Source organism: Acomys russatus, chromosome 21, assembly GCF_903995435.1.
Source record: "Acomys russatus chromosome 21, mAcoRus1.1, whole genome shotgun sequence".
Classification (NCBI taxonomy): Eukaryota; Metazoa; Chordata; class Mammalia; order Rodentia; family Muridae; genus Acomys; species Acomys russatus.
Window position 1 is genome coordinate 58,337,980 of NC_067157.1, and position 71,499 is coordinate 58,409,478.

The following is a 71,499-nucleotide window of genomic DNA, read 5'->3' on the forward strand; positions in this document are numbered from 1 at the left end:
CCTCGCATCCCCACACTATTCCCCTGCTTGAATTGCTTCCAGAAGAAAAGCCATTAAACTGGAAATGCCCGTCTGAGTGGACCATGACCAAATGCGCGCCAACTCCAGAGCAGAGCACGCCAGCGTGCAGACACCCACTTATGACCTCTGCCTTGGTTTCATTTTTATTTTATTTTATTTTTTTTGAAGAAGAAGAAAATAAAAGCACAGATATTAAGTTCTCATACTGTAATTCCTGGAAATCATTTTGGAGTCAAAGAATTTTGACTGTTAAGAGCAAAAACAAACACTGAGAGATTTCCTGCCGCTCCGGGACCGGTGCCAGTGCATGGGGTTTCAACCTCCTCCTGCCAGAAGCGCTACGTGGCAAGCAGAGGCCAGACCCTGAGAGCAGAGACCGCGGCATCTGGGAGCCCGGCTCCGAGGTCAGCTATCTGAGTGTTCCCGAGTACAGGGAGCAGGCATCCACCCAGAGGGCTTGGGCAGGACAGTGTGAGGGTTCTTGTGGTGGAGAGAAGCAGAAATGAGAAAAAGAGACCGAGCATATGGGGGCACTACAAACCAACCTGAAGGGTGGGGCCCCAGTGTGAGCTTCCGGCCAACACTGTGTGACCCCTCAGTGGTCCTGCAGCTAATCCTTTGCCAAAGGACATCGTGGGACTTAACGTGTAGCTAGTCCCGTGATGGGGACCTCTCAGCAATATTGCATCTCAAGGGAGTATTTTGGGCTTTTATTCATAAGTCGTGGGTAGTACCAAGACTTGTGTGTTTACCGTGGGACCTAGGGGGTTCAGGCTGAGGCTGAACAGAGCTTCTGAGACCAGCAGGGTGAGTGTCCCCACTACACCCATCACAACTATCCCTGATACATAATTATTACACATTTGAAGTCCTTAGAGACAGATCTCTGACCTATCTGTCATGGATGGCACAGGATTTGTGTATGTCTCAAGGACAGAAACCCTATGAGTGTTCGTGACAGGTCCTGAGAGTTGATGTTGAGTCATTTTGTCAAGGTTTGGAAGTCACTCGGAAGTTAACATTAACTCCCCGCCCCCCCAAGAAAAAAATTCCTAGCAGTGCCAATTGGCTTTACCAAACGCCATGGAGGCTCCTGTAATCTACAATAAAAACATGACACTGACAGACAGCATTGCCTTTTCTTTCCGTGTTTCCCAGCATGCATCACTTCAGAAGTGATGCCTTCCTGTGCCTTTGTCAGGTAGAATTTTGTAAGCCCTCACCTATAATGACTACCATCCTAGCTCTCTGCTTATGACTTGAGGGACTGGCCATATAAAAGGGAGGTAGGCAAAGCTGAAAGAACTTGGCCTTAGGTTGCAAAATAAAGTATGAATGGGCATGCCCACCCCCCCATAACTTGGTCTTAGACAAGTGGCCATGAAGTGGACTCCTTTTCGGTTGGTTGGTTGGTTGGGTTTGAGTTTTTGGTTTGTTTGTTTGTTTGTTTTTGTTTTTGTCTTTTTGAGACAGGGTTTTTCTGTGTAGCCTTGGCTGTCCTGGACTCGTTCTGTAGACCAGACTGGCCTCGAACTCACAGCCATCCACCTGCTTCTGCCTCCCAAGTGCTGGGATTAAAGGCATGTACCACCACCGCCCAGCTGAGACCCTACTCTTAAGATTGTTCAGAGGCTGGCCAGCTTCTACTCAGGCACCTCGGCTGTAGGAATGTCGTCAGATCCCTTGAGGGTAGACCCTCGGGCCACGCTACCTGGCAGAGCCCCTGCCCTCCATCAGCTCATTTAATCCACACAAGTGAACCAGCAAGGACTTCTGTTCTCCAACTTCTATAAAGAGGAGACGCAGATTTTCAGAAGCCAACTGTAGGGTGCATTGGAGCTGCTGTGACCCTGAGCGCTGAAGACCATGACTGGACTATTGAAAGGCACACTCTCAGGGTCCCTAACACTTCATGGAGCTACAGTTGAGGGCTTGATTACTTTGATGACATCTCCGATTCTTTCTCACAGTGCGGTTGGAGTGGCAGGCTCAGAGAGTCTAACCAAGGGGAAGCGTGTCAGTTACACTCAGCTCTACGCTTGAGCGGCTTATACAGGGCATGGCTCCTCTTCACAGCTTTAGGGTCTGGGGGCGGGGGTCAAAGCCAGGGACAGTTGACTGACTTATTCCCAGAATTCCTTTCCCAGCTCCTCCTAGAGGCATCCCCACATTCCCTTTCCTCTTTGTGATACTTGGTGGCCTCATCCTTTTCTTAGAGACATAGATGCTAACACTTATAGTCTCATAAGTCATCATAGGGGCATTCTGACACTGAGGACTCCATTTTCAGTAAAAGCCATTGGCAAGGTCTTCAGTATAGGACTAGCAATTGACTCTCTATGGTTGCTAAACTTCTGGATGACACATCTTCCCTCTGACACGGGAAACTCACCGTGAAGGACAGGAAGACCTGCCCTGCTGAAAGAACAAGCTGAGGGTTGTAAGCACCCACTACCCTTTGCTTAGCCGTTTTCTCTCTATCCCTCCTTTCTCTGGGAAGGTCTACTCGGCCGATGTGTTCTCTCTCAGCCATTCCCTTCTCTCTGGGTGTCCAACAGCCCCACTCCACACGCTCTAAGTGCCAGGGCTGGTTACTTTCAACACCTTGGCTAGCCGCAGTCTCCACTTCTCTTGTGCTGACTTTAATCAAAACAGACTCTCCCAGCTGTATCCTCCCAGGCGCCCAAGCACGCCAGGGTTAAAACCACAAGCAGTTATCAAAGCATTTGATGTGACATGATTCAAATGGGTCTAAAGACTGGGGCTAGGACATCTGCAGTGTGTCAACACAGGGGAGAGTTGATGGGGCTTCCGTGTGTGAGGGTGGAGAGAAAGCCAGAGCGGGACCCCTAGCAAGGACCAGAAAGAGGGAAATGGAGGACATGGCTCACCTTCAGCAAATGTCCATGAGGGAAAATGCTTCCAGACGAAGAGGGGGAGGGAAGGAGGAAGAGAGGGATGGAGAGAGAGAGGGAGGGAGGGAGGGAAGGAGGGAAGAAGGGAGGGAGGGAGGAAGGAAAAGATGGACAGAGAGGGAGGGGGAGAGAAAGAAGGAGGGAGGGGGAGAGGGAGGAGTGAGGAGAAGGAGAGAGAGGGTGGGACAGGGAGAGGGAGGGAGGGGGAGCGAGGGTGAGAAGAGGAAGAGAGAGAGAGAGGAGAGGAAGAGAGAGAGAGAGTCAGAGTCAGAGTCTAGGGTGTTCCCCCACCAAGTGTGGGAAGGAGACACAAAATGTGTCTGTTGTTTGTATCATTGTTTTTATCACAAAAGGGAAACTGAAACAATTCCTTTTCAAATTTTCACCAGTATGTAAATGTCTATAGCACTTTGAAGTTTAGGTCAGCCTGGAGCTGTTCAGTGGCCCCACCGCCTCTGAGGATGAATGAGAGCACTGCTGCGGGAACAGAAGGAGGTCATGAGGCTGGACACAGGGACAGCCGTGGAAGACCTAGTTTTTACATTAACAGGATGGAAGCATCATAACCTTAAAAGTCTCAGTTTAGCTTATACTTTTTGGGTTCTGATGAATTTGAACAGACAGGTCCTGGAAAAAAATTCTTGCCAAGAGTCATTTGGAAAAGGAACCTTTGACAACGGTTATGCTATGAAACCTCGGAGTGGCAAACCTTTTGAGCTCTCCACTGGGGCTGGCCATCATTGGGCCATCATTTCCAAGGCTCTGGAAGGCTGCGCTTGGAGGCCCCAGACAGAAAGAGCCAGGCACACTCTCCTCTTGCTTAGTCAGCCCTGGGCAGGGACAGCGTGGCAGCCCTCCCTGAGGACCAGCCCAGGAAAGGGAGGGCGGGGAAGTGGAAAGAGAAGCTTGCAGAGTGAGTTAAGAGACGGCAAATTCTCAGCAATTTTGTCTGGCCAAATTATACTTTTGGGCCCAGGTCTGTACTTTATATTTTAAAAGCTTAAATTAGTTTATAATCTCCTGAAATCTCATCTTGCCATTTGTTTTTAATACCATGTCTGCAACCTTTAAAAAACATTTCTCCACTTTGGATAAAGAAGTACTATTCATTTAAGGCCAACTACGGATTGTTTTATGTCACTCATGAAAAATTTTTTTATTGTTTTTTTAATAGAGATTCATATAGTGCGTGTTTGTCCCTACTCACCCCCTAAGTCTTCCCAGATCCATCCCCCTTTACACCCATCCAAATTTGTATCCTTTTTAATTTTTAAACACCCTAAGACCATTTTGTACTGCCCAAATATTCTTGGATATGTGGCCTTCTGTGGAGCATGGTTGAGTTTCCAGAGGCTAAGCTTTACTAGGCGGTGGGGGTATGAGTGAGAAGATTTAACCCTTTTGTGTCCTACCGAAAGAGTGATGATGTCATGTGTACCATGTCATACAGAGCTGCTATGTTTGCATAATGACCTTGAACTTCTGATGTGCCTGCCTCCACCTCTCAAATGTTGGGACTATAGGTGTGTGCCAGCACGCCATCTTTGCCATGCCAGAGAGTGTTAAAGCTAGGGCTCTGTGTGTACTGGGCAAGCCCTCTACCATCTCCAGCTCAGTGCCTCACCTGTGAGGCCCATTGTAACAGTTGATGAGGCAACTGAGTCTCTGTAAGTCCTGCAAATTACTGAGCAAAACAACAACCAAGACCATCAATCAGTTTGGTGTAACACACACACCCAAACAGAGAGAGAGAGAGATACACACACATACACACAGAGACAGAGACAGAGAGAGAGAGAGAGAGAGAGAGATAGAGAGAGAGAGATGCACCATCCAATCCTGGAAGTGACGGTCCTTGCTTCAGGTACTCCATGAAAGTAAAATTAAGAAACACTAAGCATAATGCACACTGAGATCCCTTTCCTTACTACAGAATTGCTGCAAGCTGAGCTGAAGGCTGCCAGCAACCCTTCCTCCCATCTATCCAAACCCTGATGACCATTATGTCTTCTGAATAGTGGCCCAGTCACCACACAATAAACAATGCCCAGAATCCCTCACTTCCCAGCTCCTTGCCCTCCTCCTTCCCCTGCTACCCCAGAATCTTAATTCAAACGCTGCCAAACTCTATTAAAGCAAAGGTCAGTCCTTCTGAGTAGGGACAAACCCTCCCTTTCCTTTCAATGCTCTGTGACTGCCTCACCTGTGGCCCTGTGGGTCAACTTTGTGCATAGATCCCACATGCAATGCTTTATTTCTTAGGAAAGTTTGCAGCGAGTCAGTTTGGTTGTCACTGGAATGTTGACTATTCCCTGGGCCCATGCCTCATCCTTCCTCCTGCTAGCCACTAAATGTGTTTTCTTAGCAAATTCCTCCTGGTGTGCACATGTCCCCTGGAGACAGTGAAGTCTTGCACATGTGGTCCAGACTCTCCTGCAGGTCCATCGCTCCATATGGTGCTGCTGCGGTGGGGTTTCAAGCTTTCAGACTTAACAGTGCTGGGACAGCACCCAGCAGGAAGTGCTCTGAGCCAAGGATAAGGACACAGGTGCCCACACCTGGCACCTGCGTGAGTCCAGCCCTTTTGATTCTTTCCAGCTCTCCCTGAGACATGGGAGATGGAGGGCTGCCAAGACTGGTCTCCAGCAGGCTGCTGAAGTTTGGTCATGCACACTCTAACCCTTTCTGCTGTGATCCCAGGGAGCCTTGAGAGTGTGTGTGTGCTATGTTGTTGACGTTCCACCTGTTGCACACACAGCCATGCCCATGGTGTGCTTGACCTCACAACTTAGCTGACCGTTTCTCTTAACATCAGTTTGTCTTCCAAGCCCTCACTAGTCTTTCCGGATCTGCTTGGCAACCCATGCTGGGTGGTGACCTGGAGACCTTGTGTGGAGGCCTCACCCCTGTTGCAAGGAACATATTAGAAGCCAGAGTGGGAGTGGGAAGGCAGTCACTGATTCTGACCTCTGATCTGTCCACTGTGAATGCCAGAGACGGCCTTGCGAGGGCACAAGGTTGAGGGGACAGTGGTATGGAGGACTGGAAACCTCACCAGACCAGAGATACACAGATGCGTCTCAGGGTAGAATCAGAATCCGCATGGGCTATGAGGATGTTCTGGACATATTTGCAGGATGCAGCGACTGTTAAGAGCACTCAGGCCTTGCCGCTTGACTCACAGGCTCTGAGCGCTATGGTACTGGGCACAGCCTGCTTGGTTGGCAGAGCCAGCAAGGCCTCCACTGTTACTTTAAGGCAGGCCTGCCTGTGCTCTACATACCACCAGCACCAGCTGCTTTTCCACAGCTCCTTTGTCCTGCTTCCCCCTGGATTTCCAACAAGCATAGGCCCCTCTGAGCTCAGGGTGAGCAGCGCCTCCTTCAGCAATGATCTCTTCATCTTGACTGGAAAAGGTGGCCATTGCCTGTAATCAGCCCTGAAGAGGCAGAGACTGTGAGGCTAGCCCACAGCACAGAAACCACGATTCAAAGTAATAACCAAAAGATTTAGCTCTTTTCCTATATTTGGCTAATTTCTTTCTTTCTTTCTTTCTTTCTTTCTTTCTTTCTTTCTTTCTTTCTTTATGTTTGTTTTTTGTTTGTTTGTTTGTTTTTGTTTTTTTGTTTTGTTTTGTTTTGTTTTGTTTTTCGAGACAGGGTTTCTCTGTGTAGCCTTGGTGTCCTGGACTTATATTGTAGACCAGGATGGCCTCAAACTCACAGTGATCCACCTGCCTCTGCCTCCCAAGAGCTAGGACTAAAGGCGTGCGCCACCACCACCTGGCTTGGCTAATTTCTTAAACCCAGATTCCTTACTCTTCTCACTAGTGATCACAACAGCATTTCCTTACTCCCATAACCGGTGACACCTCGATCTCCTAGCTGGACTGAAGAGCCAGACATCACGTGGTCTCTGGGTTTTGGGCATGGCTTTAATTCTGTACCTTAGGCACACAGAGAGGCCCCTCCCCTACTGCAATGATAGAGATGGACCCAGCAGTCTGTGATGTCTTCTCCAGAGGGAGAGTCAGGTCTACTGCTTCCTTGAAGGTCCTAGATCTAGTAACTTCCAAGACCATGAAAACCACTCTGACTTAGCGGCCATCCATGCTGTGTCTACTCCACCTCAGTGACCCAGCACCATACAACATCTGCAAGTGATATCACAGATAGGTAGGTGTATAGTGTGTCCTTCCATTTTGTATATCATTTACCTTGAGTCTATCATCTGTCTGCCTATCATCTATCTATCATCTATCTATTGTCACCATCTGCCTATCATCCTTCTTTTATATATGATGCCACTTTCTTAAAGTGAACAAAGATCTGTGCTCCTGGGGTCATTGGGCACAAAGAATACTTAGACCTCTCCAGGGGTAAGATAAGGGCCCTCACAATGGTGTTTCTATTCACCCATATCCAGCCATGACACTGGAATGCTCGGCAAGTTCTAATCAGCAGCTTATTTGTGCTCCCAGAGTTAATATGTCATAGTATCTAGTGTAATGAAGGAAAAAGAAACGCCAATACCCATGAGACTAGGCAGTAGGTCTCGCCTAAGATAGAGAGGTCTGTGTAGACGGCTCTAGGGAAGAACTCCAAATTTCAGTGGCCAAAAACCACTGGAGTCAACTTCTCACACATCACCATAAAGAGTTCCCAGTCACTTACCTCATGCAGCGATGTGTGCTCCTCTCAAGGTGTGGATCCAGGTTCATAGGAGGCCTCCATGTTCTTCTGTGTTAACTCAGTGTAGAAAACAAATATCTGAAAAAAGAAAATAGAATATCTTGCAATGTTGAATTATGGCGAAAAATAGCAAGTGGCCTAGGGTACACAGCATCCGTATGCACAGACATACAGTCTTCAATCCAGGGCTCTCCTACAGGAAGCTCACCCAGCATGGCTGAGATGAAGTCAGCAGCCTTGGTGAGCATGTGGCCCATCTCCCACAGCTCCCTATAGGCAGCCCACAGATACAGGCAGGAAATGAACACCAGAGAGCTCAGAGGTAGGAAGCAGAAAGCAGCTCAGTATGATGAGGGTGCTGTAAACAAGCCAGAGAGAGGAAGCTGTCCAGGGGACACCCTCAGCTCTCTGAGTCACAGGAAGATTGTAGGGGATAAAGGAATAGGAAATGGAGTCACGATTGTATTTCCACAGGCTCGCACTAGCTGTCGGGTGGGGGAAATGGAGGCAACTTTGAAGTGATGGGACAGGGTGACTGACTGCGTGAGAGAGATGCTGGGAGAGGACAGATGGAGCGGGGGGTGAGGTGGGGGGCGGTAAACAGTTTTCCATTGGGCTTCTGAGCAGCGCTGGGTACCTTCAATGGCAGCACCAGATGACAGGTGGGTTTGTACAATGTAGGAGATCACACTAGGGCCACTAGAGGTCCCAAACAAGCACAGAGTACAACACTGGGGAAGACCTCTTCTAAGACTTCTATTATAGAGCCAACGTCACAGAGAATCTGACAGTGGCGTAATTTAGAGTAAACCTTGACTTTTGGAGAGGAGGCTTGGACAATGATAGGTGCACGTTCCCTGCTGACCGCTGGCCGCTGGTTGACGTGGGAAACCCTGGTGAGCATGCTCTGGAGCTCATCACACAGGGCTTCTGCTCCCCAGGAGGACATGTTTGGCTTTATGAGGCAGGAGTGGAAAGGAGTCAGCGTTCCCCCACTCGTGCGAGGGAGAGCCTTGGAAGCACCACATCTGTGCACAGCATTACAACTCGAGTGGCAAAAAGATTCTGAGCCTGACTGCACAGTAAGCCCCTGCAGATTTTAGTGGAGCAGAGACAGATACTAGATTTGACCTCCTTACATATGTAGTAATAATAATAATAATAATAACAACAACAACAACAACAACAACAACAACAACAACAACAATAATAATAAATTCCCATATTTGTTCTTCAACATGGTTCATGCAAAAAAGTCAGAGCATGCTTTATCATTGGGGACGAAGGCAAGGATGGAGGGTGGAGGAATGACCTGTAACATACTAAACCCAGTTCCTGGTTCCCGGACTTCAGTGAAGGCAGACAGGGCGGTAGCTAAGGGTAAAACATTACTTTCTGTGGCTTGTCAACTCCTTTCAAAGAGCTCGTTCTGTTTTATTGCTCTGGTTTCAGAGTTCTCCTAGTCAGCAGAGTGTGTGTTACATGACCCACTGCAACAGAGTTGGGCTCCCTGGCATGCCAGAGGCTAAAGCCAAGGTCGGAGTCTGAGCTATTCCCTGCTCATTAGATGGCGCCTGGTCTGTCATGCATTGGGTTTCTCTGCATTCCACCTGGCTTTTATGTCTTCCAAATGTGGAGCACAAGTATGGTGGCAGCCTCTCCAGACCTCTCATATAACTGCATGAAACTCAGATATGACTGCAACTGGATGCAAGACATATGGAATCTGGTAAGTTTATTGCTACTTCTGACATGTGCTAACACATGTCCCTGGTGGCTGTCTGCAAGCAGTGCTATTCACATGTCACCGAACATAGCTGACTGTCAAAAGTATTTCTCCCTTTATATTCAGGTTTTGCCAAGGCGATTGCTGAACAGTAACTAGTTTGATCCATTCAACAGCCCAACTTGCAAAGGTAGGGGTGACTCTAAAGGTAGGGGTGACTCTAAATGTAGGGGTGACTGTAAAGGTAGGGGTGACTCTAAATGTAGGGGTGACTCTAAATGTAGGGGTGACTGTAAATGTAGGGGTGACTCTAAATGTAGAGGTGACTCTAAATGTACGGGTGACTCTAAATGTAGGGGTGACTGTAAAGGTAGGGGTGACTGTAAAGGTAGGGGTGACTCTAAATGTAGGGGTGACTCTAAATGTAGGGGTGACTCTAAATGTAGGGGTGACTGTAAAGGTAGGGGTGACTGTAAAGGTAGGGGTGACTCTAAATGTAGGGGTGACTGTAAAGGTAGGGGTGACTGTAAAGGTAGGGATAACTCTAAAAGTAGGGGTGACTGTAAAGGTAGGGGTGACTGTAAAGGTAGGGGTAACTCTAAATGTAGGGGTGACTGTAAAGGTAGGGGTGACTCTAAATGTAGGGGTGACTGTAAAGGTAGGGGTGACTGTAAAAGTGGGTGTGACTTTAAAGATAGGGGGTGACTTTAAAGGTAGGGGTGACTCTAAAGGTAGGGGTGACTCTAAAGGTAGGGGTAACTCTAAATGTAGGGGTGACTGTAAAGGTAGGGGTGACAGTAAAGGTAGGGGATGACTGTAAAGGTAGGGGTGACTCTAAAGGTAGGGGATGACTGTAAAAGTAGGGGTGACTCTAAAGGTAGGGGTGACTCTAAAGGTAGGGGTGACTGTAAAGGTAGAGGTGACTGTAAAGGTAGGGGTGACTCTAAAGGTAGGGGTGACTGTAAAGATAGAGGTGACTGTAAAGGTAGGGATGACTGTAAAGGTAGGGGGTGACTTTAAAGGTAGGGGTGACTCTAAAGGTAGGGATGACTCTAAAGATAGGGGGGACTCTAAAGATAGGGGTAACTATAAAGGTAGGGGTGACTGTAAAGGTGGGTGTGACTTTAAAGGTAGGGGGTGACTTTAAAGGTAGAGGTGACTCTAAAGGTAGGGGCTGCACTTCCTTCCACCCTCTGCATGTTCCCAAAGAACGTCCCAGACTAAGTCCCTGCGTACCTATGCTCTGACATCTGCTGAGGCTCACCAGATCAAGACAAAAAGAACACACAGGCCACAGAATGAACTAGAAACCAGGCTGTCCTCCTTCACCATCTTCAGTAGTTATTTGTCTTGTTACTGCAGCAGAATTCATGACATAGCAACACAAGGAAGAAGGCTACTGATCTGGGGGAAGTGTCCAGCCATGCCAGGGAAGGACCCCACAGGAGCACAAGGCAGCTGTCGTGTCTTCAGTTAGAAGACAGAGAGGGATTCATTCTGATGCGCAACTTGCTTTCTTGTTTTTATTTTCTGGACTCCGAGCTTATGGAATAGTCTTCAATACTTAGTGTGGGTCTTTCTTTATTCAACTAACCTAATCTAAAAAATCTTCCACAAATAATGTCCAGAGATCTGTTTCCATGGTGATTCCGAATCCATTAAATTGACAGCCACCACACCTTCCTTTCCCTCCCAGGGGAAGTTGGTGATAGTTTTTAAAGATTAATTACACAAAGCACTTGTGTTTCTACATGAACGGTGCCTGCCATTAATTGGAATCTTACTCCACGAGAATTTTAGTCATTGCACAAGCTTGATGGAGAACTTTGGCCCGAGTGGCTCACGGCTGCTTGCAGATCTCACATGGTTACTCGTCATGGCCCACTGTGGCAATTCTTCATCCACACTGGGGACACTTCACCACTAAGTGGATGCTCATCTCACTGTTGTGTGGCACCGGTAGCACATTGCCACAGGTTTGTGCCACTGCTACATGGGTACACAGGCACAGTATTGCCTTAGGCCTCCTTTTAGAAAGTGTTTATGTACCAAGAACATAAGTGATTAGCATCCTGCCTGTGGCACTGGGGCCCTGAAAGTGGAGCCACCTCCTTCCCATCCAAGGTTCTCTTCTCTGCATGCCCTGAGTCAGTCATCTGCCTTTCTTTTACCTGTACCAAGAAGGACAACTGTACACACAAACAAGGCCAAGCTGTGTCCCTTTTCTCTCCAAAAAAAAAAAAAAAAAAAAACTCTCTGGAAAAGAACAGGCTCGCTGGCTGTCGTTGCACAGAGTGGTGATTTTAGGGAATGTGTGAAAACAAAGTAGCCTTGAAATTATTACAAAATTGTTATATAAGATAAAATTTGCTCGTAGAAAACTAAACTGAAAATGAAAGCCCATCCCAGCGGTCCGCACTGTTGATAGAGTTCGTTTTAGTAATGGCATTTTGTTCCATTTTGAAGGTAAAGTAATAATCAATAAGATCAACTAAATTGTGTTTTCAACTTGATCTAATCGATATATCTAGAATCATCAGTGCTATATACGAAGGAAATGAGAGCATGTGTCTCACTCACACTGTAGGTGTGAACTAGTTCTACTTTGGTGCAACCCACTGGCTTACCACATCCTCTGAGGACCAAGTAGAATTATGCATAATTCCTTATGCAAGAAATTACAGGAGAAATAAGAATTCCAATGGCCTTTTCAGTTTCTCAAGTCACTGGCAGTCACATTTGTTTTATGAAAGTGCATCTGTATGTAATATGTCCAGATTAGCCCTGGAAAGAAAATGTTTTGGAAATAGCTCATAGGTCCTTGTTCAACCTTGGAAAACACTTTTAGGCACCAAAGAAGTGACTACACTCATTAGTCCTAGTTTTAATAACTCGGGATTCCGTACTTCTGAGAAAAGTGTTACCAATATCTTCCTTCTCACTAACTACTGTTATCTGTCTTTCAAAATGACAAGACATTCAGTTTTATCCTCAGACAGGTGCCAGACAGAAAACTGGTGCGTTTGTTAAATTACGTGGGTCAGCTAATAAATTCTAAGTGGGTGTTTTCCCTGTAATGTGTGTACATGTGTATGAACTCGTGTTTGGAACGGGCAAAGAGAGCAATTTATATCAGCGACTGTCACTCTGTGTCCAGAAATGTGAACCTGCCAATGTTTTACAAACTCTGTGTTATTCTAAAGCACAGAACACTTGTACTGAACACTCAACTCAGATCAATTGTAAAGCTTCTACAGATGTCATTAAAACTGTGGTTATCCATCCACCAGACAGCTTGCATGGGATGGACCTAGGCCCCTCCGCACATATGTAACAGATGTGCAGCTTGGTCTTCTGGTGGGTTCCCTCACAGCAGCAGCAGGGCCTGTCTCTGACTCTGTTGCCTGCCTTTGCATCCCTTCCCCCTAACTAGGGTGCCTTGTCTAGAATAGGTGAAGACCCACTTAGTCCTATGACAACTTGATATGCCAAGGAGGGTGATATCCACAGGAGGCCTCCCTTCTGTGGAGGAGAAAGGGAAGGGTGGGGAAGAGGAATTGAGAGTGAGGGATTGGGAGGAGAGGAGAGAACAGAAGCTGTGATCAGGGATGTAAAGTTAATTAATTTAAAAAGCCACTATGATTATCTCAAAGAAAGCAAACAGTAAAGTCTAATATAGCAAAGTAAAGAGGATGAGCACGTCCCTGGATGTGAAAACGAGGGGGTAAAAGGAAAGCTGGCTTTCAGAGCAGGAGAAATGGGAATGCAGGGACCGGCTTTGTCTGTGACTTGCTATCATGTCCTGTTCTGAGGCTGCATGCCTCCCTATCAGGATGATTTCCCCCCAGGGTTGTTGCACTGGGAGTGGTCCTCATCCCCTGAACTGAGACTGCGTTCTGTACTTTCCTATCAGGATGATTTCCTCCCAGGGTTGTTGCACTGGGAGTGGTCCCCATCCCCTATACTGAGGCTGCATGCCTTCCTATCAGGATGATTTCCTCCCAGGGTTGTTGCACTGGGAGTGGTCTCCATCCCCTGAACTGAGACTGCGTACTGTACTTTCCTATCAGGATGATTTCCTCCCAGGGTTGTTGTACTGGGAGTGGTCCCCATGCTCTATACTCAGGCTGCATGCCTTCCTATCAGGATGATTTCCTCCCAGGGTTGTTGCACTGGGAGTGGTCTCCATTCCCTGAACTGAGACTATGTACTGTACTTTTCTATCAGGATGATTTTCTCCCAGGGTTGTTGCACTGGGAGTGGTCCCCATTCCTTGTACTGAGGCTGCATGCCTTCCTATCAGGATGATTTCCTCCCAGAGTTGTTGTACTGGGAGTGGTCTCCATCCCCTGAACTGAGACTGTGTACTGTACTTTCCTATCAGGATGATTTCCTCCCGGGGTTGTTGTACTGGGAGTGGTCTCCATGCCCTGATGTGCACTGAGAGTAGAAATCTGGAAGCAGCTGGCCCTGTTCCTTTGTTCTAGTTGGACAGAAACCTTGGACCTGGTAAGAGGCAGCTTCTTTAGGGTAGGTGACTCTGAGTCCCAGCAGTCCATAGGCTTACAGCGCTAAGCTTTGAGAGCTGGACGGTAATGGCTCCGGCATGTCAAGCTGGAGGTTCATGCCTCTAAACACTCAAGGCTGAGACTTACTGCTCCAGGTGCTAGGGCAGAGGTGCACTGCTAGGTTGAGAACACAGACACCCACAGATCAGAATGACAGCTCTTGAGCTTGAAGGTCATGACCCTCATTTCTGTGATCCTTGGCAGCTTTCTCTAACTTTCCCAGTGACTAGGCTTGCAGTCCTCCTCACGTCCCACCCTGAGTTCCTGTCCCCATCTCATCTTCCACAGCCTCAGCTTCCTTCCCTCCTTGCAGTTTCTGCCCTCAGTGGCTCCCTGGGACTGCTGGCTGTTTCCTGATATGCCAGTTCTGAGACCCCAGGAACTCTTAACTATTTAGCTATCCCTTCCTCCCTGTTGCTGGAGCTGGAAATCCCAAGTGTTTTGTCTGCTTCTTGTGCAGCCAGCTCAACCCACTCTGCCCATCAGAACATTCCACAAATAAGCAAAAGACCTTTTGGCAGACATCTGCATTGGGGTCTAATGTTGTGGCACAGTGCATACATACAGGGAACGCCTCTTAGACTAACTGTAAGAATGGCATGCAGTTTGCTTTGATAGCAGAGGGCGGTATGACATAACACACAGTGATCATTATCCATCAATTACAAGCCTCACCTAAGTGCCAATCACAGGCCTTGCTGTGGAGTCACTGGGGAGATGCCACCTCCCATTGGCACTGAGTGAGAAGATCCGCAAGGTGAGTGAGCAGTCTAGAGTCACCAGGGGACGTCTGGGGCAGCTATGGCTGGAACAGCGGTCAGGGGGAAAAGCCTACGGCACCAGCAACAGACAGGTTTATAGTGCTCCACGAAGCTAACTGTAGTTTCCTTAGTGTCTACAAAGCATTCAAAGCAGCCAAGAAGCCATGAGGACATTACCACCAGTCAGGAAGAGGGCCGTCCTCATCAACAGCTCCCTGCTCAAGGCTACAAGGCTTTGCTGACAGTTGACAATCAGAGGGGATCAAGTTCAGATTCTTTGAAAAGTAAGCATCAAATGGTGCTAACAGTTATATTGTAAGCTAAGGACTGCAACAGTATTGTCAAATGTTTCACTCTTACCTAAACGCCAGAGGAAACAGTGTGCTCATATCAAAGGGAAGCCTCCAGGCTCTGAATGTCAGTCTCTCTAGGCAGGTCAAGGAAGGAAAAGAAAGCAGCCATCTGTTGTGGCATTGTTTATATTCCCAGCCTACGGTGGTGTGCAGAGCCTAGGAGTGTAGTCAGGGTGAGCACAGTGAAGAAGCCAGGGTCCAAGAAAGAGTCCTTCCAAGTGACACACAGAGCACTAGACCTGCAAACAATGAGTTCTGAGGATGGAGCGGCACTCACTCCAGTGAGGCAGTGGAACAGGCACTAAGAACTGAAATTCCGACACTGGGGAAACCCCACTGACTACTTTCTGTGTGGGACGCACTCAGAGGAAGAGGCTGATCAGACTCAGGGTATAGGGGTCACCCCAGTGGGCCATATCTGAGAATGGACCTTGGTTGGTCCACTCATCCAGGCTGAGGAGGGCAGGCAATGCTGACGCTGTCCTGCAAACCACGCAGCGTGGTATGAAGTATGTGTTTGGTACCCAGAACAGAAGACCGCCTTCTAGTTTCCATGGCAACTGTGTTTCTTTACAGGGAAGTCCGAGATGATCTGCAAGCCTTGCTTGGTGCCATCTCCTGGCTGCTTCTTAGAGTTCCCAGTGCTTTGGTTTGTCAGATGTCGCAATGCTTCCACATGAATGACAATCTACAGAAAGTGTGGAAACATGGATGCAGAGTCACCTTTGCTCTCCCCTCTCCCCTTTACAAGCCTCTGACATCCAGGAGGGGATGGCTGTTCCTGTGTCTTCACACCACAGCCGGTGTCCCCACAGAGAGTCAAGACCCCAGGTGGCTGCAGATGAGGTGAGGGAAGAGAACCTGTGAGTTACCATTGCAGTTCATCCACAGTCAGAGGCTTTCTAACTCCCTCCGCCCTTGGCCTTTGTCTGCCTCCAGTCTCTCCCTCCCAGTGTGAAGCTTTCTGAGGGCAGGCTAAGCCTCAAGCCCTGGGTCGCTGTGTATGCACTCAACAGTGCTCGCCTTGCCCAAAGTCTCTGGACACCCTGAGTTGGAGCAGTCCTGACCAGAACGGAATGTCTCCCAGTAGTCGGTTCCCCAGCACAGCCTAGGGTCAGCAGAGAGGCAGCTCAGAATTCTTCCCTCAGTGGGGAGCCTTGGCTGCCAGGAGCCTCGGGATGGGTGTCACAAGCTTTCTGTCTTAGATCATCCCTTGAGCAGCTCCACCGTGAAACTTAAAATCTTAGTGGTCTGATGGGGCGCATGATGATTCTTTAACGTAAATGTTAAAACTTTCCATTTCATAATCAAATAAAAGCTGGCTATAGTCTTACTGGACACTAAGAAAACCACAAATGATTAGCTAATTTTCCCCCAAAATATATATTTTGTCTTGTTTTGGCCAGAAATACAAGTGTTCCACCCTGGAATGGTAAATTTTCTTGAATAAGAATGCTGAATTTAAACTTCCGAAAGCTACTTGAATGTAAGAAGTAAAAGATATGCAAAACACAAAAAGACCAACACTACATAACAGCAGCATTAAAATGAATGAAATTACGGGGGGGATCCCAAACTGAAAATGAGCCAGACACAAAGAGCTACAATGGAAGCAGAAAAATGCCAAACACAAAATTTAAACCTTGAGTAAGTAGGGTCTCCTCAGCCCATGATGAATGCCTGGGGGAAGTGGCTTTTGAGAAAGTTCTTAAGAAATTGGATAATAAAGAACATGCTGACCCACAGGGAAGTCAGGAATGACCGCCCCCCCCCCCCCCCGCCCCCAGCGTCTCTTCAACATGAAAGCACCACTCCATTGTGCCAACCAGAAAGTGGGTTTCTGGGAGCTCAGAGACAGGCAGAGTCATAGTAGGTAAGATAGAATTTTGTTGCTTTTTTTGGGTTTTTTTGAGACAGAGTTTTTCTGTGTAGCCTTGGCTGTCCTAGACTCCCTTTTGTAGACCAGGCTGGCCTCGAACTCACAGAGATCCACCTGCCTCTGCCTCCGGAGAGCTAGGATTAAAGACGTGCACCACTAGCGGCTTACCTTGTCTAAATCAAATCTTTTACACACCTGGAAGATATGCTTTGTCTTTTGAGAAAGATGATCCAACAGGTGTTAGCTGGCCTATCTAATACCTAGCAGGGCTGTCCTCACAGCATTGCCTGATGGCGCTCCCCCTCCGCCCCTCTCATTCCCTTCTCTAAGCAGAGCCCTCCTTAGCAGAAAGGGGGTGCCGCCTACCCGAATCAACTCCTTGTTGCCAAATAAAGGGAGAAAGTAAAGTATCCAGAGAGCTTGTATAACCCAATTGTATTTCAAACAATGACTTTGTTCTATGTGGACCATGTTTTCCCTTCCATGCTTGAGTTGGTAACTAAACCCATGTAATCTGTGAAGAAAGAATGCCAGAGGAGAAAGACCAGGATGCGACTGTCCCCACCCTCCTACAGGGCACCCTCGTGGGCTGCAGCATCGCATGTCTTATCCGAAAACCCAACAGTTTTCCCACAGGAAGCCTCCTGCTGGCCTCTGATTTACTTCCCTCTTGAGGATGTAATGCTGCACATCTCCCTCCCCTCACAGTTCAGCGAGATCATCACGACCTGAGCTCCAGGTGCAGACCAGTACGAGTCTCAGCCACGGCTGCACCTGCGACTCCAGCTGTTCTCTTTGGAGCCAGCTCAACCGAGGGCCTGTGTTTTCTCCCAGCATTGTCTTCCCTCCCCCCCCCCCCACTGTCTACCCCCTCAGGACTTAGTTCACTTGTCTCCACACGTCATCTACCCAGCATTTTTGCTTCCCAAGAATCCATACTGTATTTCCTGCACCTCTTTGACTACACTTCTGCACTTACCATTTCCTTTTCCGGCCTGTTTCCCTAGGCCTCACTGACTGGGTCTGTCCTTGACATCCAATAGAGTTCCCCTCCTGAGTGCTCCAGTCAGCCTTTCTCCGGTCAGACAGCATCTCTTGTCTCCCATCAGGCTAGGAGACCTTGGGCGTTTTCATTGCTGTGAGGAGCTCTCTCTTGTCCTTCCGTTAGAGTTGACTGAGTCAGCCCTGTTAATGAGGAGAGGCTGAGCTAGGGAGGAGATGGCAAGAGCAGACTGCAGAAGCCACGCACAGCTAGGTACTAGATCACCGTCACATGGGACCCTGCGCTGTATAGCACGCTCACCCAGTCGGCTCAGCCTTGCAAAGGCATTTGGACATTTTATCCCCTAGGAGCAGGCCAGTCTATCCTAACGGAAACCCTCATACCTTTGATTGCAGCCCTTTCCCACAACACCAACCCCACCCTACCCCTTTCTGGAGGCTATTGCGCCTCTGTATATAATGCAGTCCCTGTCAGAAACTGGAAAGTCCTTTACAAACAAAACAAAACAAAGGGAAAAAAAACTGAGTCTGTGTTTTCCCAGAATCTCAAAGTATAATCTGCTTTCTGGCTCAAAACGAGGAGGCTCTCTCAAGGCTCAGCTGTGTCAGGAGTGTGAGCGCCCTGCTCCTTTGGATGAAACTGGTAGGAAGACAGCTTGGAAACCAGAGCCAGCTCATAGCCTTAAAGTTCACTTAGCTAAAACCCAGGACATACTCCTGGGTTTAGGGCGTGTTCCATGCGGTCCAAGACAGCGGCAGGCCTGAGCTATCTCCCAGTGCGTTACCAGCTGCACCAGGAGGACAGGGCAGAGCAGCTGGCTTCCTGCGCTTTGTCGGGGCCTCAGCTCCAAACAGATGCTGCGGAGGAACTGGAGTGGGGAACGCCTCTCACATTTCCTGACTCGCATTGCAGTGGTCCTGCTAGGCGTGGAGACATTCTGAAGAGACATTTGTACTCCTCCCTGTGGCTGTCAGGCTATAGAAACAGTGAGCCGGAGAAATTACGTGTTCCTCAGGAATCTCTTACCGAGAGAAGAGATGTCTGAGGGGCCTGATGTCGGCCACAGAGAGAGCTTTCCTCTCAGGAAAGATTTCACACTGTTCCGACAACTTGTCAGCCTATCTTGCAAAACAGACAAACAAGGATGACAAGACAGACCACGCCTTGAGGGCTGTTCATCTGGGCAGCACTCTTTCCTCTGAACCCTCCAGGACCTTGAAGTTGTACGTTACAGTGCACGACCTCACGTCAAATAGATCTCTTTTCTCTGTGTTCCAGCGGTTTTTTTTGTTTGTTTGTTTTCTTTTCTTTTCTTTACTTTACTTGTCCTATCACGGGATGAATCCAAGCCTGGCTTACATATACCCGGGTTCTGACTGCATCATCTTTGTGTGTTTGTTTTGCTTCCCCTACAGGAAGCAGTTAAAGGCCAGGCTGGGGAGCCCAGATGATAAGGAAAGGCCTGTGCCAGGTTCTGTCCTTCAGAGAACAGCCCTTCCTGGCCCTCAGGTGGATCTAGGGCTTCACCTGCGCCCACTAAGTGACATGCACCTCACTTCCTCTGTCATTCTACAACTCCTGGGGTTCCCTTCCATACCAAGCAGGGTGACAATGCCCACGGGTGCTCTGCTCCAAGCTAAGGCAGGCCCCAGTCACAAAGCTGCCTCAGATGGTGGAGAATCACACAAGAAGTCAGGTTTCCTGTTGTAAGAGCTCTAGTCATGGATATGGGACAAGCGTTAGGCCATGCTTGTCCGGTCTTCAGACAGACCCTATGGGGGCATTCTCAGCCCCACGGCGACTCTGGCAACTCTCCCAGCTGCTCACCTATCTCCTTCGAGACCTCTAAATGAAGAGTTTGATTTCTTTTCAGTCAATTTTCACGATATCACCTCTCTTAGTTAGGGTTTCTATTGATGAGCTAAAACTGTGACAGAAAGCAAGCTGAGGAGGAAAGAACTTATTCGCCTTACACTTCCACATGCTCGTCCATCACTGAAGGAAGTCAGAACAGGAACTCAACCAGGGCAGGAGGGAGCCTGGAGGTGAAAACCTGGAGGAGGCAGGAGCCAATACAGAGGCTATGGAGGAGTGCTGTTTACTGCCTTGCTCAGCCTGCTTTCTTATATAACCCAGGATCCCCCGCCTCACCCCCACCCCAGTTGGCCCGCCCACATGGGCTGGGTCCTCCCCCATCAATTCGTAATTAAGAAAATGCCCTACAGGCTTGCCTACACACCAATCATATGGAAGTATTTCCTCAATTGATCGTCCCTCCACGTGATGACTCTTGCTTGTATCAAGTTGACATAAACGCAGCCAGTGCACACTCAGTAGGCAAAGGGTTTTACAGGTATAACATTCAGAATATGTAAATAGCTTGACCAGGGACATGTAGTCAGCCTTGGCTAAGCCAGCCTGTGAGAGATGGCAGGGCTCCTGTGCAGTTTCTCTGACCAAAAGCTTTCTCGTTTCTTCAAAGGCAAGATCGACACACACTTCCATGCAAGGCACAGTAAATGCAAACTATTTTTCGCTATAGACGAATATGCCAAAGCATTTCAGGCTGTTCCAGGTAAAACCATACAGCGTAAACATCAAAGCCCTTGGTGAGTATGTTGAACGCCTGTCTTCACTTCACAGGATAAGGCTGAAAGCTGACCATTCACAGCAAGCTAAGCAGGTGACATAAGTGAACACATCTCTCCCTCCCTGAAAGAGCAGGAACCTAGCTCACACCGCATAGCCAATGGACTCACATACTGCACTGCGATGCCCAGCTAATGCTGGCCCATTCTTACTCCAGTTCCTTTGCGTTTGCACTGAGAACAAACAGCAGCCACAGAAATGACTCTGTACAGCATCTATCCCGATGGTGAGCTCAGGCTGATCCCATTAAACACACATCTGCATACCTGCCCCACACAAGCATGCACAAACTTGCACTTTCTCCAGATGTGGACATAATGTGTCCTGTGGTTTCTCAGAACCATAGGCTCTGACGTCGCAACGCATTGCTTCCCGCCTCCCCCTCCCCGTCCCCCTCCCCCTCCACAGCTGCTGCCTGCCCTGTGAGCAGACAAGCATCCAACACCTGTCCACAGGGCGCTCAGTTCCGATCCTATCCTCTGAGCTTTCTGAGCTAAAGCATGTGGAAAGTGTGTCTTTGTGGGGAGGTAAACGTTAAAATGGCACTTCTTGTAACATATGATGTGCCTGGAGTGAGAAGGCCATCATATGATGCAAAGGCCGTTTAAACATGAAAACCCAAATCCAGCCTGTAAGTGGAGAGGTCCTGCCACGGCCACCAGCAACACACATTGCTTCTGAGGCAAGGTGGGGATGGCTGCCTGGTCTTGGTGCCACCACTGCTCCAAGGCCTCTCAGAACCTTGCCTGGAAGGAGGAGAATGGTCAAGTGAGGCTCTCTACTCCTGTGTTGTAGAAATGCAACAAAGGGAAGAGGTGCCCAGGGCAGATGCTTGGTTGCTGGTGGCACAGGCTTCTTGGCAAAAATACCTCAGGGAGTTTCCAGGCTACTGTCCTGGCTACCGCGGCGGTAAGGTCTCTCATCAGAACAGTACACTCTGCCAAACAGACCCCTGGGAGCAGAGCAGCACCCATCCTTGGGAGGGGGGGCAACTGGCCTGGCCAACGATGATGTCCTCAGTTCCCTCAGATGCCTCACTAGTGCTGTCAGCTGTGGAAAAACACGGGCGAGAAGGGGAAGGGTCACCTAAGTGTCTCGCATGCGCCTTCCTTTCTCAGCAGAACACCCAATGGGCGTGTCACCAGTTCCATGTCACAGTTGTGCTCTGAGCCCTGGCCCCAGGACTAGTGAGGTAACCCTGAGTCCTTTAAACCAGTGCTTGCAACCCCGGTGACCACACTGCTCTAGAAACCCAGGGCGAGCAAGATGTCAGCCTGCGGTTCCAACACCTCCCACATCCACAGAACAGTCTGACCTCTCACTGGGAGAAGCACAAATCTAGGATGGAGAATCGTTATTAGGATTCTGCCCCAAGTCTTTCTCCCTTCCTGGTAGTTGCACACCCCAAGTCCAGTCTCTTAGGGAGCAAGATGTCTGTTAAAACATGGACTCCTTTGCTCCACAGGGCCCCAGTGTGGACCCAGAGTTCACTCTGGAGTTCAGTCCTTTAATACCTGCAGTGGACAGGCTCAGAGTCTGGAGGCATAGCAGTTAGCTACAGGCTGAAAGGGGGCAGCCTGAGGATCGCGCACAATGTGTGAAAAGCAGAAGAGAGGAGATAAGTGGGGACCATCTCTCACAGAGACTGTCCCTCTCACTGCTGGTCAGGTCATAGGCACACAAGGCTCAGTCCAGAGGACTCTGATGTGCCTAGGGCCATGTGGAGGCAGGGGGATGCCGGAAGAGAACTTATGCTTGTTCACAGATGATCAGATGGGGAAAAAAAAAATGTACAACTGAGCAACTGAGCAGTGTTCTACGTTAAGGCTGGCTTTCCAGTCCTGCTTAATCCTTTCCTTCCTTTTCTGTTTCTCCAATTAAAAGTGTAATAAGTGGCCAGGCGTGGTGGCGCATGCCTTTAATCCCAGCACTCAGGAGGCAGAGGCAGGCAGATCACTGTGTGTTCAAGGTCAGCCTGGTCTACAAAGTGAGTCTATGACAGCCAAGACTACACAGGGAAACCCCATCTCAAAAAACCAAAAGCCACACCAAAACAAAACACAAAAAAGGTGCATTACTTGTCCTTCCACACTACTGCATGACCAGCCCAGGTTATGTCCCAGCCTTTACCACTGTGGTTCTGAGCTTTTCAAAGTCTGGTTCCCTAGTGTACACATGCCTGGCATTTTTCTCTATAATTACAGGTACAAGTCCACCAGCCCAACTGCACTAATACTAAGTGTAGTGGTAATGCTAGAATTTTGGCTTCTTTTAAAAATCACAGAAATACTATAAGAATATGTTTTTGTTTTAGTCCCAGGTGCGGGGATATGGACTGCTTCACAGCAGATGACTATGATTTGCCTCGTGCTCCAGCAGAGGCAAAGTTTTGCCAGCCACAGGTAGTTTCTGAGATTGTGTGACATTTGGAATTCTGGGGACTCTTCAGAGGGTACATAAATGCTACAGACCTGAAAGAGGGTCAGGTGGCTGTTGGTTGTTTAGGGAGATTGGTTTTTGGTTGTTGTTGGTCTGGGTCTGTTAAGTAGTTGTGTACAAAGAAGAAACAAGAAGAAAGTAGATAGCCCTACTCAAAGACCAAACTTCCCTCAGAGAAATCGACACCCCTAGTCAGCAGGAAGTAGTCTAACAATAAATTCACCCTCTTTCTGGCCCCTGACTTTCTTCAGAGATCTCTTTCTTTTCCTCTCTTTGGCCTTTTTTCCCCCTCTCACATCTAGTGTTGGGGGTTGAAAGGAAAGAAGAAAAGGGTGGGAGAAAGAAGAAGGCACAAAGTATTGAAAGTCTGGTCACAACTAAGGGCTTCACCCTCTAGTCAGGTCACCACAGGAAGTTGTCACCACAGGACGTCGTCCCTGGATCTCATCACTGCATCACTAACTGCCAAACCTATTACCGCAGCCAACCTTGTCTCAGTCTTGCCTCCTGCCAGTTTCTCCTCTACCTCTGTGTTGCTCCCCCTGCCAGTTTCTCCTCTATCTCTGTGTTGCTCCCCCTGCCAGTTTCTCCTCTACCTCTGTGTTGCTCCCTCATGTCTCCCTTTGCCTGACTCCACCATCCCATGCATAAGCCTTCCCATTAGCTGGGCACTGAGGAAATTCCAGGCTGCAGTGCTGGGCTGTGCCTTCTCTGGGCCACAGCAGGACTCGCTTTGCTGTGTGCAGTCTGCTCTCTGCTCCTTCCTCTCCTTGGCTCAGTAGGGGAAGCAGAGCCAGTTGTGTTATGATCAGTCCCTGTGTCTCAGCCTCCTCTAAATTCTTTAGTGGTTCTTACTGCTCCTGCCTGACTGAGAACCAGCAGCCAGTGCTGCTGAGGGCTGAGTAATGTGGGCCCTAGGGACTTCGGTGGCAGGAGGACTTGTGTTCTCTATGTTGAACCTGCAGGCATACCAGGAAGACTTGCAGCCAATGAACAACTTTCCTCTCAGTTTTGAGAGGTGAAATGTCCGTCCTCCCTGGGTGAAATGCCCAACACCCTCCAGAAGGACCCCACTAACTCTTTTAAAAAAGGGCGAGAGATTCACTTATAGAAAGCTTTTTATAATTTATTTGCTGTTGTTAATCTCTGGTATAAAAAGGAAGCTCTAGCTAAACGTAGGGTTTCAGTGGTGAAAATTTGACCCAATGAACAAATAAATAATTATTTACAATCTTTGGCAAAAACGAGAAGCTCTTGTTTTTTTTTAAACTACATAAATAATTTACAGAAATAATATGGTACATTGAACGTATTCACACCGTCCCCACCACCCTGTACCACTCAACCAAATGCCCCAAGTGAAAGACCAAATGCTCTTCCAAGTCCTCATGCTCACACGCCTCCCAGCCCTGTGTTGGCCTTGGGAATACAGCTTCACAAAAAGTAAAAAGTGCAGGATAAGGAAACACAGGGAAACTCGCCCCTAACCAACACAAATAACTAACTACATTAAGATGAATTATGGAAACCCAGATCTAAGCCATAGGCTCTTTCTACCTGACTTAGAAATGCAGTGATCATTACCAGGAAGGGAATTATGACCCACTCCCGCTGGAGGGACAAGATATAGTTCCACTGAACTCATGTGGAGTGAGAGAGGCAGCACTTCCTGTTGGGAGATCATGTAGCTTAAAGCAAAAAATAAAATAAAATAATCTAAACCAAGCATATGTCTGTTATGAAGTGACTGACTAATGGGTGTGTCTGAAAAAAAAAACCAAATGATGTTTCCTTCAGCAAACCTATGTACAGCAAATAGATAACAGTAAAAAATTGAATGAAAATCATTGGTAACTGTGCATATTAAGGTTCCATTTCATCATGACATAGAGCCTTGTATGTCAACTAGCAGATACTAGGTAAGTGTATCTTTATATCCTTGTCAGATGGTTATTTCTTTGTTACTTTGTATGTTTAAAATAAGTTATTGGTGAGTGGAGATACATTCCAAATTCATTTAATAAATATTAACAAAACAGCTGTGCTGGGAACCTTAATGAATGTGTTACCAAATTCTGCAAAAGCAGTTTTGCATCATTCCAAAGCCTAGAGTAGGGTAGGGTACCAAAGTGCATTGCCAACTTATCTGTTGGTCTGTTTCCTAGTATCGGGGACAGGGGAAGATGGCCAAAGAGAGATCCCAGCAGTCAGTGTACAGAGCCTGATGGCTTCCACAAGGCCCAGCCCAGGCAGCCAGTTTAACACCAAGTTACCTCTGCTGAGAAGCCACAGCTGGAACCCTGAAAGATTCCCCTCTGCAAAGTCTTTGTCAAATCAGCTGTAACTGTGGGCCAAGAGGGGTAAGAAGCAGTTTTCATCTAATTCTGCAATCACTTTCTATGTTCCTATTAGTCAGTGTTTCATATCAATGGACAAAGGGGCCGCAGTCTTGGGTGACTGTCTTCTGGCCTCTTCCTACTGCAGCCAAGGCCTCCTGATCTTTCCTGATAACCAACCTCTCAGGATTTGCGTGCTGTTGTAGAACAGCACAGATCCAGGAACAGCAACAACGTTACGCACTGAAAGTAGGTGGGCAATGTTTTTCATGCTTAATTTATGAGAATGACTTGTACACAATATTCCCCTCAACTCCATATACACATAAATACCGTAAGTAATTACATTTTACATGTAAACGTCATTCTTGCTAAACAAATGAGAAGAGGCGATTGCGAAGGCATGCTCGGTTTCCACTCCACAGTGGGCCTCGTACTCCATCACACTGTTTTCCGGTCGCAGGCTGGGCGCTCATCTTGGGGACCCCCTTAAGGTCTATCCCTGGAAGGCACTTAGACTGGGCGCTGATGAAAGAGCTGCAGATCCACTCAGTTAAGGTCAAGAAACAGGAAACGCCGTGAGACAGAAAAGCTGCAAGTACCAAGATGGACCGATGTGTCTAGGAGACAGCATCTGTAGCACGTTGCTGGAACTATAGCCCTGCTCTCTAGACATCTGCAAGAGAAGGGGATGACGGTACCAGGGTGAAGCAACCAGAGGCCATTTTATTGTGTTGCTTTGCTCATCTCATGCTGGAAGCCCAGGCTCCCCCAGAACTCACTACGTAGGCCAGACTGGCCTCAAATGAAGTGATCCTCCTGCCTCAGGCTCCCGAGTACTAATATTACACACATCTGTTTTACCTATAACTTCAAATATCATGACTTTAATTTGAAGACGGCAAACACAGAAGAGTAGAAATGACTGATGGATGACAGGGAGATGTTTGGATGAATGAGTGGATGAGAGATGAGTGAAAGAGTGGAAAGAGAGAAGGACGGAGGAGTGGGTGGATGAATAAATAGGTTTTGGAAGGGTGCTTCCATAGATGGATGGATTGATGAGCGGATACCTGGGGGAAACCCTTCAGGGGAGGAAGGGGAGAAAACAATGTTCTGGCTTTTGCTTTTCTCTGATTGTGTATTGTTTTCCAGATATGAGCATTGGAAAGTATCTCTGAGCTTTACCAACCTCTGTACAAGACATATCCTTACACTAGACTGGACTCAAGCTTGCTTTCGGGCTTGTAATTTGGTTCAGATACGTAAGCGTCTAGCCTCCTTCTATCCCTCCTCCCTTCCTTCCCTCTTCCTCCCCTTTCCCCTCCATCCTTTCCTTTCTTCTTTCCATTTTTAGTAGACCGTAATATAAAACGCCCCTAGAAATTCAGAAAGCATGGAAACAAGAGCTATAGGACTCAGTACAGAGGCAGATACAGCCTGTGGTGGACCAGAAAGTCTTTCTACTACCAAAGGCAGGCAGATTCAATATAAAACAAAAAGGAACCACCAAGAAAGAAGGAAGAGGAAGGAAGGGAGGAAGAAAGGAAGGAAGGAAGGAAGCAAGGAAGGAAGAAAGAAAAAAAAAAAGAGCAAACATAGTTGCCTAAACTCCGTCTTTGCTGGGAAGGGCAGAAGCCCTGATTCACAGCAGCAGCCCATTTCCTCAGAGTGAAGCCTCTGTGGACAGAGCAGTGGACGCCAGCCCCTCGTGGGCCTGTGAGACCGTGCACTCACCTCTGCACTCATACTTGAGGTCTGAGAAGTAGACCATTTCTTGGGAGAAGACAAACAGACCCAGCCGTCCACCAGCATAGGTTTGGTCGTAGATTGGCCCCGAGTCAGCCATGACCTGCTTCCCTTCGTGCACCAAGACTCTAATATGGGAAAGGGAGTAAAGGATGGAAGAGGAGTTGAACTCGGCAGCGCGTCCACCGAGGCCAGAGGTTGGTTCTGGACGCCAGCTGTAGGCCAAGAGGCATCTGCTCTCCCTGTTTGGTGCTAAGAGTGAAAGTGTAAGCTTGTACGTGCTGACCAAGTGTTCTCTGCTCTACCACTGAGTAACACCCAGACCCACGCAGAGGGATGTGTAACTCCACCCTCTGGCTCGAGGTTTTAGCAACTGGGCAGGACTTGCTTTCCCTTTAGGAACTCTGAGTCCTGTCATACAGCAGAATCTGAGGGGCTCACCCCTTGTCACAGGCAAAGCTGGTCTCCCCTTGGTGTGTGCGTGTGGCTACAACCACCCAGAATTGCAGTAGGTTGCCTCCAAGAGCCAAGGCAGTGTGAAGAGTGAAGGGTACTTCCTGATTGCCTGTGGGGAGTGGATGCCTGTTTCTCTTCCATGGCTCCCACACTGAGCTGCCTAAGAGTGGAGACAGACTCTTGTCTTCCTGGGCCAGAGTGGGAAGTGGTGCCACAGAGTTCCCTGATGGAGCACACGACAGGTAGGACACCTCTGCAGGGATATCACACCCCACACACCACTCTACACTTGGCACAGCCAAGCCCTCAAGGATCTGTAAACACCAGATAGCCAGCAAGGGTGTGACTCTGGGAGGGGGTTATCTTGTACAAAATCCTGGATTGCACCCAGATAGACGTGGAGTGGTTTGTACACCACCAACAAGCATCCTAAGATGCAGTTCACCTTTCAAGATTTTAAAGTAGTGTATCGTAAGGATACAAATAGACGAGAAAAGGCATTTAAAACTAAGGAATCAAAGTGAAAATGGAAGAGTCCACTACGGCATAGTTATCTGTTGATCTTCTCCGATGGGATTGCCGACAGAGAAGGCAGATTGTCCATCCAATGGGAAGAGAGCTCTGAGAGGCCTATCACTGGGCAGAAACATACACCTGCCCTTACCTCATATAGCCGGTCTTAGGCCTGTGAATCAGGTGCCACCTGTAGGCGGTGTAGTCTTTCCAGCCAATGTTTTTCGGGTCGTGCCACAGAGTGCGCACCTGCAGAAGAGCAGCATTGTGGAAGAGTGGGAAACGCGCGTCTCTACCATTCTCCCCCCTCCCGCGGCCCCGGGCTGTGCAGAGTCATACCCTGCTTGCCATACTAACTCCCTGGTCCATTTGGTTTGTATGCTATATTGTCAAACACTGTATCTCATCTACCGTGCACCTAAATCCACTGCAGACTTTTGTGTTACGGCGAGCGCTAAGAGCAGAACGCTTGGCCCAGACAGTCAGAGGTCTGAACTCATATCTTCTGCTTCTTGATGGGGCTGACTCTGTCAAATTCTGTCTCTTTCTTCATGAGATTGCACATGGTTCAATCTTTCCAGCCGTGTTGTCAGAAGCACTTGGCATTCTGGGTTCAATAAAGTAGATATTCCCACCAACTATTAAAACGATTGCTACTTGATTAAAAATTAATGAGAACAGAAAGCTCTCTCTCTCCCTCTCTCTCTCTCTCCCCCCCCTCTCTCTCCCTCTCTCTCTCTTTCTCTCTCCCTCTCTCTTTTTCTCTCTCCCCTCTCTCTCTCTTTCTCCCTCTCTCCCTCTCTCTCTCTCCCTCTCTCTCTCCCCCTCTCTCTCTCTCTCTCCCTCTCTCTCTTCCTCTCTCTCTCTCCCTCTCTCTCTCTCCCTCTCTCTCTCCCCTTCTCTCTCTCCCCCTCTCTCTCTCCTTCTCTCTCTCTCCCTCTCTCTCCCCCTCCCTCTCTTCCCCCTCTCTCTACCTCTCTCTCTCTCCCTCTCCCCTCTCTCCCCTCTCTCCCCCCTCTCCCCCTCTCTCTCTCCCTCTCTCTCTCTCCCTCTCTCTCTCCCTCCCCCCTCTCTCTCCCTCCCCCCTCTCTCTCCCTCCCCCCGCTCTGGAATTGGATAGGAGTTTAGGGTCTGTCCGGAAGAGGTCATCAACCGCCCGGTCCCTCACCTGGCCTTCTGTGTTTCCCGTGTGCCACAGGGCATTCCTCAGGTGTTCGCCGGTACCCGTCGTGGAGTTCACCACTTTGAGTGACACACCAGAGTAGCCGTAAGCCCGGCTGGGCTTGTCCTCCCAGTAGGTCTGGGTGACCTGCTTCCACATCACCACGTAGAAGCGGCTGCTCGACTGATAGCCAAAGACGAAGCCGGCGTAGTCATCGTCACGGTCAGTGTTGACGTAGAAAGTGCCACTGAAGTCCACAGACCCGAACTCATCAAAACCTGGTGCAGAGGACATGTGGGTGGTCTGGGGGCCCGGGAAAGCACCTCAGGGACCCGCCTTAGGGCCCCATGTCACAGGAACACGACTCTGGGGAGCTCAGATTAGCTTAAATACCCCGTTCACCGAGAGACTAGCAAAAGTTACAGGACTCATGGCCCAACTGGTAGTTTTGTGGCAGAGGCTCCACTCTGTCATGTGCCACCTCAGAGCACACATAGTATGAACTGCCTCACTGGGCACCAAATTCCCTAGACCAGAAAGGCAAACCCATGCCTTCCCAGAGCCCCTAACCAGATTACAAAGGGAGACCATTCCACACACCAAGGAAGGGTAAGGCTACCAGAGAACGTGTCCTGAATCCTGTCCACCTGGCCTCATTTGGGCATTCTGCGGTATCCTCTTACTCAGGGTCCCAAGCTCACCTACGGCAATGCCGGGATCCGAGTTTGCTGTCTGCACTAGCTCTTTGCCTTGGTGGCGAATTACCCAGTTGGGATCAATTTGTGTGGTTCCCTTGGGATCCAGAGGGACCATCTGGAAGTTCCTGAAGTCTGTCTCAGTGATGGCATTGTTCTCGGGGCACACGTCATCAATATCTGGAACGTTGTCATTGTCAAAGTCATCTTTACAAATATCACCTCGGCCATCGCCTGTGGATAAGGAAGAAAACAAACACAGGGGGACAAGGTAGGAAATTTGTATTTGTCTACGTGTGTATGAGCAGAGACCTCTGGGTCCCTAAGGGCTGAGGCTGCACATCTTGCAGCTAATTGTAGATTGCGCGTCAACTGCCTCCAAGACATTGAACTTGTAAAGCTGTAAGGAATCCTCCCAGCAAGCACCAGAAATAGCGCAGCGCAGCCAAGCCTTCATGAGACCCCTGCTCCCCACACTCAGAAACGTTGGCTGCTGCCCATGTCTCATTGTCCTGCTTAGTAACTGGAGCCATTTTAATCTATTTGGCATTTAAAGTAGAACCTCTGCAGCACATGTGACTTTCCCTAGGGAGATGGGGCCCCATGAGGCTGGCCCGCGAAGGGGGACAGGTCATGCCTGTGACGTCTTTGGCGACAGTGAGATACCCGAAGGCAGAGGCAATGGGATAGACCAAGCCCTCTGCTCTTATTTCTAAAGGAAGAAAAGGAACCATATTTGGTATTTAGGTTGGTATCTTGATTCCCTCATTTTTCAGGCTGGTTTCCAGTTCTGTATCTAATATCATAGGCGCCCCTACTGTGTGAAACACGTGTTAGGTGTACAGGTATTGACAGTGTCTCCTTCATAGCACCTCAAACTGGCTAGATGGAGCCAAGGAAGACTTGGTTTCCTCCATCTTCTGGCTCTCGAGTTACAGGAATGCACCACTAGCCTAGTCTGTGTAGTACCGAGTTTCATGCAAGACAAGTACTCTGCCAATGAAACAACTCCCAGGCTGCAGTAACAGCATCCTACTCCTAGCTTCCCCTTCCAGCCTCCTTCCTAGGGAAGCCAGACCCTCCCTCCCACTGACTTCATCAAGCTAGGCACTTTCTGCAGAAAGCTCTCTTCCCTGTGCTGAGACGATCCTGGAGCTGCCCTTGGGCCCTGGCCAGTCCTTTCACGTGCTTCTGAGTCACACTGGCTCAACACCCCAGGACTCCTGATCTCCATTTGTTCAGGATAAGTATCTTCCAAAGAGAGCTTGGATCATCCTGGCCACCACGGGGAGGGAGTTAGTAGACCAGCCCATTAGCAACACAGCTGTGTGCTCTGTTATTCAGGCCGGCCAGGCAGTCCTTCCTGGAGTGTGACTTCCTCCAGAATCTGCACAGCTACAGACCCCTGACTTACACAAGACCTTTCCACTCACACTTTCCTTATTTTAGGTACCAGACATAAAACAATAACAGCGCCCCCCCTGCAGCCCCCCCCATCCTGTCACTGGCGGAATCGGTGAACTTTATTTCTATCTAAGTGATTGCCAAGGGTTTTCAGAAGGCTTCCTCACCCTGGCACGCACAAGCAGGCTTCACCTCTCTCATTGCTAGAATGTCAAACTCACTGGAAGAAGCTGAAACTGCCAAGTAGGCTAGGCAGAGGTGACCAGCCATCCTTGGGCCCAGCAGCCTAGGAGAGCAATCCTGCTGACTTGAATTCTAAAGTAGCTTCACAAGCAGAGGAATTCTGCCTCTGTGGGGCTGCTCACAGGGGTTTGCACCACAGACATAGGCTGAGGAAGGTACCCACCGTCTGAGTCTTCCTGGTCTGGGTTGAACACAAGCCTGCAGTTGTCCCTGTCATCGGGGACGCCGTCGTTGTCATCGTCAGAGTCGCAGGCGTCGCCCTTGCCGTCATTGTCGTGGTCAGCCTGGTTGGAGTTGGAGATGTACGGGCAGTTGTCTTGATTGTTCTGATGGCCGTCGTCATCTATATCTTCGTTGTTGTCACACTGGTCACCAACAAGATCGTTGTCCTGATCCATCTGGGGGACACAGCAGGGAGGGGACACCATGAATACTCCCTGAGGAAGCACACAGACTAGAGGCCCTACCCCTTCTGTTACCGGTCAGCACTGGGGCCAAGCTGCGAAATGGCGTATGCTGTGCCACTTATAGCCTACACAGAAAAGAGCCTGAAGTCTGGACACCTGGGTTCAGGTGTCTCCTAGACTGTGCCCCAACCCATAGGGGACTTCCTGGGGTTAACTACCCACTCAGCAATCACTCGTACCACTTCCCCCACCATTTGTCGCCATATGCTCAGCAGGTCATATTTCTAGTTCACTTTCTTCTCATCCCTTCCAAAGGCAAGCCTGGAAGTGTAGCTAGCTCTGGGTTTGCCCCAGGGTAACCATGGAGACCACTTTCCACCCAGACGGTGAGGGGAAGCTACGTCCTCCCTTGGCCTGTGGCCACCTTGATATGGTGTGCTTAGATTTGGGCTAAGCGGTTCCAGCTGAGACAATAGAAAACTATGCTGTCATGCTTGGCAGAGCAGAGGCGAACTGCACGGGAGCATCTCTATGATGCTGTGTGAGGGTGAGGAACGCCCTGAGATGGGAGTGACCTGAGATGTTGGTCGCTCTCAAAGGCTCATCTCTCTAGTCAGCAGCTGAGGGCCACAGACCCCTGTTTGGAGGCATCCTATCACCTGATCAGGGTTGTGCATCAGAGGACAGTTGTCACAGTGGTCACCGACTCCATCACCATCTGTATCTCTCTGGTCAGTGTTGTAGACATAGGGACAATTGTCTCGCTCATTGAAAACATCTGTTGGTGAAAGGAACAAAGTAGTGACACAGTGAATTTATAGAAGGTAGATCATTTCCCCATCATACTGAATAAGATATAGACAAGCGTTCACTAAGAATACAGCAAAACTGAAAATATTATTAGATTCCTGGAAGAGCCTATGATATATTTTGCATTAAAATTTAAATTCCCAGTGAGACCCTCTCTCAAAAAAATTCTCAATATTTTAGGTTAACTAAAATATAATGAATGTTTGGGATTCTCTGGGCAATGCTCCCTATTAGAAAAGGATGAGTGTGATGTGTCTCTGAGCTGCTCTGGGCGTTCCCACTGACAGCTCAGAATGCACGTGTGTTCAGTCCACAGGAACATGGTAGCCTCTGGATGACGCGGACGCATCATCTACATATAGTACAAGATAGATTGGCAAGGATTGTAGAAATATGAAAATACGTAACAAAATCTACCAGTACTGGAGAAATTAAACACACACACACACACACACACACACACACACACACACACACACAGTGGTAAAGTGAAGGGTCAAAACCAGCAAATCAGGAAGAAGAGACTCAGCTGAATGTTGGCCTTGCCCAAGGAGAAGGAGACCTCTTTGTTCAATGAAAGGACCCTTAAAATGAGAGGGTATTGGAACCTGAGACGCCAGTCAGCACAACAGATGTACCACCCTATCTCAGGGTAGACATGAGGTGCCTGCTGACCGTACCAAGCCCTGAGAAGGCAGACTGGTCCATACTGTCCTGAGGAGAATGCTGGATGCAGAAACTGACTGGAAAGTTCTACAAGATCATATACTTCGAGTTGGGTCCAAATGGCAGGGTAGAAAGAGCCAGAGGGTATGAAGAAACTCCAGGCTGCGAGAGGATGAGGGGGGTGAGGCTCACGGGCACACAGAGGAGTCAAACAGAGCAATGCTTTAAGTGTCTCCTGGCTCTACAGTGACATCTTGAGAAAGGAGTGACTGGCTTCCAAGGGTGGTGTGGTAGGTCTCTGGGCTCTTTCACAGAGGCCGCCAGGTTTCCAGATAAAACTTCAACCTACAGTGGTGTCAGAGTTCACAGGGTACACCTGGGTCGCTCCATCTGTCTAAGGACCCAAGTCCTGAGGTTAAGCCTTGTCAATAAACAAGGAGAAGCAGGAAAGGAGGCAAGACAGTTTGCTCTCCTCAGTGCCTTCTCAGAGCAGGTGGACAAGGCGAGAGCCCCAGTTCTTAGATGTTCTCACAACAGCTTGTCTGGAGTACACAGTTCAGCCAAAACCAGGGAGATCCGCTTCAAGATGGTGGAAAGAGAGGAGCAATTCCTGAAGGCTGTTTTATGACACACATACACCCCCCCCACACACACACACACAGGGCAGCATTCTCCTTCTCCTCTCTCTCTCTCTCTCTCTCTCTCTCTCTCTCTCTCTCTCTCTCATACACACACACACACACACACACACACACACACAGCAGCAGCACCCTCCCCCTCCACACACTCTCTCACACACATAAATAAATTTAAATTGAAAAGTCTGTTTGTGCTCAATAAATGCAATCTCCTTTTCTATGGCTGGTTGATTTGTGGCTGTGGACCTGAATGTACCAAGTGCTGACTCACTTAAAACCCTGAACCTTGATCTGTGCCACTAAAGTGAGCAGAGCCACTGGGCCACTAAAGTACCACTAAAGCGAGCAGAGCCACTGAGGCACTAAAGTGCCATTAAAGTGAGCAGAGCCACTGAATCACTAAAGTGCCACTAAAGCGAGCAGAGCCACTGAGGCACTAAAGTGCCACTAAAGTGAGCAGAGCCACTGAACCCCTGAAGTACCACTAAAGTGAGCAGAGCCACTGACCATCCCCATCAATGTCCACAGAGCAGGCATCCCCCTCTCCGTTGTTGTCTGTGTCAATCTGAGCCGGGTTGTGTACATAGGGGCAGTTGTCACAGCGGTCTCCAACCTCATCCTTGTCATAGTCTAACTGACGGGGATTGAAGAGAAGCTGGCAATTGTCCTAAAAGATACCAGAAGAGGTCATCAGAAAGAATACGGACCATAAATCAGATTGCTCGGTACTTATAAATAGACAACCAAGAAAAAAGCAAAGGAAATGAGCCGGTTAGCCCTCCACTGGCTCACCATCAGGTTTAGTGCTACGTGCACAGCTATCCTATCCTAGGAGTGTTGAGATTTCCTACTGCAAAGTGCCAGTCTCCTCCACTTCACGGGGATGAAAGAGTACGTGAGAGAATGGATGGATGAGTGAAAAGGAATGTGAAAATGGGTGGAGGAGTGCACTGAATCTCCCATAGAGAGCCCACCCTCTGGGAGCTGTGTGAGCACAGGGTAAAGCCTCCCTTGAGCACCCGTCTCTGGCCTCAGGCACAGCTCACAGGAAGAAACAGAAGCTAATAAAAGGTTTTTTTTTTAATGCAATTAAAGGAAGTGAAAGGCGAAAGATGTATATGATCTGAAGAGAAACCAGAGTGTTTGGGGGAAAAAAAACAGAAAGTGAAGTTACTGAGCAGTTTCTGTGTTGTACCCCAGGGAGCCCCATGCACCAGCTAACCCACATTTGCAGTGGGAACTGCTCACAGACATGTGTCAGGACAGTTTTGGGGAGCCCTCTCTCCTCCAGCACCTCAGGGTTTGGGAGCAGCACCGCCCTACCTTCTCATCGCTCACACCGTCATTGTCATCGTCCTCATCACAAGCATCTCCAATTCCATCCTTATCAAAATCCTCCTGCCCGGAGTTTGGCAGTTTGGGACAGTTGTCCTGTGAATTGGGGAGGAATAGCAACCATGAAAGCATTCCATCATGTCCTTCTTTCCAAAACAGGGAATATAAAACAAGACTTATGAAGCCAAGGATATAAATATCTGATACAATTCCTTAGATAGAAGGACAAGGATGGGGGTCAGAGCCAGCTGGCCTGGACGCACGCTGTTCTAAGTCCTACCCTGGGATTTACATCACTGCTGCATGTGAGTAAAAATACACAAAGAGCCTTGTTCTGAGCCCAGGGTCCCCCGGCAAGGATCAGACATCTGGGATGACAGAGGAGGGTGAGGGGTGCTTTTCCCAGGAGAGGGCAGATGCTTAGCATCCTGTTTTTTGTTTTTTGTTTTTTTCCTACAGTCCCATGTAATGAACTAAGAGCTTCAGTGTGTATATAAGCTCAGCCCTCACTGGCCAGCAGGTCTCAAAGGAAGAAGACCTTGTATAGGTGTGCACAGCGCATGCTTTGTAAACCTGCACGGAAACGAAGCTTAGAAGGCAGGGCTAGCTCCACTCCGTCCACTTGTGACCCAGACCTGAGCCGCAAGGCCCCAACTGTGGAGCCTATGGAGAGCAGGGCAGGGAAGTGTAGTTTTAGTTTTAACATTAATGCCTTGTGCATGTGCACACATGCGCATGTGCCCACGTACATGCGTATGTGTGTGTGTGTGTGCATGTGTGCGTATACATTGTGTGTATCTGTGTCTGTGACACATCTCTTTTGAAGCTATTATATTGCTATTTGAAATTCTGCAAATGTTTTACAAACCGGGAGTCATAGCAGCACAGACTGAAGGAAACAGTGTGTGTGTGCGCGCATGTGTATGTGTGTGCGTGCATGTGTGTGTGCGCATGTGTATGTGTGTGCGTGTGTGCGTGTGCGCGCATGTGTGGGAGATGCTGCCTTATTTCTGTGACTCCTGCTTGTTTAGCCAATATTCGCCATCTCTACTCCAGAGACTCTGAAAGAAGAAATTCCTACACTAAAACTCTATCGCTTTTAGCTTAAAATGAGTGTTAAATATGCACATAATTATGGTTTTAACATGACCTTTTCATGGGAAACCCTGCATTTGGTGGGAAACCTTGCGACCCTTAGACTTGTGAAGCTACAGTGGCCCAGACCTGTGTTAACATCTCATGTAGTGGATCAAATGCCAATTCCCCAAAGCAACACATTTGCTAGGATCTTGCTAAGTGATGCCAAGCAGAAAAGCTTGTCTAGGGCTGTTTCAGTCTCCTACACCTGGGGCCAGGCATGGAGTCCACCTCCCTGCTGTCAAGCCCACGGCCAGTAACAATCCCTGGAATGAAAAGAAAAGGAAGGGAGAGGCCACCTGTGCTCAGTGTTTCAGGCAGATGCATGTGCACACCACACATCAGACATGTGCTCTCTCATCTCTTCAGTCATGGTAAAATGTCTCAAAGTAGGAAGTTCATGTGGAGTGTGGGTGGGAACAAGATAATTTGGAGTTTCTCACTGTTTAGATCACTGCTCCCAAATTGGCCAGTCTCTCCTGGCAGTGAGTCACTGAAGAGGGACTGCGCGGGAGGGCAGACCCTTACACTGACTGAAGAGGACTGAGGGGGCAGACCTCTTTGCTGATGACGCAGGATAGACAGGCAAAACCCTACCCTGATGAAAAGGGGCCGAGGCACAGCCCGCTATACTGACTGAAAGGACTGAAGTGCAGAACCCTGGCTCTTGGCCTGCAGCGGGTGTGACTCTCACCTTGATGCAGTGGTAGGTGGCATTGGTAGCACACACCAGGTTGCTGTTGGGCCATCCATCCAGGTCTGAGTCCTCCCCGCAGATGAGCCCATCTCCGGCATAGCCAATCTGGCACTCACACTTGTACATGGGGTCACTGAAGTGGCCCAAGTAGATGCACTCTGCATGCCTGTGGCAGTTGTGAGTCTTGTCCTTGCACGGATTCTCAGGCTCACACACCTGTAAGACCAAGAACAATATGAATTACAGACAGGATGGACTAGATGGACTAGGGACGAAGGTGGCCACAGACACCCCTGAGAATGCAAAGAGGTTCACTGTGAAAGGACTTGGGGAGTCTGGCATCATGCTGGGCTCTTAAAGCACTAGTTCAGGAAGCAGACTTGAGTATATTTTTTAATAGTTATTTGAGCCAGATAATATTTATTTCTGAGCTTACCATGTGATACCACTTGCCATAGCTTTGTTGTGACCCCCATGTGTATGTTAGAATCCATATCCCAATGTCCTGGCTTCTGGAAGTGGAGCCTCATTGGATGTGTGTAGTCATCATGGACCCCTCTTTTCCTCCTCCTCCTCCCTCCCTCTCCCTCACGCGATGACAACAAAGAGGCATGAACTCCATGCCTGGTCCTCAGTCTTGGATTTCCAGCCTCAAAATTTGTGAGAAATAATTCTCTGTTATCCCTATCCTGCCTCAGATGCTATAGCATCTCAGAACTGACCAAGGCATCATTGCTACCCTGAAGCTCACAAGCCCTTTCTATGAAAACATCTGAATTCCTCTGTGTCAGCAGGAGAGCCCCCCTCCCGATGAGCAGAGCCTGCTGCCCTTCCCCTCCCATCCCATCTCCACTTGCCAGCGGCACTTACTTGTTTTTCCATCCTAGCAGCCTCCAGGCCAACCCCGAAGGGTTGGTTCCCCTTGTAGCGTGGGGGACAAGGCAGGCAGTGGAAGCCAGGGTTGGTGTTGACACAGCGGGAAGCTTTGTTAGTTGAGAAGCAGATATCTGTGACCACGGCACACTGTGAGGACAAACAGAAGTGAGCCTCTTTCCAGATCTCCACGGGACACCCTAATGCCAAAGGCTGAGGTACCAACCTCATCCAGGTCCTCACAATGGGTACCATTGCCCAGGAAGCCCTCTGGGCAAGAGCCACAGGACCAGGACCCATCGGGGAAGCTGTTGCACTTGGCTCCAGGGAAACACGGGTTGGATAAGCACCCATCTGCACAAAGGATGGGGGACAGGGTTACAACCAGATGCTGCCCATGTGTGCACATATGGGCACACGCATATACACACATTCAAGTGTGTGTGCCCTCTTACCCACCAATGGGGCAACTCCTTTCTCTCTCTCTCTCTCTCTCTCTCTCTCTCTCTCTCTCTCTCTCTCTCTCTCTCTCTCACACACACACACACACACACACACACACGCCCCATTACTCACCAACAGGGCAGCTCCTCTTGTTGCACATTTGATGTTCCTTAACATCCCCCACACAGTCTTTCCCTCCATACTGGGGCTCAGGGCTGTTGCAAACACGTGTGCGCTCGCGGATCCCTCCAGCACAGGTAACTGTGCAGGCTGACCAAGGGGACCAGGGGCTCCAACGGCCATCAACTGTAGAGAGAGGCAGGGAGGAGGGCTGGATATGTGATTGGCACAGGCAAGAGCAGAGGGGAAGATGAAGTGGGTACCCTGGCTATTCCAATGTAGTTGAAGAAACTTGTGAGAAGGGAGGGGCTGGCCTGCTGTGAGTTTCCACAGCCATGATTCAGGGAATGATGCTGATTACAGACTTGCTGATAAACTGCTTTGCCTCTGAAAGAAAATCCTTACAATGTTTAATAGCCAGAGCCTGGGTTTCCTTGCAGAGCCTAGCCTCCAATCTAAAGTGCTTTGTGGGACTTATTCCGATGGCACTGGGCAGATGGGCAGTGAAGAGATGGATGGATAGCCTGCTGTGGAAGCAATCCCCCTGCATCCGATGCACTGTGAGAGCCCAGCTTCCCTGGGAGGTCCTGGTATACCAAGCAGTGGCTCCGTCTGCTGAGCTGCACCTCAGTACAACTCAGATAAACAGAGCCCTGTCCTAAGACTGAGGATGTTTGTCTCTGTAGGCAACAACCTCTGTCCTTTCGACTGACCTGTGCAAGGTACAGAGGACTTCGGGCTAACTCAGGAAGTCAGGGTATGCAACCGATGACGGGCACTGACGTCAGAGCGACAGAATAGCCACACCCTCACTGAGTGGCTCTTGATTAGGTTGGAGCAGGCCTTGGTGACCAGCAGCCATCAGCACCCCTCACCGCTCCCAGCATCACCCACTTACTCGGGCACGGAGGACGCTGGCAGGCCTTGGTCTCCCGGCCGCTGCCCTTGCAGTTCTTGCCACCCATCTGGGGCATTGGCGAGTTGCAGAGTCGTATGCGGGTGACGTTGCCAACGCCACAAGTCACAGAGCACGAAGACCAGGGCGACCAGTGACTCCAGCCACCGTTCTGCCGGACTGACATAAGAAATACAAAGAGGTCAGTGTCTCAGGTTGTGACCCTGGGCTGGGCAACCCCCAAGATCTGCCTTCCAAGATAGTCCCTGTTTCCACTAAAGACGGCATGGACTTCACCAAGGAGAAAGCGTCTCACATGGCAAAACCTTCCCTGAGGCCACGGCCTCCACACTCTAGCAAATAGCTGCTGTTGGCATACCCACATGGGTGACTGTCCACCCTGCCCTGGACACTCACTTCTTGTATCACATTTGCCCAGGCTGCATGCTCTGGTCTGAATGGAGGGACCCCGGCAGGTGTTGCTGGTGACATCACAAGACCGGCCTCTCTGCTGGGTCCCAGAGCCACAGGTGACAGAACACTCGGTCCACTCTGCCCACGGAGACCAGTCCTCATCATCGTCTGCAGCTAGCCAAGAAGGTACACGCATGTGAAGTTGTGCACTCCTTCCCTCCGTCTCCACATGTCCTAGGGAGGTCAGGCACTACAACCATGAAAGGAGTGGGGCCTGCTTTGTAGAGAGGGGCTTGGCAGCAGGAATATTCTCTGGGCAGAGGCCCACCACCTGGGCAAGAGCTTGAGTGCCTTAAAGGGGAAGCCGAGCAAAGCACAGGGAAGTGAACACTGAGTGGTGAGGACTGAGTCGTCCAGGTGTGTTTAGGGAAGCTGGTCCACAGAGAGAGGAGATGGCTCCACAACAGAACTCTGAATCTCGTCTACAGGAGGCATTTTCAAAGTCACCAAGAAGTCATTTCTACATAATGTCTGTTGGTGCATAAGGGACATAACAACATGCCAAACACCGCTTGAAACTACAGGCTGCACAGTTTATTCTCAGACACTTTAAATTGAGGAAGAGTCGATGAATAGGCAATTTCTCTAGAATGAAATTTTCACAGACACAAGGGTATAGTGTACGAGGGCTGGGGCCTGGGCTAAGGGTAAAAGCACACAGTAGGTCTCTTAGTAGGTGCCCTTTAGTAGGGGCCTCTCAGTAGGGGTCCCTTTGGATAACGAAGGAAGGAAAGAAGAGCAGCTGCAGGGACAACACTGAGCACAGGCGGCCAGAGCATCTACGCGGTCACACCCAAGCTCTCTGTTGTACCCTTGCCCTTGCCAATACAGGGGAAGCAGGCTCAGGCACCCAGCTCTGTGGTAATAACATGGCTGTGCTGAGCAAGTCCCTGGGATTCTGGACAAACACCAAAAGGAAAGATCAGGATAAAACCAGAGCACAGGCATCCAGACACTCAGGGGTGATGACTGGGTGGGAGGGCTGCTCACCCTCCCGTACAGGGAAGCCACAACTAAGCATCACCAGGAGGCCAAACCCAGAGCACTGGCCCAGGGATCCACAGACTAACAGGGCATTCAGAGTGAGGCAGGGATCTGAGGCTAGAGAGGGCAGTGCCTCCAGGCCTCCTTGACACAGGTGCAGCTCTGCCTCCACAGTGCCAGGCCTCACAGAACTGGCTCCCGCCCCCCATAGCCCCAGTCTGGGCCACTTGGACCACAGCTCTGCTACTTGAGTGCATCATTGAGTATCAGTCTCTGGATTTTTTTGTTCGTTTGTTTGTTTATTTACTGTATTGTGGGTTTCACAGCAACTGTTCAGTCTTCCCTCAGCCCAGGGCTAGCTCCTGACTCACAGTGGCTACTGATACAGGGGCTTTGTTCTTGGCCTGGGAGTTGGAACTTTGGTCTCTGCAGGGTCACTGGGAGCCTCCTTGTCTGGGATGAGCCAGAAGAGGACAGCTGCAGGCATTTAACTTCTAGAGCTCTCAGTGGCTTCCTGGCCACTGGCTAGTAGCTGAAGTGGGCCTTAGCCACCTTCTCCTCCACTCCACTGCCTGTCTGTAAGGATTTTAGCCTCACCCTCCTCTATTCAAACCGCAAAACAAATACACAGATGCAATCACTAGGGCTCACAGCTTGCCCGCCACAGGGCAACTTACAGTGGGAACAGGATGGACAGCACTCGCCCTCCACAAAAGACGGGTTGGCACAAGTTGCTGGTGAGCAGGTGATTTGATGGCACACTGTTTTAAATTTCTAAAAGTATTAAAGAAAAATTTGGAAAACAGTCATTTACTGTAACAGACATTGTCACCGGAGCTAGATGGGGAACGAACGGGTTAGCAGAAACAGCAAGGCGGGTTTTTTTGTTTTGTTTTGTTTTGTTTTGTTTGTTTTTCTGCACAAATTCTACTTCAAATACAGGGTTTGCGCAGACTCAAGGGGACTCTTTCCTCCCACCAGGAGCAGGATGATGACATCAGCTTTTGAGTCCTCTGGGTGGTAAAGATGAAGAATGACAGAGTATTTCCAGATCGTCTGACATCTGAGGTCAACACACGGCCAGGAAACTAAACCATCTACGTTTTCTTGACAATCACTAGGCTCCCCAGCTGTCTCTGCCAAGCACTGTGGCCCTGCCAGAGACAGGATGGCACCAAATGCAAACTACAGGACAAAGCTCCATCACCCACATTTTTCTCCCATGACAGCGCTGGACAAGCCACGCCACCTGCTGAGTTGTGGGTTCTTTATGCACAGCACAGGCAGGTCAATTTAAGTTACGTTTGTGCTCGCTTGCATGTCTGAGGCTCTCATGCTGAGCCTTCCAAGTATCCGAACATCTTTTATACATAATGTGCCAAGCAGGCCATCGCCAGCCACTGGGATCTAGGTGTGTCGATTTGAACATGCCTGCCCTGTGTGTGGTACTTGTGCCTGCAGGAGGACTTCTCTCTGAGACTCACCTTGCAGGTGCATGTGGTACAACTGTCTACAACCCAGGTTTCATTTTCTGCAAAGATCCGGCCCTCCTGCACGCAGGCTGACATGTTTCTTGTCTTCAGAGGGCCCCCAATGAGCTCCAGAAGGAACTGGTTATCACTGGACTAGAAACAGAGGTGAGAGTTAGGACAAGAATTCAACGGCCCTCCTTCATCGAGGTAAGCAGCGAAACTGGCAGGCGTGGGTATAACGAGGGCCTGGTAAAGACAGACCGTATTGCAAACCTACATCCCGGAGCTCGGTTGCACACACTGTCTGTCTCTCTGGCCTCTCTACCTCTCCTCTGTTCACAGCTAACCATAAGCACTGCCTTCTCAACCTCTGGGCGCCTCATAGATGAAAGCAAAACCACCATTGTGCACAGAGGGCAGGTGTCAGGGGAGAGGGAGAGGCCAGTTAATGGGTCCACTCACTCCTCCTTTTGTTCCGCAGATAGGCTATGACAGACATCGTGTGAGGAAGAAGACAACTCTAACCCTGGTCATCTCAGCACTCCCCTCAAAGTGAACCAGGGGTAACAGACCTTAGGGACTGGGTGAGTGTCACGAACCTTCCTACTACAAATACACATGGAAACACACCAGCACTGTGGCTTCGGGCAGCTTCAGGGGTTCACACTTTTCCTTGATCCCTAACTTCATGCTAAGGGACCAAGACTGGAATAAGTTGCAGCTGTAGACAGGTTGCCAGGCCCTGACTCAACATCTCTCATCTCACCCTTCAAAGCCACAGAACACCCACTCTGGAGCATGTGACCATGTCCCCTGCTTCCTCACGCTCTGGGACATACATTTAAGTCTGTCAGCCTTACACAGCTGTAAGGCAAAGGCATTCCTCCAGACTGCAGGGTGCTCCTCTCAACATACAGCCCTTCACACAACGTGGATGTTGTTTTTTCTCTGGGAGAACCACAGATTTGTTGTGGAGCACTTGTGTCCCCTGGTTGTGTTTTTATCCACAACACTTCTTGCATCTCTCTCTCTCTTCTCACTAACTTTGTGTAGGCCAGTGTTCCCGAAGGGCCTGACCTGGACATCCCCTCAAGGTGGCTTTCTAATCCGTTTCTCCAAAGCAATGATACACTAGTCCTCAGAGCCCTGACTGGCTGTCTGGTGAGGCTTCAGGGAGGGCTGGCCCCTGAGGCCTCCCTGACACACTGCCATCTGCTCCCACCACCCTCGCTTGCCACCTCTACCCTTCACCAGGCACCCACCACTTTCTCCAGGTTCTTGCTCAGCTGGTTCACCATGACATGCAGTCCAGACAGCTCGTTCATCATGTTGCTCAGCTCCTCGCAGGAGTGTGTACACACTTCCTGTGTCTTCTCCACATCCTGGCCCACCAGATCTGTGGTGATGTGAGGGGTCAGGTGCAGGGTCTCTGTGTGCTCACTGATGGCGTTGACTTCAGCTAAAGGGAAGAAAGCATGATCAGCTGAGCATGCACTCTGTTGGGTCTTACCCGCGACTGTGAGCTGGCGCCCACTGACCCAGTCAGCGGAGCATGCGCTCTGTGGGGGTCGGACCCACAACTGTGAGCTGGCGCCCACTGACATGGTCAGCGGAGAATACGCTCTGTGGGGGTCAGACCTGCGACTGTGAGCTGGTGCCCACTGACCCAGTCAGCGGAGCACAGCTCCTGGGGTGTCACCTCCACAACTATAAACTAGTACCCATAAAAAAAAATCTCTGCTTTCTTGGAGTGGCCACATGCTGAATTATATCCACAAACACAACATTTGATGACAACTGCTTCCAGTTAAGATTTAAGCTTCACGAGAGGAACCTGTCCTACCTTGTATGCCCATACAGTCCCTTGGCAGGGCAGAGGTCCTGACTCAAAACAGAGAAAGGCAGGGCAAAGCCATGGGAGACAAGCTGTTTGTAATGTAGGGTCACACATCACACACCTCAATCTGAGTTGAGGAACGGCGCCTTGTCCTCATCTTTAACCCCAAGTCTGTTCCTCCAAACATAGCCCCCGAGCTCGGCCCTCCCCTTCACCCTTCACCCTTCACCCTTCCTATGTCCCACTTTAACCTGAGTGCCCATTCTTGGGGCTTCCTTTTGGAATAAAAGCAAGCTCGGGATAAAAACTTCACACCAGAAGCCATCACACCCAGGAAACACTGTTTTCCATGCTCTGCTACCTAATGGGTCCTCAGGCAGAGCAAAGATGGACACGCATGGTCCTGGTGCAATCGTGGGAGTCTGCCTGGGCTGTGTGCACACAGGCCCCTTCATTCTAAAGTTGCTTTGAGGCAAGTCCAGAAACAGTCCTACTCGGCTATGGAAGAGCAAAGGGCTCCCAGGAAGGACGGGTGACAGCCGTTCACTCCACAACTGAGTGTTAGCACTTGGGCTCAAAATCTTGTTGCAATCCGCATGGCTCCTGGGAACCCTTTACTCCCAGTGTACCACTAACCATAAAAAGACAGGCTAATATAACTATTTTTATAACTAGGGGACACTCTTAAATAGTGGGCTTGAGTGGATTTTATTCATCATTTATTTTCATTTGTTTTTTTTTTTTTTTTTTTTTAATCTTTAGCTTATCTAAGATATTTCTTTTTCGTATCTTAGTGTTAAGGAAAATAAGCCAACCAAGGCCTTTGATCACCCCTGCCTCTGTCATGATGGGTTTGGACTGATTGATGATGGACAAATTAGGAGCCAGTCTGTGCCTCCCATATCTATACCAGTTTCGGCAGCCATGAAATTTCAGTGGCTTAGCTTGAAACAGAGATGTTCAAGAAACGTCAAAGAAGCCACACTCTAAGACCAGGCTCAGAGCTCACTCTCCACATGACTGGAAGCTTCCAGTCTGGCGTGGCCCGTGGAGGAGAACGGGAGTCTCTGCCAGCCCCAAGCTCTGAGTGCAGAACTCACAGTGGGTCTGGACTTATGGATGAAAGTACAGACACCCAGTCAGTCTATTCCTCCTCCCCATCTTAAGAGAACAGATTTCGACTTCTGTGTAAGTCCGGTTTATTAAGAAGGGCTCAGAACTTCCAGAAATGTTTAAGTGTTTCTTTTTAATAGTTCTGTGTGCTGTTGACTTGTAAGTCTAGCCTAAAATATCCTGTTGAAGAAACCTACATGTTAGAATGTGTTTGGACACCACAAAAGGCATGAATGATCTTGATCGTGGACAGGACTATCTGCTCAGGACCCCCAAAATGGGATTGTTATCCTTAAAATCTACTTAGAACTGATCATCAACAATTTATCATTTTAAGGACTGGGAAGTCTAAACTGCCCAGCAAACTCACTCACAGAGGATCAAAATACTTGAGTCACATCTCCACAGCAGAGCACACATACACACACACATGTACGTATACACATGCACATACACACATGCACACATGCACACACATGCACTCGTATTTGTGCACATGTGCACACACATGAGCATGCACACAGGTGTGTATATGTACGCACACAGGGGTGCACACACACAGGCGCACCTATAGGCATGTGTACACACATGCATGCATGCATGCACACACACAGCCCCCAACAACCCATTGGGACAGATCAGAGACTCCTGGTCAGAGCTCACCCACCTGCCTGGTTGTGTTGACAGCCTCTCTTGCTTAGAATATCTTCCACAGAATCCGCAAACACGAGACGGACATTCTGCAGCAAGCCCTGGGAAGGACATAGGAACAGGACCGCAGGTAAACCATGAGCTCTGTAGAAGCTGATGACACTTTATAAATACAGATTAGAAGATTCAAACAGCCTAGGTCATCTCTGCTTTACCGAGCATGTCTGAAGTCTCTTTATATCAGTTACCCTAGTCCTGTTACTTTGAGCATGTCACTACACCACACACACACACACACACACACACACACACACACACACACACACACATGCACACAGAGGTTTAGCATGAAAATATTTCTAACTAGGAGAAAGCTAATCTTGGAGAATTAGGAGGCCTAGGGCTGGGCAAGTTTTGCTCCCTGTACGCTCCCAGGTAGACATGCTGGGCTATTTCATCACATGAAACTAGAATGCAGCATCCTTGTTTGTGACTCAAGTCTCAGAAACATCTCCTGTCCACACAAGGTGGCTCCTGGGTCACACAGGAGAAGGAAGCTAATGATGTGCTCTGAATGGGCCAGTCAGCCAGCCATGGCAGCACCTGACACAGAACACTGCCTAGGCCTTTCACTGGAGTAACTAAGCTCTGGCACACACTTGTTTCCAAGGATAAGAGCAAGAGAGCGAGGACCAAATGTCCCTTCACCTGCAGTGAGAGAGGAGTGTGCACACTCATCAGGAGTTAAAACAGCCTAAGCTGAGCGCCCACTGAGCACACTTTACCTAGAGGACGCACTGTGGGTTGTTCTCTGTGGCTATAGACTGACCGGAAGCCGTGGCTCACCTCTGGCTGCCACTGATGGACCACAGGAAGTCAGAATGCAGCACTTCAGTATTGGTTCCCTGTCAGTGTCTGTCTTCAGGGCAGAGGAACCATGAATAGACCCAAGAGAGCCATTACAATTGGGGCATCCGCGTGGGCCCGCCACTGCAGGTTCTACAGTCCCAATTTTAGAAGGACCCAAACTTCTTCCTCAGTGAGGCGACAGGGAAGTAGCCACTCGCGAAGCAGCAGCTTTTCGTCGAGGAACTCGGTCCCTCCTTACTGCCTCAATTGCCTCATTCCCAAAACAAGAGCTAGGGTGTAACTTGGGGTTTCCAGGAACCTTCCCTCAGCACCCGACTCAGGCATCCAAGAACAACATGGCTGTGACGCAGCTCTGCTTCTCAGAGCTTAGGGACGCGTGTTGTATGCATACTGAGTTGACTGTTACGAATATGTGTGTGCAGAAGCGTGATGCACACATGTGTACACAAGTTCTTATATGTCCCTTGTGTATATGTATCTGTAATTCCATGTGTCAGTACTGTGTCTATGAGTGCAAATGTAAGTGTCTGCTGTATGTGAGGGTGTGTGGTCATGGTATGCATGCCTTTGCATTCTTGTGCAAGGTGTGCGAGTGTATGGCGTGTTCACATGGTGTGTAAGCAAGTGCATTATACGAGCATGCACTTGTGGTAGATACATAGGTGTGTGTGTGTGGAATGCATGCCCATGGGTGATATATTCATACACTTGAGTATGCACATGCGTGTGAATATCAAGGTATAGGTGTTGCACAAGAGAGCATGTATGATATGTATGAACACGCATGCAGTATGTACAGGTGTGCAGAGTGTAGACACATGTGCTACAGTATGTGCTACATGTTTCTCTGTGGAAGAATTACACCCCTTCCCAACACGAATGCTATACTGAGTTGCACCGTGCTGTGAGCTCCCTGCAAAGCTCATACGCACCCTGAAGTGACTCTCTCGAGATGCGCCTTTGGCCACATACATCCTGCTCCTGTCTGCTTCCAGCTGCTCATAGAATGGTTCTTCCAGGGTGACGCTGTCAATAAGATCGCAGCCTACATACAGGCTGTAGGTCTCGCCGGCCACCTGCACAGTCACGTTCTTCCACTGGGAGTCAGCCAGGCCCACATCCTCCAGGAAGTTGGTATGTTGAGTGCCTTCCACCCAGTAGTTGAGGTCCAAGGTGTCCCCTGGGCCATTGGACACAATCTCAAACTGCCTCTGGGTGGTGCCAGGGCCGTCCAGCACCAGGAGTGTGCCCCGAGACTTGCGGTCCTGCTTCAGCTGGGCCGTGAGGAAGAATCCCTCCTTTCTCCTCGCAAGCTTGACGATCCTGCTGAGGTCATCTGTGTTCACTGGGGGGAGGTAGTCAAACCGTACAAAACGGTAAGCAGGTGCCCCAGGGTCAGGCCCTCGAAACTGCTTGGCACCAATAGTCTTCCGGTTAATGTTGCTGACACCGAAAAGGTCAAATGATGTGTCTTCACTGTGATCGCCAGCTGCCAAAGGGAACCACAGGGCACAGTTATCCACAGGCTTTCTGGGATGCGGGCTGCAGGGCCATAAGCTGTTACACAACATGGAGCCTCTCCGTGCCTCTCCCTCTCCCACCCTGGCTGAGCGCTAGCAGCACCCTCGTGGTGGTGCTGGAGGCTGGCTTTCTCCAGGGCTACAGTACAGCAAGTGATCTGGGCCTCCCAGGACCCAGAACATGGCTTCATTCATAAATGCCAGCACCGTGCACCTGCCCACATCTGACCTCTGACCTCTGACCTCTAGCTCCTGACCCCTGTTGTTCTTTGTCCATGATTTGGGCTGGGCACAGCCTCCCCTTCATTGTGTGACTAGAGAAGAGAGAGGCTAAAAAGAGGGGACCTTTGACTTTGTTGCACATAGGATCTGTAAGTCCTAGGCTGCATCCTTGGCATGGCACTCTCCTTTAAACGTAGACACCTTTTTGTTTCTACAGATGTACGTGGGTGACTGATAAATAGTGTGCAGCACTACAGGTCAGGGTCTGAGACAACATGGGCCTCATGATACCAGTGAGTGTTCGAAGTCACCGTCCAGCTGCCAGTGAGAAAAGCTACCAGATCTTACCAAAATTAAAACAGGCTCAACAATTCAAAGCAATACACTGATTAGAAGGCAAGCACAGAGCCTCTCCTCAAGTGCCTGATAACTGATGGCACAGGATACACTATTGCTTATAGAGGCTCGAACACCGTCACTTTTATAAAGATATTGACAACCACACAACTAAAACAATTAGAATCTGTGGCCACTGCTACCAAAACTGGCAGTCTGGGTTTTATAAATTATTATATAAATTATAATAACGCGCAGAGGCCAAGCCATGTGAAGCAAGTACCTCACCACTAGGTGTACTGCGCTGGTCTCTCTTCCTAGTTCCCAAAAGGCAGTCTCTTGGTACTAGACAGGCCATTCCAAAGCCCACAGATTTTTTTTTAAATCTACAAACATGTTTAAGAAAGCTTCATGTGCAGACAGCGGTGGTGCACGCCTGTAATCCCAGCACTTGGGGAGGAAGAGACAGGCAAATCTCTGTTGAGTTTGAGGCTGTCCTGGTCTACAAAGCAAGTCCAAGAGAGCCAAGGCTACACAGAGAAATCCTGCCTTAAAAACAAAACAAAACAAAACAAAAAACCAAAAAACAAAAACCCCGACCAACCAAACAAACAAACAAACCAAAGGAAGAAAGCAAGCTTCATATGTGAGATGACCTCAGCTGCTTGCTGTCTCCTGCCTGCAGCTAAGGCACACTGCAAACAGCGACAAGATTACATCCATACTCACCATAAGCTGTTGGCCCCACGCCCAGAGCCAGCAGGGCCAGTGCCCAGAGCATCCTGTCTCCACCCGTGACACTTAGGAGAAAACCAGTCCCGTGGGTGATGATTGCCCAGCTGCAGCCTGAGTGTCACTGGGAAGCTTGTTCACGTGACCTTTGAAAAACAGTTTTCACACGAAAATCAGAAGCAAATGCATCTGTGGGAAGCAAAGCTCTAGACAAGAAACTTCCTTTCCAGCTAGGTTCTTCCAAAGGCTACTAGCTTTTACCCCACTAGACACTGAGCTGAGGGGCTCTTAAGCCTTCTGACTGTGCCATCACCATGACAACTTAGGGTTCCTGTGCCTGGGACTGTCCCCGCTCTTTGGAGGAGCAAGAGGAGGCTGTGCCAGGGCATTGTTTCCAAAAGACTCTGCGAAGACCAGCTGCCAAGACATGGACCCCTGGCAGATATCCTTGGGGTGAGAACATTCTGCAAAGGCATTCTATGCAAATATCCAGGAAAACCAGTCATGCATAACTTAATTAAACACAATCAATACTAACTGCATTTCAAAGTTAGGAGCAAATTGTATTTTTCTTAGGACAAGCAGAAACTTTTACTCAGCAAGGATTTCACCCTAATTTTTTTATTCTCCCGCAGGCCTGTTTTTCCATTCTCAGGGATTCTAAGTTGGCTCAGCAGAGTCTGGATCAGAAGTCAGGAGGCCTGGCCTGAAGCCTGGCTCCTCTGTTAACTCCTTCCCAGCTTTTCTGTCCTCAGGTCTTAGCTCCCCATCCAAGAGGAGTATGAGGCAATGGCCCAGGTTCTGTCCCATGTCACATCCTGCTCTGTGGAAACTGACCCATACAATAGAGTCTCTCGTCTCTGTTAGGTGGCTAAAATAGCTTAGCTTCTCATTGACAAGGACATCCAAGCAGTCCTCTCTCTAGTACACTTTGATATGTTGGAAACCATGCCCCCTACAAAGGAAAAGTTTCCTCCCCAGAGGAATGAGGACACCCTGACCCTGACCCCCACAGCATTCCCCAAGGTCCATCTGCTGGGTGTTAGGTCAAGTCTCAGGAGGCAGGCAAACATACCATCTCCTCTGACCTCTACCACCAGCTTTTTCACTCAACTTTTCATCCTTTGACTCAGTTTCCCTGTCTGTGCCTTGAAATAGACTGACTCTTAAAACATCTGCCTATCTGGGGCGCTACAGACAGACCCTATGCAAATGAATATCCAAGGAACCAAGGCCTCAAGGGCTCCTAAGGCCATGTCTTGAGGTGGCATTTCTCTGAGAATTCGAGTGCCATGCGGACACTGTCCTGTGCTTTAGAGAATCTCCGAGTCCACACCTGAAGGCTCCAGCCTGTCCTGTCCCTGAGTCCCTAACAAACTGTGGCCCACAGGACATTTGCCCTTAAACCCCATCCCCAGCGTTCACCTCGTCCTAGGGACAGTTGCAAGATGCTGGCTCTCCAAAAGCAAGTCCCATCTCAAAATGACATTTTCATAGCTCAAGGTGACCAGCACACATACACAGAGTACATTGAACTGTGTTTTGGTAAAATTCAACCGCAATCCGGGGTGTCACAAAGAATAGGCAGTCGTTAATAAGACCCATCTCATATTGCCACTGTCCCCAAACCAAAAAAGGACAAAGGGATGAATAGTATTTGGTCCAAGCCTCCTGGCAGACAGACAGACAGACAGACAGACAGACAGACACACACACACACACACACACACACCTCCCCTGTGCCCAAGCCTCTCCCAGATCACAAGTCCACACTGCAGGTTTATGGATAGGCTTTTATGAAAGTTTTCTGCAACTGGCTATTATCTCAACTCATATAGTCCTCGTACAAGTTCACCTCACAGCAACAATCTAAGTGAAGGTGCTTTGCTGGGCGGTCTCCATGCCCCTTCAACTCCTACTGTTGTGCCAGCACCCTCCCTCCTCTCTCCCCACCACACCACTTTCTTTCAGCTGCCCCAGGCTAAAGGCTCTTTTTGTATGCTAATTACACAAGCAAACACATTCCCCTCAGTGCCCCGACTCCCACCCCATACATTATAATGACAGCAACACTTGTTCATCTGTTAATGATGTTTAGAGTCGGATCCTTATAATCCCTCTAATTATTTTCACATTTTCACGGGTCCTTCCACATTCCTTCCCCAGCTTTCTCCTTCTGAACAAGCTTCACAGGAGAAACTTCTTATTCTGAAGTAGAAAATGTCAGTGAGTCTCTCCCACTCAGCAACCTAGGAATGAAGCCAGCCAGACCCTCACTTCACTGGGCTCCTGCTGTGGGAGACAGGGATGAAGACAGCACTGAAGTTCCTGGCAGGTCCCTAACTATGCAGGGCAAACCTCGCGTGAGGAAGCCACTCTGCCAGGCATCAGAGGCCACATGTGCATGGCGTCGGTCCCTCTAGCCTCCAGGAAACCTTCCTTTAAAAAAAAAAAAAATCACAGCCAATGAAATGTCTTAGAAATAAAAAGGTACCTGGTGTGTTTGGAAATGGGTGAGGACCGATGATGACGACGTCAGTATTCTGAGTCTGTCCTGAGGGGACTAGCTGCCACTGGAGAGGAGTGCCCAGGCCAGGGAGGCTGCAGACGGCGGTGGCTGACGCTCCCTCTGCCTTCAGGCTGTGACTGGCTCCTTTATACGCCTTTACCCCAAGAGGTCTGTCAATCAGACACACTCGCGGAGGCACGTTTAATTCATTCTTTCGAAGGAGTGTCATAATTCCTCCTCTGGTCTCACCATTTGCTCAAAGTACCTGACTGCCCGGTCCAAATCCAGCCCCTCTGAGCTGAGGCCCCTCCTACAAGTGTAGCCAGGCTTTCCAGACGGGGGCTGCGGGGAGGAGTCAGACAAGAGGGGCAGGCAAGGCTCACTTTTCCTGTCTTCTTTCAGGAAATAAAATGCTATAAATAAAACCAGCAAGATTGGCTAGGACTCCCCATTTTGCTGAGAAGAAGAAGAAAAAAAATTCTATGCTTTAAATGTGTTTCAAATTTACCCAAAGTGACACTGGTCTTTCAAACGAAGTGAATAACAAGTGAAAAGACAGAGGGCGAATGATTGAGTTCACCACCGTGCTGCGGACATTGCTATAGTCAAAGAACTGATTTTGTCGAAGGCAAACCAGAATTTACCCTAAAAGAGAGCCCGCCCATTTCATCTCCAATCCTAGGAAGTTGCCCCTCTTCTAGGGAGAACAGGGTTTTAGTTAAAACTCACTTCATCTGTTCAGACAAGACCTTGCAACTCAGTCCACTCAAATCTCCCTGAGAGAGCCTAGTCCTCACCCAAGTGTTGGGGGACCACCTTGCTCAAGAGTGGGAGTCCTGCAGTCAGAAGCAGTTGCTCACAGCTGATGAGACGGGGTGGAGGCAGGTTAGAACTGATGCCCTTGTCACACTCTGAAATTTATGCCGTCCAAGCCAGAGGGACAGGACGTGAGCACAGGGACCATAAGGGCAGAGCCAGGGTGGATGACAGCTGGATGAGATGGGGTCACCAAGGAAGACAGCCAGCAGGGACGTCATGATGGGGAGGGGGTGTGAGGGTTGGTGATGAACTAGAGCCCAGAGCGGATGGCAGATGTCCTCTGTGGCGTCTCCTACAGCCCTTGTTTGGGCTTCATTCATGCTTTGCAGACGACACTCAGAGTCTTCTTGACATTTATGCAGGTTGACACACTGCTATAAGTAAGCCAAGGCTTAGTTAAAGAACAGGAGAGAGAGATTAAATGGAGAAAGTGCTTAGCTGCTGCCTGTTCTTCCTCTTCTTCTTTTTTTTTTTTTTTAAGACTTATTTATTATTATTTATACAGTGCTCTTCCTGAATGTACACCTAAAGGCCGGCAGAGGCCACTAGTTCTCATTTTAGATGGCTGTGAGCCACCATGTGGTTACTGGGAATTGAACTCAGGGCTTCTGGAAGAGCAGTCAGTGATCTTAAGCTCTGAGCCATCTCTCCAGACCCTCTGTTTCCTGTTCTTGGTGAGGACTTAACCGAAGTGTTCTGTCACTCGCTGTGCAGCCAACACCACCACGGGAGAAAACCCTGCTGGTGTCCGGTCCCTGCATCTTCGTTGGGGTGAAGGAAGCTGTGTAGGGCAGGGGGAGGGGAGAGGGGAGGCTGCAGTTGGAAAAGCCAGTTTTTTTCCCCCTTCATAAGAAATATCATCAGTTCCTGGACCAACAACATGGCTCAGAAATAAAGGCATCAGCTACTCACAGCCTGAGCTCAAACTGTTGAACCTACATGGTGGAAAGAAGAAACTCACTCCCACAAGTTGCCCTGTGACATATGTGTGATGGGACACATATGTGTACACACCCAGATGCATGCACATACCTCCCACACACAAATCAGTCAACCAAATACAATACAAGTTTTTAAATGTATATTATTTTCTGGCTTACAAAGGGACTAGCCTCTAACAGTACATGTATCTTCTCTGAAGAAAGACGTGTTGCTTTGAGTCACCTAATTGATGACAAAAAATAATCTTCATTTTAATAAAAATATTTAAACTCAAATTCATATTTGGATTCAAAGCCTAAAGGGAAAGGTCTCCAGGTTCCCTGAAGAGGCTCAGTGGCCCTTCACTGGCTCTTCACAGGCTCAGAGCAGCCCCCTGCTGCTCACAGAGTGGTGCCCTCTGTGGCAGAGATTCCAGGGTGGAGCAGAGGGCCTAGGGTATGGGCACAGCAGGCACATTCCGCAGCGTACCCAGCCTACAGGGCTCTGTGATGCTGCTAAGGCGTAGAAAGACTTTACCTTTGAGAAATCTCCCACAATCAATACAGGCTGACTGAAGAGGTGACATGGGCTGATAGTGCATGCAGCATCGGAAAGGCCAGAGACAGCCCAGACAGCGTAATAGAATCAGTGTTGGAGTGAAAAAGGTAGCGGTTGCTGAGGGTCATGGGTGAGTCCAGCCATGACCTCAGGAATATCTCGTGCAGGAAGCCATGGTGCTGGCTGGTTGACATTGACCCTCATGGTCCCACTATAGCACAAAGGGGACTCTCCCAGGTACCTAACTTCTTAGTGTCCACCAGAGACAGAAGGGGGATCATGGGACAGCTGGGGTTCTCCAAGTGCCTGTAGACATCTGTGAAACATGCCGAGAGACACAGAAAGCGGTGGGCAGAGGAAGGTCTGAGGGACTGCATCCCCTGGACCCTGTGGATGTTAATCTGCTGGGACCAGGGTCTGAATGTAGAAGAAAATTAAGATGAGGTCATGTTCAAGGAAGTCGGCCCTCACCAGCTGCTTCTGCCCTCATTTGAAGAGAGAAAAATTCAACCCAGATAAGAATGGTACTGACAGAGGGACCCGCCCATCTGCGGGCGCCAGCGGCAGGAGCTGAGCACTGTAAGCCACAACAGAATCCTGCCAGGGTGCTCGGTTCTGCGCTGAGTCTTCATTGGGTCTTTTCCGTGGACGCGCCGCTAATGCTTTCTGTGAGTAACTGAAACTGTCCAAAGAGGCCATTGGCGGGCCCTTCCCTAGGTCTGGCAGAGAACCCTCAGCCAAGCTGCCATGTTGTGGCGAGCATCCACACTGCTGACCTAGCGAGCTGGTGACGTTGTGCACTTTACGATCATCCTAGGGACCCTCCAGCAGCCTCTGGGGCTCAATGCATGCCTGAAGATGCCTTCCAGTCATGATCGCTTCAGAACACTCCGGAAAGCCTATGGTAGCGAAGTGTAGATAACAGTGCAGTTATGTTCATGCAGGCCAGAGGAAAGCATTTCCCGTAGCGGCCCAACAGAGGGGCTGTGATTGGTACAACACCAACTTTTATTATCATCAAGAGCTGGCCTGTGACTGATCCAAATAGCCTTGTCATGTCCCTTTCTGGTTATACGAGCAGGTTCACTTTTCAAGTCAACTGGAAGATGACACACTTCCATGCTGTCCTGGTACTGAAAGTGGGCCCAATAACAAGTCTACTTCCAAGTGGTCTTGACTTTGTTTACTTTTGATTTTGTCAAAAAACAGGGCAGCCTGCACTGGAAACACAAAGAAGAGATCACAGAGAAGTAGCAACGGTAGGGGCAGAGCCAACCATGGGGCACAGAGAGGCAAGAAGGCGTCTCAGGAAGAGTGCCAGAGAAGTGGCCAGAGGCACAGCCTGCATGAACAAAGATGTCAGAAACCATGAAAGCACAAAGAAGATGGTAACGGAAGCTACAGCAGCATTCCAGTTCCAGGGAGCTGCCAAGCCTCAAGGCCAAGGGTCCTGACATCCAAGCCTCAAGAACTGTGACACTTGCTGCCATTAGGAGCCATGGGTCATGACAGAGAAGGCTTGAGAGTTGTAACGCTAAGTGGTTCTGATTGTGTCTCCTCCAGCAGCTGCTAAGGGTCAGAGGTCACTCCAGCTGGCCCCTGGCCACCGACAACCACAGCCTAGGGCAGTAGGAAGCTCCAACCTGAGTCTCTGGCCTCAGAACCAGGAGCATAACTGTAAGCCCCAGGCAAGTCTGTCATCTCCGGTGCTCAGGAGCTTTCGACATTCATAAGGCCTGCAGTAGACAAGGACCCAGGCAGCGGATGGTACCAAGAATACACGGGAAAAAGCAGGGGGGCTCTGGAGTGATGTGTGCTTGGTCTGCGTGTCATCAAGGGCTTCTTGGAACGCCAAGCCCATAGGAGACAGGCGTGGTCCCTAGGCATTCTGGTTGGAGCCTGGCCTAGTCGCACCGTGACTTCAGACTTCTGGCACCCCCAGAACTGTGGGACAGTTTTGTTTTTTGTTTGTTTTGTTTTGTTTTTTGTCATTTAACCCTCACCTGACGGACACGCTGCTAGACAGACACCTCTCATGATGGACATACACGCTCACAGATACCTTGCCTCAAGCTCAGTACTTCAGATAGTGTTTAAAAGCCAACCTTATAATACGACACAGCTGGTATAGTGGGAATCCCCACTACGGAGGACAGGTCCCACGGACTTACACCATCTTAGTCCAGCCCGAGAAGGAAAAGTGCAGTAGCCGGTGAGGAGGACCTAACGGCAGGGGTGAAGCTGAGTCAACGGGGCAGTGAGTGGGGAGGAGCAGCAGGAGGGAATACGGCACCCCACACAACCCTACTGTGCACCCTTCCTAAAAACAGGACAAAACCTTATACCAATGCAGGGCACATAGGAGGCGTTGGTCATGAAGCAAGAGGTTCTGGCAGGCTCACAAGATGAGCTGTAATCATAAAAGCTCTGCCCCGGAGCTGGAGGTCAGTGTGATCTCCACAGGCGACAAAGTCCGCCCGCCAGATGAATGATTTCTGAACACAGGCATCGGACGCCCACGTGTGGCTGGACTGTGACCCCAGAAGGAAGAGCCCGAGGTCATCTTCTGAGAGCAATAGAGATAGTGTGGACAGGACATGAAGCAAGCCAGGAGCCAGGGGCTGTGGGCAAACACCCTTTAGATCCCGAGACTGCGCTGAGCATTATTGGAGACGGGCCTACCCAGTGATGGGCTATGTTTGGTTCTGAGCTGAATGTTCACGTGGCTTAACATGAAGACACTCATAAGGGAGGGATAAGATCGTCTCCTTCTTATCTGGGGCCCACTGGGCTTAAAGGGAGGCAGGTACCCAGCTCAGCAGCCTGGTCTGGGTCTTCACCAGGGAGTGCATTTCTTCTCACAATGTATTCACCGTGGGCAGGATCTAGTGTCTGAGGCTGCAGCCACTGTGGGCAGACGAAGCACAGTTCCAGGACTCTGGAAAGAGGTCAGAAGTCCAAAATTGAGAACCTGGGTCCTGATTACCAACTGTTGTGGAGGATCACGTTTCCAGAGAGGCACTGTGGGGATCTAGAGCAAATGAAAGATGAAGTTTTGGAGTGGCGGGGCCGTGTTTGAAGAGCAAGAGACGGCCAGTGGTGAGAGGAACCTGGAAGAGGAAAGAGATAGCTGGAGCCTGGCCCCAAGGGCGCCCGATCCACTTGTCCAGCGGTGCAGGGGGCACTCCAGAAGCTGGACGCAGAGACTCGGTGCCATAGTGGCAATGGACGCAAGATTTGCTTCTCGTTGTATGTTGAGGCTTATGTGGGACTAGGATTGTGCTTGGTGGAAGCACCTAGGTCGTGTTTGCAGGTGGCACCGGCTGATGCTGGAAGCCACTTCATAGATTTAGAGTATGAGCAAGTCCACTGTGAGTATTCGGCTTGGTCATTGATAATATAGATGGGCAGGAGGCCTTGGAGTATACAGGGCCACACAGGAGGGCCACATGGGAGGGCCACACAGGAGACAGGAGGGCCACACAGGAGAACCACACAGGAGGGCCACACAGGAGGGCCACACAGGAGGGCCACACAGGAAGACCACACAGGAGGGCCACATGGGAGGGCCACACAGGAGGGCCACACAGGAGGGCCACATGGGAGGGCCACACAGGAGGGCCACACAGGAGGGCCACACAGGAGGGCCACACAGGAGGGCCACACAGGAGAACCACACAGGAGGGCCACACAGGAGGACCACACAGGAGGGCCACACAGGAGGACCACACAGGAGGGCCACACAGGAGGGCCACACAGAAGGGCCACACAGGAGAGCAGAAGGGGAGAGGGGAGGGGAGCAGTGTGCACTAAAATTCCCAAGGGTTTGCTTCCTATAATCAGGACCAGGTCAGTGTCTGGTCAACACCAATCCCTCCTTTCTGGAGTTTTCTAGCTACTGGATCCAAATCATGAATACAAGTCAGGTCAGACTGAGACTTAGCTACGTGGGTAGGGAAAATGGGACCCCCAAAAACCCAATACATGGGGTGAGAGGAAACATCTTCACATAGGTTCAAGCCCTACGTGCTCACGGAGGATCCCAGACAGGAAGCACAGAGCATGCTCGAGCGGCGCCTACATGGTCATGACTGCATGACTGTGCTTGTTCGTATCTGCCACTCTGCCATTCTCAGACCCAGGATGAAGATGGAGTTAATCATCGCCAGAAGAATAAAAAGGGACCAGGAGGACAGTGAAGGTGTCTAGTGACAGGGCCCTGGATTTTCTCTGCTGTCAAAGATTACAGGAGATAAAACAGTGTCTTTCCTTATTGTGCAGAATTCTAGAGATGGAAGCAAAGAAATGGTGGGCTTGGCGCCTGCCTGTGTAACTCAGCAGGATTGTGCCTCAGAAAGGACAAAAATGTCAGACAGGATGCATGCATAGCAAACAGGGAAGTGAGCCCTGCCTGTCTGTCCCAGCATCCGGAGGCCCCGTTCACAGGGCGTATCTGAGCATCCACCAGGGACTATGAGTGCAATGGCACAGGGGATTTGGGCACAGGACACAGATGTAGACTAAAGTCAAGGACTCTGTGACACACTCTGTGTCTTGGGACAGCATCTCCTTTAATTAGATGTGGCAGGGCCTCAAATATTTTTAGTAAAAGAATAAATGAAAAGATTTACAAATGAACAAGCACAATGGCCCCTCATCTCTGAATGAGCACTGAATCACGTGTGGATAGTGCCAGAGAGAGAGACTAACTGGCCCACGCTGGCCTAAGAATCCCAAGGTCCCTTTGCAAAGAGGAGGTGCCAAGGGCCTGAGACACTGTGTCATGAGTATACTCCACAAATGCTGGCGCTCAAAGACCTATGGACAATGAGTCCAAAAGCTGCGAGGCTTTAAAGTCACAGCCTCGGACATCTGTTTCCTCTTAGTGTGTCCCAGGCTTAGTGAGTAAGCAACGACTTCCATCTCTCCTCAGGGAGGGAGTTACGGGAACCAGCTCTCCTCCGACAAGCAACAAAGGAGAGCCAAAGACTAGGAGTCCAGTGTGAGTACCCCAAGACTGGTAGCGAAAGGAAGAAAACTCCCTGAAAGGCTCACGGGGCAGGACCAGGCTAGGGCTGCGTGCCCTCCCTGTGAAGCACATTCCAGCACATTCTCCTGCTTGTATCAGACTGGAGGAGACCCCGCCTGGGGTAAGCAGTATTATGTGAGATGAGAAGGGGAGCGAGCCCTGGCCAGCCCACAAGCCAGCTTCTCATGCTCTGACACCAAATTTGGCCTTTGCCACCAGGGAAGTGGGTACAGTTAAGATGCTTGTGCCTAGAGGTGAGGAGGATTGTGCCTGTTTGCTTTAGGCACTCGTATGAGGTGTCAAAACAAGCTCACAGCACTGTCCCTGGCCCAAGTCTCAGGGCCACTGCTTATGGGCTATTGCCTGGCTCTGTGCAAGGTCCAGCCCAAGGAACCACACGGAAATGGTGCAGTTGCTCAAATGACCATTGCAGCCAGCTCAAAACTTCCCAGCATGCTAAAGTGACTGACACAGGGGATGGAACATGGGTGCTGGTCCTCAGGTGAGGCATTTTGAGTTAGGAAATTCAATAGGTGTTTGAGCCGTACACACACTGTAGCTCTTTCTTTTCAAATCATCTAAAACTGGGAAGGAGAGAAACAGGGAGGGACGACAGGGAGAGAGAGAGAGAGAGAGAGAGAGAGAGAGAGAGAGAGAGAGAGAGAGAGAGAGAGGATGACCTGCAGCCCAGGAACAAGACTTCTCTCTGGCAAGGCCACATCAGCCTCTGTGGACCTCACCTATGCTGCAGTGTGTCCACTCCTCTCCTGCCTTCATCTTGTCCCTCCAGACACTAATCACCTGCTTATCTCTGGACTCATCGGTCAAAATGCAAAGCTCCCACCCATAGCAGCTTCCTGCCAGGACCAAAGGCTGCTACACCCAAGCTTCTTGGCCCAGCATGCCCAGCAAGTTTGCCACCCCGAGGCCCATACCAGGGAACATTCCTTGTTAGTCTACAGATTCCTGACACTTATGCCAGTGCCAGGAAAGCAGCCAATACATCATCTTTCCCTGAATCTGTCACCCTTCTTAAAAGTGACCATAGGGACACTTATAGATGACCTTCCTACATGGCCATCTCCTGCCACCAGAAGGTTCCAGTCACTCCAAGCACACAGCCTGACCACTTAATAGCCCAAACATTTTATTATCTTGTACTTTATTATACATACTTGTGAGCAAATAAAATATCATCTTTTATGTAAACTAAGAAAGTCAAGCAGTCTTCTTGGGTTAATTCCTGCTAGCTCGATCTACATGGACCAGCCAGGGACAACCTAGGCACTTTGCAGAATTCTCTGGATCTGAAAGATCTTGCCATCCCTGGAAATGTGAGGGATGGTGTGTGCAGAAAATGTCACGGAAAGCATCGCCAGGAACCTTGGCGATATCAAGGCTGAGAACAAATACCACAGTTCACCTCCAAACTGATGCATGTGTCCCCGCTTGCTCTGAGGAGCATCCTTTCCCCTAGTCCCAGAGCAGGCACTTTGCCACCATAACTAATATACGGAGATGCCTGAGGAACTAGCACAGTGTCCCTCAGGCCTTCTGAGTCACCGTGAAGAGAATACAAAGTAAAGAGTGACAATCTGAAGGCGGCATTTGGAAACATCTTCTGGGTAAAGTTCTGCGATGACTGTCAGTCCCTGACTCCCCTTTAAAGCCTTTTTATTAGCCACGGTCAGGGTACAAGGTGCCAGGTTTCACGTCCATTCCAGTATATTACTACCTTGGGCATATTCTCTGCCACATCCTCCCCTGTCTGTCCCTTGATATGCCTCTTCCTCTTCCTAAATAGTTTCCCTTTGTACTTCCATGTAGTGTGTGTGTGTGTGTGTGTGTGTGTGTGTGTGTGTGTGTGTGTGTGTGTGTGTGTTTAATCTAGGTTCCACCTATGAGGAAAAACATGGTATTCATCTTTCTAGCTGAAAGATTTTCATACCATATGACGATCTCTAGTTCCAGAAAATCAGAAGTAAAGGTCTAACACCTATGAGCTCAAAATCCAAGCTCCATTTCCATCAGTGAACTGAAAAATCCCAGAGTCTCTCAAGGTCTTTAGGAAGGAAACAAGTGTGTCCTTTGCCAGGACCCAGCTCTTCTCTGTCAATAGCTGCATGGTATCTCTTGACTGTTGGCACTTCCGGCGCTAACCACCCGTCCTTGAGTCATGCCACTTTGAGACAACAATGACCACACCAACAGTGAGCACATCGGAGCTACAGGCGAGCAGGTGTAAGAAGAGAAAGCTGATGCAGGGCAGATGGAGGTTGGCGGTGTGGCCTGGTGGTGGAGACAGAGGGAGGAACTCCCAGAATGCTGGAATCAGAACCTTCAGTGAGCTGCCGGTAGAGTACACAGAGACGCCAGAGCAGTGATGCCATCAGCGTCACTGTCCCAGGGAGAGGCCTAGGACAGGATCATACACTGTGCAAAAGAGTGAGGACAAGAGAAAGTCGGGGTAGAAGGGGTAGAGCAGGGCACAAAGGGCCTCAAGAGAGAAAATGAACGAGGGACCCTGTTGAATTATGGGTACACAAGCAAAGTGGTCCCAGGAGAAGGAGGCAAAGAGATGTGGGGCCACAGCTGCCACCCTACTTGGTCAGGACAAACTCTAGCAAGGGAGCGGGCTGGACTCCAGGCCACTTGCATGTCTACAGGACTCCTAGGGTTGGGACAAGACAAGGAATGAATGCAGGAAACAAGCCAGGTAGAGGGCAATGCAGACATGGGGCATTCCCAGCAGTGGACTTACAGGAATACCTTTTACTCCTGGAAGACAAAACCCATGCAGCCTGGGCCCCGGGGCTGAGGCACATGAGATGAGCACATCTGCTGCTGTCTAGGGAGGCGGCCACAGCATCTCTGCTCAGAACTAAATTGTCTCCATTCACTCCCATGATGCAGTTTGCCCAGGAAGCTGGAGATCAGCTGCCTGGAAGATCTGAAACACTGCACTCTTGGCTTTCCAAATCCTGCCAGCTGCCATTCTCTGACACACCAAAGGAAGAGGAACCCACAGTGTGCACACCAAAGCTGGGCGTGGGGCTGCTGTCTTAGCATAGCCAGATTCTGTTGCTGCCGTTGCACACGGCAGTTGAGCACAGTGAAGTGACGTGTCCCTTGCTTGCTAGGCCTCAGCCTGCGTCTCTGAGGGTGTCCCTGTGCGGGGAAGATCCGGGACTGAATCATTCACCGCACTGTCCCGAGAGAATGTGCACATGGCATCCGGGGTTTCACAAACAGATTCATGTGACTGACATTTGCACAATGTTTTTGTGATTAGGCAGGAATTTGCACGTGGAGACCAAGTGGAATGCCCCCAGCCGATTAGGCAGGAATTTGCACGTGGAGACCAAGTGGAATGCCCCCAGCCAATGGCCTCAGAATCCTACTCAGTTGGTGAGTGCATGTGCATGTCACCTTGCTACGGGGGGGGGGGGGGGGGGGGGGGGCACGGACCAGTCAGGAAGGCAGGATTCAAATGACTGAAATAGCCGAGTCAGCATCATAGACACAGTCTTTCTCCCCGCATTAGGCAAGTGTAACCTTGAGGAAAGTGTGACCATGAAAGAGTTTAGGGTCTTCTTTCCACCTAGTCATCAGGGTTCAGTAAGTTTTGCCAAATGTGAGGAAACCAAATGACCTCATAAGGACATTTGGGGTGCTATGTTCTTACCTCAACTCTGGGCTCTCTTGAAAAGTGCTTGGCTAATTGCATACATAATTAGGTCTCTCATGAAGGGCAGAACTGATGAGGCGTATGGGGTTTGAGGAGGTGGATGTGTGCAGGGGTGGGTTGATCATACAAACCTAGGCCGTGTGATTAAAGAGAGCAGCAGGTAGTGAGTGGGGTCTGATTCTGTAAGCAGGAGAACCAAGGTCTAGGTCTCCCCAGAGGCCAGCAGGATCCGAGCTGGGAAAGCAGTTCCACTCATAAGTACAGAGGGAGCTGATGTCCCTTTAGAGAATTTTCTAAAGCCAAGGAGGCCACTTTTGTGTGCTTGCTCAGCCACACTGGATGAGGTTCCCCACACTGGGCAAAGCCACTGCTTTCTTGTCCATGGAGTCAAGCATCCACTCAGAGGAATCACTCTTGCACTCACCCACAGCGTTTGGCCAAACAGATGGACGCCCTGTAGCCAGTCACGTTGATATTGAATAAAACCAAGACGCCTTGTGGGCAAAGGTTAAAACCCAGCAGGGGAGGAGTCATGTGGCTACTGTTTTGTGGATGTTCAGTGGACACAGGAAGAGGCCGTGAAAACAGTGCCCACATCTGGGGCAGGTCATTCTTTATAGTGTCCCCTGGAAACCTCCATGTGTGAGAAAGATCAAAGTGAGCTAACATTAAAGCCCATTTAAACAGAACCCTGTGGGTTAAGCCTTTGATCCTGAAAGTGTGTGTATGTGTGTGTGTGTGTGTGTGTGTGCGCGCATGTACGTGTATGTGTGTCTGTCTGTCTGTCTTTGTGTTTATGATCATAGCTCTACAAAGTATTCTATTTAATTCACTCAGAAGATAAGAACACAAGAACAGCAGAAAAGTTCACTCTTCCCATTAGATTAGCAGACAGTGCCTTAGAAGCATCTAGAACTCAGCTTTCCCTCACATCTGTTTCAGACCCTCCAGGGGCCACTGATCCAAACCCAGCTTTGTCACATAAGGACTTCCATCTTTTTGTCTCAATAACTGCAGGACAAGGACAAAGAGCATGGGGTCCCTGTGGCTTTTCCACTTTAGCCTCGAGCTGTGTCCTCACCAGTACAGAAACATCAGGAGCCTAAAGTAAGCCTGGAAGTCTATGACCGTGCTGTCCTCTTTCTGCATTCCCGGCTCAGGCCTCGAGTAATGTGGGCTGCAGTCATGGTACAGACACTAAGGGTAGGACAAATGGATTGTGGGAAGGATGCTCCAGGCCTGGGTAGACTCCCTGGTTCTCACAGCAATGAGAATAGTACATTTATGTATTGAGTGCTGCGGGTGTCACAGAGTAAGCCCATGCCCACTATCTGGGGCTCTGCTATTCACGCTCCGTCACCCGTGTTCCAAGCTATCTGTGCTCTGCAGCTGAGTGACGAACGCAGGGTGCCCGGGCTCCATCCTTATTTCCTGCAGTTGGCAAAGCAAGATCTGGACAGGGAACCTCAGCTGGAACATGCACAAGAAAGAGGCTAGTCGACTCATGAGCTGGGAGTTTACAGCCGCAGAGGATTCCAGAATAAGTAGCTGAAGTCAGAAAGTAAGTTAAGATTTGGAGAGTTTTGTGGATGTGAAAGCAAGGAAGCTGGAAGCAAAAGCTATGACTCAGCTCCTCGGTCGAGCAAGACGTATCATGTGCTCAAAGATGGGCAGCGTTTGTGATCTCCCAGCCAGGCTCAGCGTGCTAGACCAGGCCTCCAGAGCTCCCTCGCGACAGTGAGCCAATGCCGTGCATGAAACCAGGCAATGGCTCAGGGAATTGGAAGTTGACTCTGAAGAACTTTCTGTGTACACACACTCACACACACACACTACTCATACATACACACTCACATGCATACTCACACACATACACACACACACACACACACACACACACACACACACACACACGCCTGTGTGAGGATTGCTGGCACCTGAGTGCTATATCAGGCCTTCCTCACTTCTTCTGTAGTACCATGACAGGTAGATAGCCATTCTTTTATCAGACGTGCCTCTTACATTCATAGGGTCACCACCCAACACCCAAGGCAGAGCCAGCCCTAAGTAGGCTCCTCCCAAGAAGCTGTGGGGAAGCCAGTGCACCATATGCCCAAAGCTGGCTAGGAAAAGGTGTCTGGAGGCAGCTTTGCTTCTGCTAGGGAGAGCCATCCCATCTCCCAAAGAAGACGTCTGAGAAGCCAACTGACGTTCTGTCACAGACAAGAGAAACAGAAGGGCCTCCTGCAAATCCAGACAACACTCAAAACCGAGCAACCAAAGCCACAGTGTCTATGAAAGATCTGAAGAAGCCAGACCGTGTGGGGTCACAATGCGGCAGATTCTGGACATCAAGAGCAAAGGGTGGTGGTACTGGGCCGTGAGAGAAGAGCTGCTGACCTAGGTCCGCCCTTCCCTGTCACAGACAGGGTGCCCAGCTGTGAAGGGGCCTGAGATGCTCTGTACGGAGCCAATGCACACACAACGTCCTGGAGATGAGGGGGTGAGAATCCACAGTACGGACTTGTAAAGAGAGACACTCAGTGGAGAAAACTGCAGTTACTTGCAGGAACACCCCACCCTGAGTCTTTTAAGCCTGGTCCTCTAAGTAGAGACTGATGCTGCAGAGACATCCAGGACTTCAATGGCACCAGGAAGCTGCTTTTCCCACCAGCCCGACTGTAACCTGTGTCCCTGGGAATGAAGGCTTGGAAAACTCTGGCCCCGTCACTGAACAAATTAGTCCCAAATCATACTGTGCTCTACCTTACTGCATAAATCTTAAAAGGAAACAAAACATTCAACTATTTTAGTAGTTTTACTGGACTGAACGCTGGAATAGGAGTCATGTAGAAGTTAAGATACTTGTTGCTTCCAGGCGTGGCTGCTCACGCCTTTAATCACAGCACTTGGGAGGCGAAGGCAGGCAGATCTCTACAAGCTTGAGAGCAGCCTGGTCTAGACAGTGAGTTCCAGGCCAGCCAGAGCTACGTAAGTGAGACGCTGTCTCAAAACAAAACAAATTAAAAGATGCTTGGTGTTCTCAAAGTAAACTGACAATATATTGTTTTTTGACCTGACATCTCCAGGAATGTAAAATGATGAGGAAAACAAAACAAAACAAAACAAAAAAACAACCTGCTGTGGGGCTGAGATGGCCCAGGGTTAGGAGGCAGGGCTGAGGGAGCTTCTACTCCAGATACCTCAGACACGAGGATGGCAGGAGTTGGTTATCTGTCCCCCTCCCAACATGGCGCCGTAAAGCCAACTCCCCAACCATCAACCCCAGTAAGAATGTATCACCCTGACAGTTAGCAGGCTTCATCCCTGCTATCCTCCATCCTCCATCCCCTCCCCCATCCCCTCTCCCCTCTCCCATCTCCTTCCCTCCCATCTCCTCCCCCCATCCCTCCACACCCCCCCCCCGGACTCCCTAGGTCCTGAGCATGCAGATAAAGTATATTCCAACCCCCCTGCCCTGGCCGATGGTACACAGCCACATAACCCTTGCCCCAGAGACCCTCGCCACCTCCCCAGGGGCATAAAGACCCCTCCCCCCTAATAAACTGAACCAGCTCTCTGAAGCTGTTCCTGGGTGTGCTCATCACCGATGGAGACCTTGCCCTGCCATCACCCGTGCCCTGCTAAGCTTACCTCCCCTCCAGCCCAGCATGGTTTGCAATGCTTCTGGCTACCTCGAGGGGTCGCGGACATGCTGACCCGCACTGATACACACATTAGAACTCTAGAACAAACTTCCAGAGTGAAAACCACAACATGGCTATAGGAGACACAGGAGAGACTCGTGTGCAGACTAGACACTGCAGAAGAAAATTCAGGCAACTAAAAGATGTGGGCTGCACTGGAAACAGAGGAGCAGCCTCGTGGGTAATTATCCGCTGGACAATTAGTTAACTTCAGCAGACTTATCTGCTTGTAGGTGGAGCCCCACAAAAAGCATGGATGCACGGTCAGCATGGCAGAAGTGTGTCTCTCAGTCCGATGAGGAACACCACCCATAAGTAACACCAGGAAAACTGTACTAATGTGTGTGGTGTCAAATGGTCCAAAGCACATGAGAAAGAGAAAACAAGAAAAGGAGCGGTGGGGGCACATGGTGCAGCAAAGAAAGAGGCTGAACAGACGCCACTAAGACCCAGTCAGACCCCATCTCCCACACAGATGCCGCTAAGACCCAGTCAGACCCCATCTTCCACACAGATGCCACTAAGACCCAGTCAGACCCCATCTTCCATACAGACGCCACTAAGACCCAGTCAGACCCCATCTCCCACAAAGAAAGGCAGTCCAGCTTTTTATACCCAGCCTCAGCCAATATATTCAAACCCAAAAGTAAATCAGACAATACCAGATGTGTGGAGGCAGCTATGTGTGACAGGGCAAAGGTTCCTCCATCTTGCCTCAGCGGGAGCCATCTTTAGTTTAACATGAAACTGGCCCACTCTTTTGTGTTCATGCTGTGAAATACTCAGATAAGGAAGAGGAAGAGAAGGAGACAGGATCTGGGGGCTTTCCTGCCACCTTAAGGACATCTGTACCGTCCTGTAAGTGGCACGATGCTCAGTGAGAAAATAATAGGTCCTAAGGCGCAGAGCAAGGGCTGGGGGTCTGTGGGAGTCATCCAAGTCCAGGGCTGTGTCCAGGGTTCTAGTCAGGGGGTTCTGTGGGAATCATGCAGGTCCAGGGCTATGTCCGGGAATCTAGTCAGGGGGATAGTACAGAGCACTCAGGCTGCAAGGCAGAGCTCCCACGGGGAACAAGGCTACCCAAGTAGGAAACAGAATGGACTCTATAAAAACTGCCAGCAATTCATCAGAAAATTTAAAAGCTTAAAGTTCTATAAGATCATCAGAAATGTGAAAGCTTTAGAGATGAGCCAGACAAAACATGTGCTCACTGAAGACTGCACAGTACCTCTGACTGACTTGGGAGGGTGAACACCAGCAGTGAAGATGCTCCTGTGTCTGGACTGCAGAGTTTGACAACAGCCTGATATGTTGCTGCTCGTCTGAGTTCCAACACTGAACCATCTTTCCACTTTGGACCATGCAGTTCCCCTGTTGCCAGTTTGACCCGAGAACTCCCTTGGTTCTGCTCTTTGAAGGTGTCTGTTCACATGACACTCCAAACCTAAGGCTCAGTTGATGTCAGCGGTACATTTAGAATTTCTCTCAAAATGGAATATAGTCCACACAAACACCATACATATTTTAGAAGTATGAATAGTTTAAGTTTGTTTAGGATTCAGATAACAGATTTGATTAGAAACATGTGCCTCCCTTCTGTGAGTTCTGAAAAGGGCCACCAGTGCATGCCGGGGTGGGGGGTGGGGGAGTGGGAGGTTGGGGGGTGGGGGGGTAGGGGATAAGGGGGTGGGGGAGTAGGGTGGTGGTGGTGGTGAAAGGTTGCCTCATCCCTACTGAGGCAGCTGTCAAACTCACTGAAACAACAGCCATGAAAGGTTCGACTTGAAATTCAACACAAAGTTCTAGCCAGCCCATCGTTGCTTTTGTTTTTCTTTTCCTGATGTTTATTTTCAATCACCTTTCTCTGCACTCTTGGCTTCAGCTGGGCCTGGAAGTGAAGACGCCAAAATGTTGAGAAGAGGCAAAAGACATGTCTCTTCCTGGGTTCAGTAAAGACCAGAGGGACAGGTACTCATCGGGACTGACTTCCTTGGCAGCCACGTGCTTCCTTCAGTGTAGGGCAAACCATCAAGTCTTGCTTCCATAGGTGCCCATGTGTCCCCTACACAGAACCAAACGCTGCTTTTAATTTTAGGGATTTTTTTCTTTCTTTCAGAAAGTCTGCTACCACCAGCAGTCAAACGCCAGCTTTAATCTTTCACTCTAAGCAAGAAGACTGGGGGCCGGACATGCAGGCCAGAGGCCAACATGAGAAACTCCGCCTCTCCAGGCCTCTCAGTGGCAGATGCATGAGGAAGCCAACTTCTAGAAACAATCAAGTTTTCTCTCATAAATAGAAAGGAGAACAAGGCTGGACAAGGCTTAAAACTTTATGACTCTCTCCACTGCTGTATTTTAAGGCGCCATTGGGAATTCCACGAAGAAGTCAAGTGGCTACATGTCTGGGGAGCCCGGCAAGGCACCGAAGCACACTGTGCGCTGAACCGAGGGTGTGAGGGGCGCCAAACGCCCTCACAGAAAACTCCCATGAGCCCGATAAAAAGAGCGCTAGAGAACACGTAAATTAAACAGCAGCTGTAAGTACCGATCGGAGGAATGGCACAGAGACTGTGGGTGCCAACTCCGCATCATTCTTGGGCGTGCAACTCAATCGCCTCTCCACTGACCTCATCCCAAAGCCTGGATGTTTACCTCAGAGAGACGCAGTTAGGAAAGTCCTGGAAGGCAAACCACCCTTGAGTTTAATCTTGGGACAGTTACTGACCAGCCACACATCCCATCGGCCGTCAGCTAAGTACATTAGGTGTCGTCCTCTCTTCTATCACCAACTGCCAATGCTGTGATCAAGGATTCAGTGGGCACACAATGGACTTGCGTGCCTGGGACCCTCGAGAGAGACAGAGCCAGGCCTGTGTTCACAGCAGCTGATGACCTTCTGCTTGCTGTGATTGTGGCTGACTGACAGAGGCCCACCTGACATTTCTAGAATGGAATCGTTCCTTTTTCCTCTCATTAAATATTGGGGAGGCCCATGCTCTGAAGCGTTCTCCCCCAAATCTCGCTCCCCTTTATAGCAAGCCACGTTGCACCCACATAGACATGAAGGCTCACGTCTCTGCCTGGAGATCGCAAATCCAGCCGCCACTTCGAGCCTGTTTTGCTAGCATAAGCTGACAGTCACAAGATCTAGGAACTAGACCCGAGAACTTTGGCCATTTGGGTGGCCATGTCCACTGAAGCCACTTGGCGTTCAGAATTCCCGAAGATCAGAGAGAAGACAGATTGCAGATCACATGGGGAGAAAGAGAAAGGGGGCCTCCTGTGAGGATACAGGACATGTCACCTGCATACCCAGAGCTTCCTGTGTGCCCAGAAAAGTCTTTCACAGAGGTGTCCGGCTTCCTGTAGGCCATAGCATCTAGGAGGCAAAAGGAAGGAGTCATGGTAGATATGAGTCTGTTTACAAATACTCAGTACCCATATTAAGAGCCTGACATGGCAGCACCTACCTGTGACCCCAGTGTTTAGGGGGACAAAGACAGGATGACCCCTGGAGATCTAACCAACTCAATGAACTTCAGGCTCAGCGAGAGATGCAGTCTTAAAAACTAAATTGATTAAGCTCATTTTGGGGGGCTAAGAGTCTACCATTTGACTCCCTCATGGATCTGGTCTTTGAGGAAAACTGATGGCCATAGTTCATCCTCGTAGACAGTAGCACAAGAGGCGTGCCTGTGAAGATGAAAGCACATGGTAAGAGTGAGGGACAGAGATGGGGGGGCAATGCTGTTCTTCTTTCAATAGCAACCCACTTTCATGCAAACAAACTGGGGTCCCACAGGAACTACATTAATTCTTTCTGAGGGCAGCACCCCATTGCACAGTCAGCTTCGACTAGGCTCTAGCTCTCAAGGGCTCCCCTACCTCTTACTACTGTGACACTGGGTTGAGGGACACAATGGATCTAAACCAAGAGATGAGTGATAAAGGGGGGGGGATGAAGGGGGGGAAGAGGGGCTCCAGCTGTGTGGAGTGTGCTTACAAAGCCATGGAGACTGGGGGCTGCCCACAGCAGAACCATTTGCTTCATGCTGAATGCTGGTTTGTTGGGGACACTTGCCGGCTAACAGCAGTGCGGCAGCGAAGCTGCAACAGCAGCCACAAGCTTTTACTGCCACTGACAGAGCCACGGCTGCCATGCCCTCGCACCGAGATAGACTATGTCCTCTAAACTGTGAGCCAAACACACCTCTGCTCCGTAGTTGCTTCTGTGAGTGGCAATGACAACAGTAACTAATGCCAGACACACAGCTGTACACACACTAAATGCTTGCACGTGTCTGTGTACACAAATGTGCACACGCATTCTGAGATTGGCTCCGGCCAAACCTGTCACTTTGTCAGTTGCTAGGATATCCTGACAGACGCCTCATAAAGCAACTTAGCTTCCCCCCTACCCCATAGCACAGGACACAAACACAAGAAATTCTATAAAAGGAGCCATTGTGCCA

General features: G+C 49.6%; 1 protein-coding gene across 1 annotated transcript; it reads right to left on the bottom strand.

Moving 5' to 3' along the window:
- Positions 1-24,101: 24,101 nt before the first annotated feature.
- On the bottom strand, positions 24,102-50,295 carry Thbs2 (thrombospondin 2). The gene is made up of 21 exons (XM_051164133.1): positions 49,794-50,295; positions 47,919-48,475; positions 46,133-46,217; positions 43,778-43,974; positions 42,528-42,668; positions 41,721-41,817; positions 40,003-40,173; positions 39,589-39,765; positions 38,703-38,876; positions 38,353-38,480; positions 38,124-38,276; positions 37,251-37,469; positions 35,408-35,515; positions 34,592-34,751; positions 32,630-32,748; positions 31,727-31,961; positions 29,923-30,150; positions 29,228-29,499; positions 28,211-28,308; positions 27,079-27,218; positions 24,102-26,017 (listed from the first exon to the last, which is right to left on the bottom strand). The coding sequence occupies exons 1-21, from the start codon at positions 49,843-49,845 to the stop codon at positions 26,010-26,012; spliced, it is 3,519 nt and encodes a 1,172-aa protein (XP_051020090.1). The 5' UTR covers positions 49,846-50,295; the 3' UTR covers positions 24,102-26,009.
- Positions 50,296-71,499: the final 21,204 nt, after the last annotated feature.

Coding starts and splice junctions, on each gene's coding strand:
- Thbs2 (XM_051164133.1), bottom strand. CDS start 49,845: ATGCTCTGGGCACTGGCCCTGCTGGCTCTGGGCGTGGGGCCAACAGCT. Junction 43,975..46,132: donor CTGTCAACACAACCAGGCAG/GTGGGTGAGCTC, acceptor TCTTCCCTTTAG/CTGAAGTCAACGCCATCAGT. Junction 40,174..41,720: donor CTGTCCATCCTGTTCCCACT/GTAAGTTGCCCT, acceptor CTTCTTGGCTAG/CTGCAGACGATGATGAGGAC.